This window comes from Petaurus breviceps, unplaced genomic scaffold (assembly GCF_028583685.1).
Source record: "Petaurus breviceps papuanus isolate PSGF00001 unplaced genomic scaffold, PetGlider_PUasm1.0 63, whole genome shotgun sequence".
In the NCBI taxonomy this organism is placed as follows: Eukaryota; Metazoa; Chordata; class Mammalia; order Diprotodontia; family Petauridae; genus Petaurus; species Petaurus breviceps.
In genome coordinates, this window is record NW_027186418.1 from 1,180,494 (window position 1) to 1,252,582 (window position 72,089).

At 38.9% G+C, this 72,089-nt stretch overlaps 1 protein-coding gene across 2 annotated transcripts; it reads left to right on the plus strand.

Annotated features, from left to right (window-relative positions):
• Window positions 1-11,243: 11,243 nt before the first annotated feature.
• On the plus strand, window positions 11,244-52,801 carry LOC138173638 (transcriptional repressor protein YY1). 2 transcript variants are annotated; one of them, XM_069103685.1, is made up of 7 exons: window positions 11,244-12,053; window positions 20,684-20,758; window positions 35,287-35,449; window positions 41,887-41,947; window positions 43,995-44,153; window positions 45,171-46,633; window positions 52,229-52,801. In XM_069103685.1, the coding sequence occupies exons 1-6, from the start codon at window positions 11,363-11,365 to the stop codon at window positions 45,351-45,353; spliced, it is 1,332 nt and encodes a 443-aa protein (XP_068959786.1). In that variant the 5' UTR covers window positions 11,244-11,362; the 3' UTR covers window positions 45,354-46,633; window positions 52,229-52,801. The 2 variants fall into 2 exon arrangements, with proteins under 2 accessions (XP_068959786.1, XP_068959787.1); XM_069103686.1 differs by lacking the exon at window positions 20,684-20,758 and having other exon boundaries at window positions 11,248-12,053.
• Window positions 52,802-72,089: the final 19,288 nt, after the last annotated feature.

Here is a 72,089-nt window from a genome sequence, read left to right on the forward strand (position 1 = left end):
TACTACCTAGATAATATTAGTGGTTTTCTAAGCACATATGGGGCTGTAGCAATCTTTTAGAGTTTGACTCCACACATTTTGAGTCTACCAAATTGTACTTTATCTATCTAATCCACATCTCTTCATTTTGCCTACAATGATAGGATGTATTCCCACAGATTTCAGCACAAGGTCATAAAACAAAATATCAATGCTTCTGAGAGAAATACAAAGTGCTAAACAAGTTCTCAGGAATTATTTTTGGATAGGTTTATACTTGAGATGAGGGGATTCTGTAGTGGCTTGTAAAAATGTTTTCCCTGCTCCATACATAGCATTTGGCATTGTCTCAGAAACCTTCATTTTAGTAGTTATAAACTAAATAAAATGTGCCTTGAAGGACTTTTACTTCCTTAAGCACCTAGCTTAGCACTCCTGTTTACTGAATGAACTGACAATTAGCTGATCCAAAGAACAATACTGCATTAGAAGGTCAATTCTAATGCTTTCAAGCATGATGACTAATTAGCAAATTCCATTTTCATTATATTGCGGGGCACTAATCAGATTCAATCACTGTAATAAATCACCTAGCCTCACAAGAAAACCAACCAACACATGGTAAGTGAGGTGGGTGGTTGGTGTCAGTTATGATTCCTAAGTCTCCTTGAACTCTAAATCTACAATCTACTAAACTATAACCAAACTTTAGATAAATGTTTTAATTTTGCCAACTTTATATAAGATCTCATCTCCTAAAACAGGTAAGTAGGAAAGTATATTATGCTTAGGTGTGAACTTCACATGACTTACCATTTGAGATTTATAAGCAAAAGTTATCAGTTAGTTTAGAAAAGCCACTGAATCTGAATTATCCAGGTAAAACTGAGTTCTCACCTTCAGAATTAGTCTCTTGGTATGTACACCAAACCCATATCAATTTTCTTTTTTTTGGAAACCCTGGTTGAATCTCAAACTTTATCTAGTGTTGTGATGGATTTATTGCTCTAAGTCACTCAAGAGTCATAACTTAAGAACGAATCAAAAAGTAGAATATCAAACATTTAAAATGTTTTCAAGAAATATTTATTAAGTAGATTGCTACAATTTGTTAAAACTTCAAAGTAGATAATCCATGGATTGGAGAATGGAAAACAAACTGTTGTATGAAATGTAATGGAATATTACTTTTCTGTAAAAAAAAAGTGAGTATGAATATAGACAAATACAAATGAACTGATATAAACTGAAGCAGAACAAGAAAAATAATATGCACAATAACTACAACAATGTAAGCTGGAAGAACAAAACAAATGACGCCAGTGAAATTATAATGAACAACCTGGGCCCCCAAACAATGAACTAATGACCAAAGAAAGAAAAAAATGCATTATTTACTATTGCCAAGTACTATAAGAAGTATGGGAGATAGAGATAAAACAAAACTATTTCTGATCTAAAGATCAAAATCTAACTTGGGGTGGGTGGGGAGAACAAATATGAGAGTTCAGCTGCAGTGGCAGCAGATAGCAGGCCCCATCCTCAGGGATGTACCAACAGGTCACATGACAGTACCTACACCCACAGGTCTCAAGGGCATACAGAACCGACAGCTGAGAACTGTGTGTATTGTCTCCAGTAGAATGAAAGCTCAGGAGCTGGGGTGTCATACTTTTCCCTATGTACCTATAGCACTTAGTACAGCATTTATCAGATATGCTTAATACATGCCTTTTCACCTTTTTGATGGTTAATTTTATTGAAATGCTTTTTATTTCTTATAAAGGAAGGTTCCTTGGGAGGGAATAAAAAGAGTGCCACATTGGGAAACATAGATAATATTAAAAACAAAAGATAACAGTAAAATATATTTTTTAAAATGTTGAGCATATTGCTAGACTGATTTAGTTTGCTAGAACAGCAGTCCTAATCTGGGGATAAAAGCTTATATCCATTCTTTCTAATGTGAATTAAAAAGCTAAGAGATTGAATCTACAAAGCTAAAACAATCACAGGATCATAGATTTAGAGATTATCTAGTCCAATCACTACAATTTACAAATGAGGAGACATTTCCAATAAAGTAAAGTGACTTGCCCAAGGTCATACAGCTAGTAACAGAGAAGATCTGAAGCTGGGTTGGTCCCCTTTCTCCAAATCCTACATTTTCTCTTGCACCAGAGGGTCAATTAAGACAATCATCTCTGTCTTTATTTTTTTTTTAATTATCTTAATATATAGCTAAGAGGAAAGGTACTTTTGCAGTTATATTTTATTATACTAAGTCAAATGCCTTTCTGTTAGTTGAACAACTACAAAAATAGGGTCTTTTGTTGCAGAAAATTTTTGGTGACATCAAACTTAAAAAACAAAGGACACAAAATATACTTCCATACAAAGTATCTGGAAAGCAATTCACTACTGTCAAATAAATGACAGAAAACATGCTAGAAGAGGTCAGGAGGCAGTTCAGGTCAATTATACACACATTTATTAAGTGCCTATTGTGAGCAAAGCATTAAACTACTTCCAAAGTTTGGACAAGACATAATCCCTGCTCTCGTGGAGCTTACAGTCTAGTAAGCCATAGAATACAATATTGTCTACTACATGCAAAATACTAAGGGGTAACACAATTTAGATAAGATACTGTCCCTGTCACCCAAGAATTCACTATTAGCAAATGAGACTCTGACACCGATACATTAGAGTTTAAAAACAAAGTGTTACACTGTTTGAGGGTAAGACTGTTACCAAAATCACCAGGAAGTAGGAAGTGGCATTAAATCCGTTTTAAAAGGGAAGGAAAAGCATTCCAGGTATATACAGGGTAGATTTGGGGAGTCAACTAGTCCAGTCTGGCTAGTGTCAAGTGTCCAAAGGGAAGAAATGAAAAGCCTGGAGGGAATTTATAACAGATAGCAGAGTGGCTCGAACGCCGGTTCAAAATTTATAACTTCACTAGATAAGAAATGGGTATCCAGTGAAGATTTTTGAGAAAAATGATGTCACAACTAAATCTATGCACAAGATTACTTGGCAACGGTATGAAGGATAGGAGAGGGAAAGAATAAATGAAGAGATGTAGGCAAAGAAATCACTTCAATGGGCTAGGTAGGTGGTGATAAGGGCTTATATTATTGTAGGAAAAGTGGAAATTAAAGGAGGGACAGAATGAGAGTTGTGGTAGAAATGGTATTAACAGGACTTGGTGACTACTTGAATGAAAGGTGAAGAACCAAGTTATGAACACTCGGGACAGAATGAATGGTGATGCCACTGACAGAAATAGTTAAATCTGGAGGAAGGGTAGCTTTAAGACAAGAAAAAAAAAAACAATTAAACTTAGCTTTGGATATGACTAATCTGACGTGCCATAGGGACATTCAGATGAAGAGGTGGGTGTCGTAGGCAGCTGAAGATGACTGTCTGGAGCTCTGTACTGGAGATAAGGTTTGAGAGTCATCTGCATAAAGGTGGTAGTTGAAGTCTTGGGAGTAAATGAACTTGTCAAAGGAGAGTAAGAAAAGAGACATCAGATGAATCATCTTAGCCCACAGAAGAAACACACACATTCATATCCTGGATGGCTCTAACTTTGCAACTTACCTTTTTCTTCTATGCAAGCTCCCTTTGTAATACAGAATACAAAAATATTTTCCACAAGACCTATACGTCAAGGGCTTCTTTGTGCTAGGCTCCAGAAAGTTGCTTTTATGGATAAAGATAAAACAATCCTGACATCCTGGGGCAATATTAATTCATGGAAGTCTGTTAACTATGACAAAGTGATGGCAGTAAAAAATTATTTCATCTCAGTATCAAACTCAGTTTTAATAGCCATCATTATTCAATTTTTTCACTTGTCTACAATTAAGTATTGTTTAGGTAAGTATTATCAGTAACATTCCCATTGTATAGATAAGGAAACTAAAGCTCAGAGTAGTGAAATCATTTATTCAAGGTCACACAACCAAAAGCAAGTATGGATGTAAGCCTGGATCTTTTGACTCCAAGTCCACTACACCACACTACATTCTCAGTCATCCATCATTTTGCATGAACAATTTGGGTGTGTCCATATCAGATATTAATATATCAGGGATCAGTTAAGAGAACCAAAAGTTTTAAAAGGAAACTGTTATTTTTTACCTCCAACTACACCTTTACAGAGAAAAAATATAATTTAGACAGCCATTGCTCTTTGACCAGCCTTCACATACAGGATCAGATCAAAAAGAGGTTAAGAGTTCACCAAGGGGCAGGGGGGTGGCACAGTGAATAGAGTACTGGCCCCAGAGTCAGGAGGTCCTGAGTTCAAATCTGGCCTTAGACACAACACAAAAACTAGCCTGTGACCTTGGGCAAGTCACTTAACCCCAATTGCCTTTCAAAAAGCAAAAAAAAAAAAAAAAATATTTTTTTTAAAAACGAGTTCACCGAGTTCAACACTCTCATTTTACAGATGAGAAAAATGAGGCCAAAAAAGAGTACCTTTGTCAGAGAGCTACAGTAAGGACAGTCAGAATTTGGACCCAAGTCAGTGACTACAGTTGGATAGTAGGCTCAGAATTAAGAGAAAAAGACTGGTTTGTATTTAGAAAAGTTACTCAATTTTCATTTAGCCACTTGTGAAATAAAAGTTATGAGTTTCATCTGTGAAATATCGAAGCAAAATTTACAAGTTATATTCTGGCTGACTTTATTCAGATTTGAGCTTGCCAAATTGAGTGGGTACAGAATACCAAATGCCATTTATTAAAATTTAAATAAAGGATTCAAGTTTGAAAACAAAAGTTCCACAAAATTAAAGCACTTTTCTTTCACATTTCTTAAAATCTCCCATAAGGTCTAAATGTAGGCCCTATTTGAATATATTAAGTCTATCATAGTTTAAAATTTTAACATCTGAATCCCGGGTCTTAGTCCCTTTGAAATCAAGAATTCTAAAATGTTACATTAAAGTTTTTACTTAAGAATAGGATCCCAATAAAAGGAATCAATGTACAAAAGCACATGCTGTTTTTCCATTAAGTAAAGCTGGGAATGTATATATTTTCATTAGCTTAAGGAGATTGTTAAGAGGTAGAAAAGATTCCCAAGATTCCAAAAAGGTGCATTCCAATAAAAAAAAAAAAACCAAAACCTCAAACCCCCAAAAACAAGCCATGACCCATCACTATAGATTTAGTCCAGTTCAATTGTGTTACTTTTTTTTTTGCTTTTTGGAGGGGAGAGGCAGGGCAATTGGAGTTAAGTGACTTGCCCAAGGTCACACAGCTAGTGTGTCAAATGTCTGAGGCCAGATTTGAACTCAGGTCCTCCTGATTCCAGGGCTGATGCTCTATTCACTGTGCCACCTAACCACCCCCAATTATGTTTACTTTTATTTCAAGTCTTCTGTTTATAATCAAGTTGGTTAATTGCATAATATAAGTTACATGGGTGATCCGCCTAGCAAAACAGATTGCTGCAGAACAGAAATTCAGGACAAATTAAATGTAATTACTTTCACTGTACCTGGAAAAGAAAGTTGATATCCCTGTGACCTATAATTGATAACACCATGAAGACACGTAGCATTAATGCTGCTAAATTAATGTTGAAAGGGGGTCATTAACTGTACTTTATTGGCTGTGACACAAAAGGTAAAGAATATTTGAGAGAACAAATTTAATTTTCAGCCACAGGTTTAAGAATATATTTGGAAAATGTAAAAAGATGGTTTAGGGACAAACATATATACAACACACAGGCTATTATTATTCTGGTGACTTTTTATCTTTCAAAAAAGATAACCGAATACTTGGTGCAATACCAAGCATTATATTCTTAATCATAATTAAATGAGACTTCCTGACAAGAGAAGCTTACAATCTAAATTAAAGAACATCAGTATCATGAAAGTAAGTGTAGGTAGGAAGACTTTTCATTGTCTCTAAAATATCAATCTTATTAAGGCAACAATTCAAAAAATCCAATGGAACAGTGGAAAATGTATTTACCTTGTCTTTAGATGGGGGGAAGAAGGTTGATCTATATCACTGCCATCTGGGCTCTTTAAAATTTCAGGAATTTTTTAGTACAAACTTAGGAACTGCTGCTGTTGCTGTTGCAACCTGTCGTCAAATCACCTCTCTATCCTGAGGAAGTATGGCGCAAAAAGACCAACTGAAGTACTGAACTGATAAATGCGTATTTTGAACTGATAAAAGGGGTATTTCTTATGCAAGTACATTTTATTTGAGCAGCAAGGTCCAGGGCCAGAGAAGCTATAAGGTCTTAGCCTGAAGTTTAAGAAGCCCCATAACATTATCCAAATATGAGTACTGTTCCAACAAAAAGATAAAAATAAATTCCTATCTGTAAACAAGTATGTAACATCATTATAGATCTAGAGCTGGACCAGAGAAGTCACTAGTCCAATGCCCTCATCAGATGCAAATAAAAACCACATCAAAACGTTACTTTTCAACAGGTTTATTTATAGGCCTATGAAATATCTTTATATGAAAATACCTTATTTTCCTGAGTATATGAATTAACATTTAGTGATATGAGTTGATAATTTAGAACTTACTACAGGAAAAGGAAATTTGTTTTCTCTACAACAGAACAGTAATCTCAAAAAATCCTAGAAAAACTCAGTCATTGTTGGTGTCAAATGATATCACGTTTCCCTTCATTTATGGTCATAAGAATTAGGGCAGTCAACTTGTACTGTCCATAGTTAATTTTTTGGCAAGGCAGCTAACTATACAGCAAGGCCAAGACAATGCTAGACTTGGAAGTTGGGAAGACCTGAGTTCAAGTCTAGGCTCAAACACTTACTGTGTGACTCCTGGACATGTCACTTATCAAGTCTCCTCAATTTCCTTATCTACAAAATGGGTTAATGATGCCTCACAGTGCTGTTAAGAGAAATTATTGAAACATTATGTAAAGCAATTTGCAAACCTTAATTTGCTATGCAAATGCTAATTATTCTTTTCAGTTATGAAAATTATCTGTATCCTGAGCAGCCAATTAATTACCATTAGGCTCAAAGAAATTGATAAATACTGCTTCCTTATTAATGAAAAACAACTTAATCACATCCTGGAAGATGGCTTGTTACACTTTCCAGAAAAACATTTTCATTTGGTTACATTTGTTTGATAAAAGCACACAAGTGTTTTATATCCTTAATATCACAGTGATAAGTATAATAAGTGTTACACCTCCTGGGACTGCTTTTCCAAGGCACCTGAATGTATTTCTGCTCTTTTCAAATCAAGTTCAAGTGCATTCATCATTCAAATATTGATAATCAGTACTGCATCATATGAATTAGCATCACTGACTTTTTTGTTATTCTTTTATTCAACCACAAGTAATTACATCAGGAAATTACTTTTTGCTTTGAGTTCAACTTCAGCTATAGACTTTTTTCATTGTAAAGGTTTACAACATTCATTCATGAAAATCCTGAAGGGTCTTTCCGGTCTTATGGAACTTACCCAACAAATGATTCCAAAGACCTTATATAAGAATACACTTTTGAATTTCCTATATTTTCCCCCGAAGAATGGCAGCTATCACCATTTTCCACTGTCAATATTGTGAACATGAGCAAAAATGTTAATAACTGAATCATAACACATAACAATGATTAAAGTAGCTTTTACACATGCCTCCCAACTATGCTTAGAGAGATATTCTGTTACATAGAATCCTTTACTCTGAATAATCCTTAACATTTTGCTAAGGAACTAAAAGCAAGATACAGGCAGACAGACGGACAGACGGACACGGACACGGACATAGACACACCCCCATCCCCATCTAGACAAGGGCAAAATGTAATGAGGCCCACAAATTCCAGTGAACATATATGTATATAGTACATGAATATTTTTAACATACTTCTCTGCCATCATGTCATCTGCCACGTTGGTTGCTCTACCTTTCCTCTTCAGTCACTAGCTGAATTTAGTTGCTGCCTAGAAAACACTACCAACGGGCCATGTTCCCCCACTATGCTTTTCTAATTAATGATTTTTAAAATAGAGTTCAAACCAAAGAGACACACCTCATAACAACTGAACTGATTCGCACATAAATGATCTAGTTCAGAATCATCAATCTGACTTATTTGGCTTAAGTGATCCAAAACTGACATGTTTACTTTGAAGACTATACACTACTATTTTATATAATAATAAAGATTTCTGAGATCTACTACTTCCATAATCTGTACAGTTTGCAAGAAATGGATCAAACACAGCCTTGATCTCTCTCAAGCCTAAAAAGTTCCAGTTAAGGACAGATAGGGGGCAAAATGGACAGAGCACTGGAATTGGTAGTCAGGAACATCTGAGCTACTGTGGCTGTGTGACACTAGGGCAGATCACTTAACCAATCTAAGCCTATTTTCTTATCTGCAAAATGGAAATAATAATAGCACCTAGGGTTGTGGTGATTAAATAAGTAATATATGCAAAGTTATTTGCAATCCTTGTAAGTGTCTTATGAATGTTAGCTATTAAGTGGCAAGTTGAGCTTTTTGTTGATTTCACTAAAAGCTAATGCACAGACTGCAATAATGTTCTGATTTCAGTCCTCACTACTATACTTGAATGAGAAATAGAACCTCTGTATAGTTATCTAATTTGGTTCTTATTCAAATGTCATTACAGCACAGTTACCCTTATGGATCTTTCTACATTGCAAATGAAATTTCAGCAGTCAAGATAATTCAGAGACCAAAATCAGAGAACTAAAGATTTAAAACTAGAAGGGGTTTTAGGAACGTCATCTAATCCATCCTTTTCTTTTAAAAATGAGAAACAGATGCACAGAAAGGCCAAGAGGTTTGCCCAAGATCAGAAAGGTAGCTAGTGGCAGTGCCAAGAGTCAAACCCAGTTCCTTTTTAAGTCCAAATCCAGTGCTCTCTGCTATAGCAAATTATGATCTATAAAGTTTATCCTAGAAGAGATGGATATGTTTTGCTGTTTACCGGGCTTTTCATTTTTTTTTATTTTTTGCTGTGAGGCCCTTTCTTTATAGCCAGTCAAATAACAGTCAATTTTCAATCATTTTAAACTGCTCTTGGGAGTTTTTTTTTTCTCTTCTGATATTCACTTTCAAAAGTCCTCTTCATTTCTAAAAGTCCTCTGAAAAAAACAAGACTATCATTAGGCAAATTCTTCCCTTCTAACGTTTTGTATCACTCTGAAATTCAATTGTGCTTATCTCAGGTATTATCTATGTCACTGCTCAGCACTGTGACTCTGCAAAAAGTAGACACTTACCTATATGACCTAAAGGTCATTTAATAACTTCTCCAGGTCTCAGTTTCCTCATCTAAAAGTAGAGGAAGTTGAGATAAGATGATCTCTTAATTTCCTTTCCCCCTTAATAATTTCTTTGTGATTACTATCTGTATCTCAATATTTCTGCTCTTTCCTTTCATTCTCTTTACTCCTTCTATTCATGCAGTGAGCAACTACTGCATTCCCTGTTGCTTGTACTGGGGTCAACAAAACCACATACCTGGTGCCCAACCCTCTGGTGACAGACCTCTCCAAACTTGGGCTAATTCTTGGAGCCTGTCCAAATGGCCCAAGCTATATTGGAAACATTATGGCACAGTGTTCAAGAACCCAGTATCCTCCTTTATGTAGGGCAGCATAAAAGGGGTAAGTGGAAGATATTTACAGTTGAGAACAGAAAAAAAAAAGCATAAAGAAAACTTTTTGACCAGGATAATTTCTCAATTTACAGGTTTTAGAGATACAGATATTAGATAATGTGTAATACAACCTCTTTGTTTTACAGATGAGGAAACAGGTGCAGATCGGTTAATACAACCAGACCTAGGTCACATAATACTAAGTAGGGGAGCCTGGATTAGAACCTAGGATCTAGTATTCTCTAATCCTCCATAGCTGTTAACAAATAGAATTCCCGATTTTAAAAATCGCTTAACTACACATTCATGCCCAAATATCACAAAAATTATCTGCAAATCATGGGGTGGAGAGGGGTGTGTGGAGAGTCTGGAGCTCACATACATGCTTTTTTACAGAACGTAGCCTAAAATGTTTACGACAATTTTTAAGTGGCCCTCTCCTCCATCCTCCGCCCTCCTCCCACCATGATTCAGCTGCTCTCTGCTCACTGCAGAACCCCCAAGGCACCTACAACGGATCTGAGGCTTTGTGGGCAGCCATAACCTGTGTGGGTCCGTCATCACAGCTTCAGATTAATCCGAAGGCAGATTCCCTCCCGACGGCAGCTGGGCCAGAATCAGACCAAAGCTCAGCGATGAGCTCGACTGAACCAACAAAGTTGCCATCATATGGCGAGGACAAACTTTTCCACAGCCTTCCCTTCTGCCCCCTCCCCCTATGCCCCTCCCCCCAAAGAGGCATCGAACCCGGGGTGGGCGCCCCAGCCGGCCCGGGCTCCCTGGCGGCCCATTCTGGCCCGATCACCCTCTCACCTCACGGTCCCGGGCCCTCCGGCTGCGGAGCTGCCGACTCACCCCCCTTCCATCTTCCCCGGGCCTTCCCGCTCCCGCTGCCGCCGGAGCCCCAGCCCCGAGAGCTCCACACCAAACCTTGCCCAGGCCCACTCCTCCACATCGAAGGTGGCGGAGCAGGGAATGCAGAACCGCGACGAGCGGAGCTTCCACGGCTGACGGCCGGGGAGAGGACGGGAGTGCGGGAAGGCGAGCCGAGCCGCTCAGCAGGCGGTGCAACAACGCCCCGGTAACCGAGCGCAGCCTGGAAACGCCAAGGCTGCACATACACAGGCAGTTCTAACCGTTGGGGGGGCTGGGAGGAGAAGAGGGAAAAGCACTACGAAAAGGAGGTGGGACGTCAACGTACTGACGTCATGCGCTGAGAGGAAGCGGGGCGATTCCCCTCCCCCTCCCTCAATCCGGGCGGAGCTGGGGAGTGTGGGAGGGGTCTAAATCACGGCAGCCTGTCACAGCAAACGGCGAGGTCGGTTGGGGGGGCGGGGAGGGAGGAGCCAGCGAGAGTGAGTGAGAGACGCGCGGAGGGAGGGAGAGGAAAGAGCGGAAGTCTCGCGAGGCGATACCGGAGAGAGTGTGGCGGCGGCGAGATTTGCAGTCGGGCTGAGGAGTTGGTATTTGTGTTGAAGGAGGAGGCGGAGGAGGAGAGGAGGAAGAGGGGGGGAAAGCCCGGAGACCCGGCCCGAAGGGTGGGGTGGGAGGGGAGGGGCCCCCCCCCTCCCCTCTCGCTCGTTCCCTTCCCTTCCCCACGACCGGCCGCCTTGCCCGCCTCGCCCGCCCGCAGCGGAGGAGGACGCGGACGAGGGGGTGGAAAGCGGCGGTAGCGGCCGGGGCAGGCGGCGGCAGGAGAGGCTTCAGCCATGGCCTCGGGCGACACCCTCTACATCGCCACGGACGGCTCAGAGATGCCGGCCGAGATCGTGGAGCTGCACGAGATCGAGGTGGAGACCATCCCCGTGGAGACCATCGAGACCACCGTGGTGGGCGAGGAGGAGGACGATGAGGAGGATGACGAGGACGGCGCGGGAGGCGGCGGCGGGGGGGGCGGCGGCCACAGCGGCCACCACCATCACCACCACCATCACCACCACCACCACCACCCGCCCATGATCGCCCTGCAGCCGCTCGTCACCGACGACCCCAGCCAGGTCCACCACCACCAGGAGGTGATCCTGGTGCAGACCCGCGAGGAGGTGGTGGGCGGCGACGACTCGGACGGCCTGCGGGCCGAGGACGGCTTCGAGGACCAGATCCTCATCCCCGTGCCCGCGCCGGCCGGCGGCGAGGAGGACTACATCGAGCAGACGCTGGTCACGGCCGCGGCGGCCGGCAAGAGCGGCGGCTCCTCGTCGTCTGGCGGCGGCCGGATGAAGAAGGGCGGTGGCGGAGGCAAGAAGAGCGGCAAGAAGAGTTACCTGAGCGGCGGCGGCGGAGGGGCAGGCGGCGGTGGTGGAGGCGGCGGGGCCGAGCCGAGCGGCAGGAAGTGGGAGCAGAAGCAGGTGCAGATCAAGACCCTGGAGGGGGAGTTCTCCGTCACCATGTGGGCCTCAGGTGAGCGGCGCCAGGCCGAGGAAGGCGAGGGGATACGGGACGAGGCCCAGGAGACACGTCCCCGGCTCCCCCGGCCCCGGGGATGTTTTTGTTTTGAAGGGAAGCCATGTTTTATGTGTGTGATGGGCGCCGCCATCTTCTTCGCCAGGGCAAGTATGGCGGCCCCAAAAGATGGCGGGGCCTGTGCGGCGGCGGGGGCGGCGGGGCTGCTGGGACCCGTCCGGGGGGAAAGAAAGATGGCGGCGCTGGCGGTGTGGATGGGACGTGGGGGGGGGGGGGGCGGCGGGCGGCGGGCGGCGCGCCGGCTCCACAACTAGGCCGCAATGGCGTAGTTTCTCCGAGAGGGGGAAGCGGCTGCGAAGGGGAGGGGGAAGGGAGGAGTGGAGGCGGGGGGTGGGGCCAGGCTCGGAGGGGGGGTGGGGCGGGGGTGTCTCGCAGCGTTTAACTCCACGCTGCCGCCCGCTCCTTTCTCCCCGTGCCCCCACCCTCACCCCACCTCCCCCCTCTCCAGCTCGTCCTCCCTCCGCTCCTCCAGCCACGCGCCCGCCCTGTCCGGCTGCTCCAACCTCTTTACTCCCCCCTGCCTCTGCAGCCTCGGGCGGGGGGGGAGGGGTGCCTCCCCGGGTCACCGTTACCCCGGGAGGGGGGGTGGAACCGCTGCATTGTTCTAGCCGCGGCTCGAGGCTCCGCTTTCTCCTCCTCCTCTCTCCTCCCGCCCTCTTCTCGCGGGGGCGGGGGAAGGAGCAGAGTTCTGCCTTCCCAGCCTTTTACCCCAGCGGACCCCTCACCAGCCCCTGGGGCGACCCCGGCGAGGGAGGAGGGGCCTGCCCGTTGCGGCTGTTTTCTGGGTCCACTTAGAAAGTGGAGCTTGGAGAAGGAAGTCCTGGAGGGCCGGAGGCTTCTTCGGCCGGTAAAGCCTCGGTGCTCGGAGAGGAACGGGGCCGGGATCGTGCTGAGGTTCTTATAGAGATTAGATTACAGCGCACACACCCCGGGTCTGCCCCCCGGCCCCACCCCCTCCTTTGGGGTGAGAAGCTATTTGTTCCTTCCCTTTTCGTCTCCTCTCCTCCCTAGGGGACCCTTTTCAAAAGGGGTGGGGGAAGCTTTTCCCCTTTTCACTTTAGTCTTTTAAGTTTCCCTCAACTGGTTGGTTCCAAGACTAGACCATTCTCAGGAAAGTGTGCTAATTGAAGCACTTCTTTTTGCAGTACTTTATTTTCAGCCTTTTCTCAATATTGGTATTGTCTTCATCTTTTATTCGTAGTAATAATAACAAACTGAGAAACTTGATTTTGACCTAAATTGAAACCATGATTGGAAATGAAAACTAACAAAATATTATCTCAATTTTTTTCATTGAAAATATTTTAAATTTTAAAAAATTAATTCATCTTTGGTTTTAAACATAAAAAGTTTTTTGGGAGAAAAGTTAAATATATATGGGGTAATTTTGCTCTCTAAAGAAGAAAATCTTTCAAAAGGTCTTTCACTTTGCTTTTCATAGAGATATTGTATAACTATTACCTAACAAAATTCGAGGATATTAAATAGGCGACTAAGATGATTGCTACTGCAAGTAGTAATTCATCTGAGGTTTCAAGGTTGACACTGAACTTGTCATCCCCTAACTGCCTTTTCCTATCTTCTCCTACCCCCCAAAAAATCCTGCATACCAGTAGTTTCTTTTAAGTTGCCTTAATTTTAACTTTTGAATCGAAACAGTTTAACAACAGTGTTGTTGTTAAAACCAGAAAAGAACCAACCGTGATTAAAAGTCTAGCAGATGAAACTGGTTTAGGTCTGTCCAATGAGAAACAATATAACTCAAGCCAGGTGTAGGTATGTGATTCAAGGAACAGTTGAATAAATGGACTATGCCCAAATCATCTCAACATACGTTGACATGCATCTAGAGATCTTGAAGAATGCCCTGGGGAGATTTTAGTAGCTTGACCACCCCCCCCCCTGCAGAATTTATAGAAACTGCTTAGCAAATTGATCAGGATACAGTTGTTACAGGTATTTTTAAATTTAATTTAGGGATTTCTGGGCTGTTAGAAATGTGGGTATAAAGTTTGCTGATTTTAATTTTTTTTTTAATTTTCCTAAAATTATTTGGGGGGGTAAATGAAAATGTACAATTGAAATGAGTGTAATATAATGTAATATAGTGTAATCCTGAAGTTATGCTTACTTATTGAAAAGATACATAATTGTACATAAGCAATTAAAAACCAATGTGAAAATTAAGGTTTAAGGAGAGATACAGCTGTTAGGAAGTGATTTGGAGTCATGAAGACTTAAGTTCAACTCTTAGGGTATGTGACTATAAACAAGTCACTTAAACTATATTCTCCTATAAAATGGAAATAATACCTTGTTGTGGGTCATTGTGAAGTACAAAACGTACTATATAAACATCAACTTAACAAATATTTGATACTCAAAATAACCCTTGGAGGTGAGTGCTGTTATCCCCATCTTGCAGTTAAGAAAACTGGGCCAAGTGACTTGCCCAAGGTCTCAATGCTAGTATATAATAAGGCTCAGTCTTCTGACCCACTGTGACCTAGCTTCCTCATTTGTAAAACCAGTATAATGTTCTGTGTTAAAATATTTAACCCCAGGGCATCCCTATGGCATGAGTATTGTGCCTGTTTTTACCATTGAGGAAGCTTGTGAGTTGGCTTGATACAAGGTGTCAAAACTTGTATTTTAACCCAACTCTGACTCCTAAATCTAGCATTCTATTTTTCAATTTCAGAAGGGTTAATAGAATAACTTCAACTTTCAATTTTATAGGTGGTAATGTGGAGTCTGAGGTAACTTAAGAGAGGCCCAATGGTGCCAGGTTAGCCTGACTAAAAATCGACTACCAAAAAGGTTGAAGATTTTTACTGTTTTAAGTAATTAAAAGCTAATTATCGGCATTTAAAAAACATTTTCCCACTGCTATTCACATAGTTGCACAATTTAGGATTTATTTTAATGTAAATTAACATAGGATGAACCTGTAACAGTTATAAGCATACTGACATTTAATTAATATTAGATGATAATATGTGGCATTTTGCTTCCACTGACATGTTTTGTGGTAGGCTATCCCCCTTCCCTTTGCCTTTGTGGTTGAGAACATATTACAGAAGAAAAGCTAAATGGTTTGTGGTCAGCAGGGCATGTCCTAAATTCCAATTCACAATATGATTTTCTTCTTAGAAGTGGGATAACTTGAAGTAGAAACATGAGTGAGGAAATGATTAAAACATTCCATTGTTTCACTAAATGTAGACAAAAATGTAAGCTTGGATTTAGGATTATTTTTTTTTAATACTTTAAACCGTTAGCATAATAGTTCTGCATTGGGATTATAATTTGTAACAGTCCAGTAAATTAGGTCATGTTATTGCCATCCTATAGATTAGGAGTTCTTAACCTGAGGTTCATGGATAGGTTTCAGGGGGCCTATTAAGTTGGATGGGAAATTTTTTTTCATCTTTATTTTGACTAATCTCTAATTGAAATTTAGCAATCCTTTCCATTTATTTGAAAACACTGAACTAAGAACAGGTTCATAGGCTTCACCAGACGGCCAATTGGGCCCATGGCACAAAAGAAAAAAGCATGTAAAAACCCCTGCTATAGATAAAGAATTATTCATGGTAAAGGATCCTTGTCCATAATCACATGAATAATAGTGGTGAAAAGTCAGAGAGCCTAGGTTTGAATCCCATTCTGTCACTTAGTGCATATGTGACCATGAACAAGTCACTTACCCTTATGCCCCACCGTTGTCTTCATTTATAAAATGAGAGGATTGAATTAAATGATCCTCAGGCATCTCTTCTAAATCAAGATTATAATCATAAATTAAATTAGTGAAGTAAAGAGGTCCCAGGTTTAATGCTGTCAAATATAGCAGAATGTCATTTGGGGTAGAATTCTGTCCAGTGTTCAGGAATCAATTATCATATTTCACCTTCCTGCTGCTGCCATCTACCTGACTTTTCTAAGAGGAGAGAAAGAATCAAGGAATCCTATGAGCTAGAAGACCCCAAAATACCTGATCTACCCCAAAAGCCATCATTTTACAGTGGCCAAAACTGAGTTTAACTTGCCCAGGGTCACACGACTAATTAAATATGAAACATTCTTTTTATTAGTATAGCTAATTTAGAACTGTAGCTTCAATGATTATCTTTTGAATGGAACACAGGCATGAGTAGAACAACAAAGTTCTTCATTCTTCTTTTTAAGAAAAATTGAGAAAGTTATATATTTTGGGCAAATGCCTTAGTCTCACGGTATGGTTGGGTATTTATTTGCTTGCTTGGTGCTTTTTTTTAAGCTATAGTAATTTTTTTTTTTTTTGGAGGGCAATTGGGGTTAAGCTATTTGCCCAAGGTCACACTAGTTTTTGTGTTAAGTGTCTGAGGCTGGATTTGAACTCGGGACCTCCTGACACCAGCGCTGGTGCTCTATTCACTGTGCCACCTAGCCAGCCCTAAGCTGTAGTTCTTAATCACAGTTCAATTTAGAATGTTGTGAACAAATTACTTTTGATGCTCTTAAAATGCTTTTTTCTTATGAATAATTAAAATAAATATTTCTATATCAAATTTAGAACTCAGTTTTATATTGGGATTCTCCAGAACTCATTTTTCTCTTCTAAATATTGAACCATTGTCCTAGTGAGAACTGGAAATTCCATAATTGTGATAGAATTGCTATACCTTTATTTGAGGGAAAGCTGTGTATTTATCATCTGTCCAACTGGATGTTGAACTGCTTTATGTTTGAGTTGTAAAGGATGTTAGAGATCATCTAGTCTAGGGATTCTTAACCTTTTTTGTATTGTGGATTCTTTTGTCCGTCCGGTGAAGGCTTAGCACTCCTCAGAATGATGTTTTTAAAATACATAGAATTGCAAAAGACCAAATTATTGAAATATTTTTAAAAGTAAATTTACTAACCCCAAGTTAAGCATCCCTGATATAATCCAATCCTTATACTAATGAAAGTGAATACTCCAGACTCAGTGACTTTTTCTTAAGTTACATAGAACCCCACATCCTTTAGTTCTATCATGAGTGTGTGTGTGTTTATGTTGAGTTGTGTAGATAAAAAGGATGAAAATGAAATACATATATCCCTCTGGGTTTCAGATGAAGTGCGTAATAATCTAAAGGATATTATATACGCTTTCAAATGAAATTGTATGGTCAGTTTTTCCTGCACTGTTGACTGTCATATATGTCTGTGTTTGTGTAAAGGAGAGTATAGAATATGTTTGAACAAATTGACTAAATTAGACTTCATTTTCAAAAGAAAGCTCCTGAGGTAAAATCTTTTTTTGAAGGAAAAAACTGTTGGCTTCATGTTTTTTGAAAGATTAAATCTGACCTCTCTTACATCAGCAGTGAAGAATTTGAGTTATGAATGAAAAGCTGTAAGGAAAAATAAATGTAACACGTGGAGGGAAGGCTACAAATTATAAATGTGTTAAAAATATTGTCATCTAATCACTTCAACATTCATTATTATTCTTTATTTTGTTGTACTCCTTATTATGCTTTCCTTTTTACTTCGAAGAGCTATAAGTATCACGAAGCTATGTGAGCACTGGTGTTCAAATATGCCAAGTGTTTTGGTTCCTATGACAAATTCAAAAATCACTTTTGGAGGAAAAGCAATCAACTACAATATATAGATTTCTTACCATCAAGAGAGGATTCCCTAGAAAGTAGAGGAGTAAGGTTATTTGATGTCTGAACCCAGTTGCTAGAGTTAATGCTTGCCTTCTCCAAGGCTTTAGCCTAGAACTGGCATTTTAGAGCTTGGTAGAAAGTAGTTCAGCAAGTCAGTAGCAAAGTAAATTAGAACTGAGGCCCCTTGAATTCTTATTCCTCTGAGCTGTTCTTCAGATGGATAGTATTGAACTATTTCACTTCCTAAGAAAAAGATTGAAATATAAAGTTTTCTAACTTCATGAGTTCAAAATGTAGGTAAATGTAAAACTAAATGAGTCTTTAATTGAATGTTTAAAATAAGTTATGAGTCACTTCATCAAATTAAATTGCACAGTTGGTTAAAATGTTAGCAAGAAAAGTTTACTATCCTCTAGTATTTAGCAAGTGCTGTAAATCAGGTTTCTGAATTTTTTTTTTTATTAATTTGGGGGGCATCGTGGTATACTTGGAAGAGCTTTAAATTTGGAGTTGAGACCTGAATTCAAATGTTGGCTCTGTTACGGGTATAGTCTTGGGCAAGTCACTCAGTTTCTCTGGGGCTCCCTTTTCTCCCTTTGTAAAATAGAAGGAAGATTATATGACCTCTAAATTTGATTTCTTAAGCACTAATTTTATGATGCGTTTTATTTAGATGTGTCTGAAATATTAGAGTAAGTGCACAGCTTAAATTGAACCAAACATTAAACTAAAAAAAAAAAAACCTTCACTCTGGCAACAAGCAGGAGGCATTTCTGGAGGGAAAAGGGATTTAGATAAGGCTTGAAGCAAACAGTTCAATGGAAATAGAGTGGAACTTGGGTCTGAGACCAGAATTCAAATTCCCCCATGTCACAATGCACCTGTTTATCCTCTTAGGCAAGTCACATAACCCCTCAGCTTCAGTTTCTTCTGTAAAATGAGTATTGGGGGAGTAGATGGACTCTGTGGGCCCTTTTGGCTCGAAATCTATTATGCTAATATATTTTAAAAGGAGCCGCTGTGGCATTAGAACCCACAGGTTTTTAAGTGTATACTTCTGAGTACATAGTTTTTGTTCTTGTTAAATTTTAATATTTGATGGGTGCTACCAGAGGGTGTGTTTGAAATGTATTGATATAATCATTACCTCTTCACTTCAGGAAAACCCAGAGTGCTGACCTAGGAGTCAGAAGAATTAGGTCCTGTGACCAGCTCTTTTAACCTTTGTGACCTTGAAAAAAGTCACTTTACCTTTTGAGATCTTAGTTCTTCTGTCTAAATTAATATTGGTCCTTTGAGGTGTTTAGCAATCACTAAGTGAAGATAGCGCATACACACACACACACACCTTCCTTGTCACAGCATGATTTGGCCAGAATGTTATCTGGAGAACTTTTATTAGGTTACATTTTCAATTCTTCGTGGAACCTTCTAATTGATTTACAGGGAAAGGATTCCCTATTCACCCAGAACAGTATTCTAGAACTCCTTCAGGTCTTTATTAATCTGGGAGAACATAATACATGTGAATTGCAGGTAGTAAGGAAACTAGAAACTATTTTGTTTCCTTGATAACCAGAGTTACATGCCTCCTGATCCTCTCTTGGTAATGTGTTGCTGTAGCAATTCTCTGAATTGATGTGAATGCTATGTTGTGTTCTTGATCATTAAAAAAGAGGGGGCAGCTAAATGATTATTTAATGCAAGAACCCATTTTTATGTCTGCCAATTCCATTAAACATTTACTAAAGATATATTGTGTGCAAGGCCTGGTTGTTGCTAGGAATACAGAACTATAATCCAAATCCTGCTCCCAAGTAGCTTGTAATCTCAGGTTAGGAGAGAGGATGTACACAGGTCACCATAATACAAGGGAAGAGGAGAAGTGCAAGAGAGAGGTTCAGGCAAAGGAAAAGAAGAAGAAAGAATTTTCCACTGGGGAGCAGGTGTTCTCCTCTCACAGACCCTGAGTTGGAAAAGACCTCAGAGGCCTCTCTAGTCTTATCCTTACTTTAACAAGGATCTCCTCCACAAGACTGCTGACCAGTATGCCCATCCCACCCTTTTTTATGTCATTCAACAAGCACTTAATTAAGTACCTCAAAGCACTTTACGTAAGGTAGTGGGGACAAACAAAGCTGTTCCCTGCCCACAAGGAATTTTCCTTTTAATTTGGAGAAACAACTGAACAGTTAAACCAATACAAAATGATTTTAGTGGAGGGGGACACTAACAACTGAGGGATTAAAGACATCCAGTGAAGGAGAACCTGTTGTATTCCAAGGCAATCCAGTTAGACTCTGGAATATTTCTAATTGTTGGAATGCTTTTCTTTACATCAAACCTAAATTGCTTAGAGTTTCTGTCCTCTAGGTCCAAGCAGAAATAAGTCCAATCCCCCTTCAGCATTATAGCTCTTCACATACTTGAAGACAGCTATCATATTTCCCCCTGAAACTTCTCATCTCTGCTAAACTGCCCAGTTCCTTTGACTAGTAACATTCTTGAATCCCTTTACCATCCAGGTTAACCTTTTTTTGAATGCTCTACAGCTTAATCATTTGTGGTTAAAATGTGACCTTCAGAACTGAGCAATCCTCTTGGCCTGATATGTTATGAAAGCCTTACTGGTCTCCCCACCCTTTTCAATCCTTACCTTAGATCCTGGCCAAAAAAATGTTTCTAATGTGTAGGCCTGATCATTATACTCCATTATTCAAATCTGTTCAGTGGCTCCTTAGTCATCTTTATGATAAAATGTAAACTTTTTTTCTAGTTTCACAGTGCTCTATAAAATGGCCCCAAGCTTAGTTTCTAGCCTTATTTCACACTATTATCCTTCATGTACTCTATGTTCCAGCCAAACTGGACTAATAGCCATTTCATGGTCTCATCTTGCCCTTTTCCACCTCTTCATTTGCACAGGCCATACCCCATGCCTGGAACAGACTCCCTCCACATCTCCGTCTGCTGAAATCCTTCTCTTCCTTCAAGACTCAGGTCTGGTTGTCAACTCCTTCCGTGAAGTCTTTCTTGTTTTCTTTACCCACCCTCCCCCTCCCCCGTTCCTGTCTATAGCTAGAAGTGATCTCTCCTACACACTTAACACATTTTAACTTGTATTAGCTAGTAAGGACAGAAATGCAGTATTTTGCTCACTCTCAGTTTGTTCATTAAGATTGAAAATCTTGTTTCAACTCTTAGCATAGCTTTTTAAAAGTTTCGCAACACTAATTTGAACCACAGAGTGTTTGTGACAGTAATTTGTGTTCAAATCACTAGTATAAGATAGGGTTTTAGACATTGTCCTAAATGTTTATAATCATCAACTGATGGTGGAGCATCTAGTGTTTGCATGGCACTGTTAGCCACTGTGGGAGATGCAAAGACAAAAGCTCATGACCCCTCTCCCAGAACTTAGCTATTTGGAGAGACGAGCTGTATTCCAAAAGGTAACTGAGAATATGAGTTGACAAATACATACAAGAAGCCACACAAGGAAATTCAAGATTAATAGATGGTATCCTATAAGTGTTGCCAGTTATTAATAGAAGTTAAAATAATCCAAAAATTGCTTGATTTTGAAATGGGATTTTGTATTTATTTGCACGTTTAAAATTTTTTATTGGTGTCTTTTGTTTTTACATCACCTTTGTTCCAAATGTATCCTTCTTCCCTACCAGCCTTTAAAAGAATAAAGGGGGTGATTAGTGAAGCAGTTCAGCAAAATTAACCAACAACCAAGTTGAAATGTGCAACATGTATAACCCCAATCCTCCCCCACCTTTACCAAGAAAGAAAGGGAGGTAAATTTCCTCATCTTTTTTTAGGGCCAGGCTTATTACCCAGAAGATACAGCTTTTTGTTTTTTCCATTTATACTGTTGTCATTGTATATATTGTTTTCCTGGGGCTCATTATATTAGAGGATCAAGCATCTAGAGCTGAAAGGTATCTTAAAAGCTATCTAGTTTCATTCTGATGAGTTCTTGCCATGCTTTTCTAAATTTTTCGTATTCATTGTTTCTTATGCCACAGTAATATTCCATTTTGATTACATTGCATTTTGTTTAACCATTCCCCAATTGATAAACATATCAGGCATTTTTTTAAGGTTAATTTCAAATTGCTTTCCAGAATGGTTTGGACAGATTTACAACTCTATCAGTATTAATTTCCCTGTATTTCTACAACCTGTCCAACATTTACTGTCTCTATTCGTTGTCATCTTCGACCATTTTCTGTGTGTAAGTTGAAACCTCAGGGTTACAGTTCTCTTATTGGGAGCAATCTTTATATGGTTAATAGTTGGTAATTCTTCTTTGAGAACTTTTTCATTATCTTTTTGTCTTCTGTTCATATTAGTTTCCTACGTATCTTGGATTTTAGACTCATATCAGAAATATTATTTGCACTTGAATATTCTGAAAATAACAAAATATTCAGATATTCTGGGAATTTTCTTCAAATGAGAAGTGTTATTTAAGATAGTAGAGAGAGGACTGGCCTACATTGTAGTTGGGAAGACCTGAGTTCAAGTTCTATCTCTGACACATTGCCAATCTGCCCAGGAGCAAGTCATTTAACTTCATTATCTTCCTCCAAACTCATGCTTCATCCTCACCCTCTTTCTGTCAAGGATGCCACCATCTTTCCAGTCAACCAACTTTACAACCTCTTACTCATCCTCAACTCTTCATTCTCCCTCAGTCCCCCACCCCCACATCAATTTTGTCAATTCTACTTACATGGCTTCTCTTGCATCTGTCCTCTTTATTCATACATCCTCCACCCAGATTCAAGCCCTTGTAAACTCGCCTGAAGCAATAATTTCTTTCTATTCAGTCTCTTCCCTTCTCCAATCCATCCTTGACACAAGTGCTAAATCTAGTAAAAACCAACTGCATACACCCTGTTCAAGAAGATTTAGTAGCTTCCTTTTTTTTTTCCCTAGGATAAAATACAGATTTGTCAGGCATTTAAAGCCCTTCACAATCTTGCTATATAACCTGTCTTTCTAGACCAATATCACATCATACCTCACAATCTGGTTCAGCCAAACTGGCCTACTTCTCCCTATATACATGTACACATTGCATCTCTTGGTTTGTGCCTTTGCACATACTGTCCACCTAGACTTGGCCATGTACCTGCCCCGCACCTATGCCTCATAGAATCACTAGTTTGCTTCAAGGCTCAGCCTCAAGTGTCAACTTCCTACAAAAGACCTTTTGGAACTCCCTCTAATTTCTTTGCATATTTTTTGTATTGGTTTATCTGCACTGCACATTTCTACCCAGTATGAGTTCTTCAGGGCAAGGACTGTGTTCATTTGTCTGTGTTTCTTTAGCTTCGCATGTAAAATAGGCACTTAAGAAATGCTTGTAGATTGAATAACACTTGAAGTGTCACAGACAGTTCCCTAGAGCTTTGTTATAGACAAGTCGTCTTTAGATGTTCCTGAGTCTCTGTACTAGGAGTTCCCTACACTGATGGACAGGTCCTCATGAAAATAACTTGTGTAACAGGACAAAACTAGGGATAAGAGTGAAGATTTCCAGTTACCCCTGGAAGTGCAATAGGACTTCAAAAGGAAGAGATTGCTGTGTCATACAATTGTCAGCAAAGACTTCCCCAAGGAGGTTAGATTTTGAAAGGAGAGAATTTTTGGATTGAGGGCATGAGCTATATGAAGAATACTAGGGTTAAGAGGAATATGTCAACAAAATTCAATTAAAAGTTTTATCAAAAGAAATGTCTAGTCCCTGTCCTCAAAGCACTTAGAATCCTCTGAGGATGACAGAAATGGAATGACAGTGCTATATGAGACAGAAGGGAGAGAAAGATCACTTCTAGCAGAAGTGGAATAGGGAAGGTTTTGTGGGGAGGTGCACCAGAACTGAGCCTTGAATGGAAGGATTTTAATAATTGATAATCTTGTTTTTTTATATCACATAACTTTCCCTAAATGCCCACCTTATAACAAAGTTAAAAAACACATAAACCAAGTTCAGCATATATGAGGTATTCCATACCCCATAACCCTCTACTATTTCCAAGGAGGGAAGCATTCTCATATTTCTTTCAGAGCTAAGCATTTAATTTCAGGGGATTTTTGCTATTTACTTTTCCATTTACATTTTTGAGGTGTTTTCATTATTTTCTTGTTTCTACGTTTACTTCACTTTGCATCAGTTTATACAGTCTTCCACTACTTCTGTGTTCTTTCATATTCATTGTTTCTGTTAGCTCAGTAATTGACCTTTCGTGTACAACAGTTTAATGATTTAATGGCATCTGCTTTCTTCCCATTTCTTTGCTGCAACGAAAAAATGCTCTTAATATTGTACTCATTACAGTTTTTATCTTTGACCTCCTTGGAGTAATATTCCTAGTAATGATATCTCTTGGTCAAAAGGAAATGGATTATTTCCAAGTACATTCTTTATGTATAAATGAAAGGATTTTAACAGGTGGAGATTGAGAGAGAGTTCATTTCAGTCAGGGGTGGCATGTGGCAACAAAGGCACAGAAACTTTAGATTTGGAAGAGAAAAGAGAACTAGTCCAACTCATTTTGCAGATGAGAAAAAGGCTTAGAAATGGAAACCATATGAGCCATCAATTGGGGAATGGCTGAACAAATTGTATATGAATGTAAGATTTTATTGCATTGTAAAGAACAGTGGATACAAAGAATCTGGACACACATGGGAAGATCTGTATAATCTGAAAGGGAAATTAACAAAAGCAAATCAATTTGTGGGATGACTATGACAGTATAAAACAGTATTGAAACACTGTAGAACACAGTGATCGATTGCCATGTCAGAAGATCCTTAGATTGAGAACTAGAAGGCCAACAGTAATCCAACCCCTACCTCTCTTTCCCTATTTACAAATGAAAAACTCTGGCCTAATGAGATTGTGACTTGCCCAGGGTCACACAGTAAATTGTTGAGGTGCTACTGTTGATGAGATGTCTCCTTCCTCTTCTGGTGGTCTGTTATTCAATCCTGTCTGACTTTCATGACTCCATTTGAGGTTTTCTTGGCAAAGTTACTAGGGTGGTTTACCGTTTCCTTCTCCCAGCTCATTTTATGGATGACCTGGCCAATAGGGTGAAGTGACTTTACCAGGGTCACGGAGCTAGTAAGTGACTGAAGCCAGATTTGCAGTCCCACTGCACCACCTAGCAGCACAAAATGAGGCAGATAATTGTCAATAAGTGGGTGCTGATGTGCAAAAAAAAATTTCATCAAAATATTTCCCCGCTCTACCCCCAAAGAGATTAAGTTGATTGATTTGAGACCTCACAATAAATAGCAGAGCCCTTACTTCATATACTTGTGTGCTTTTCCACTATACTCATGATGAGTACTTGGAAAGAGAAGATAAGAATAGAGAGAAATAAGCACCTCCAGTTTGGCTGGAAAGACCAGAAAGCTAGTGGGAAGCTGAGCTGGATTATGTAGGGCTTTGGATTCCAGGTTTGAGAAGTTTATACTTTATTTGGGTGGAGGTGGGGAGGTAGAAAGCCATTATTAAAGATGTCTGAGCAGGTTAGTTATATTCGACTTCTGCTTTAGGATAATTTCTTTGGCAGCATGTGGAGGCTGTATGAGAGAGGGTATGATTCTGAAGTAATGGTGTTAAGATAGTAGGGTGTTAGCTGGGGAAGTAGAAAGGAAGGGGATAGACTCTGGTAAGTAACATCTTCAGTGTGGGAAAGTTTAATGTGTTCTAGGTTCAGTATGGAAATGCTAAAAATTGGAATGGATTGTCCATTTATGCCTATCTATTTATCCTGCCTTCTTTTCAATAATTTCATTGTCCATTGGTAGTTTGGCCACAGATTAGAACATGCTACTGATGGGGCCAGCTACAGAGAACAAATTGTTCATGGCCACAGGCCATAAAGGGAGTTACCCAAATGCATCCATCTATCTCGAAAATGTAACAGAATGGATGAATTAATGAAATCTAGCAACCTTGTTAAGGGGACTCAAAAAGTACATGTCCTGTGTTGGAGGACAGAGTTTCCTCTATGCTGTCTTCATTGTCTTGGATGAAAAGTTACCTGAATGATTTTCCACTAGCCATACAGTAAATGTGAGGGCATATATAGCCATTTAAATACATCAGTCTTGTTCTAGCAGGGTAGGAGTCCCCAAGATGTCTATTTTTATCCACAGTGTTTTATGGTGTTTGAGTTCAAGTATTAACTCCAAACACAGTAGTTGGATCTTGGACATTTCACCTTTAGCAAATTATAGTTTTCTCATGTGTAATGAAGGTAATAATTCTTGTACCTACCAACCTTATAGTTAATTAGGCAAGTGTTTTGTAGATCATAAATAACCATATGAAATGTGAGCTGCTCTTATTTCTATTCTGATTACCTTTCCCATTTGCCATCAGAAAATTTGAATTCTCAGCCTTTGTTGGGAGAAATCAAATGTGCCTGACTCATACTACCTTCTTAATATATGGTTGTTGATGGACTGAAAAAAAGGCTCAAAAATAAAACTTAGTTATTTACTCTATCCCAAGTTTGTCGAACATGATGTATAGACTAAGAAAACTGTGGTAGGAAAGGTTAAAGTGACTTACCCCAAGGTGATCACAAGTAGTAATACTCATTAGGTATAGCCAAGATGGTGGGAAGGAAGAAGCAGTATAATACGAAAGTTTAGATCCATTATACCCTTCAACTAATACCTAACCAACAGCAAATATCAAAAAAAGAATGCCAGACTGAATAGTGATTAGGAATTCTGCAGTGAGTCATCTTTCTAATTCAAAATCACAAATTCTACTCACTGGCAAGTGACCAAGGTGAGAACTATGGAACAGAGGTGGGCTGGGACTCATTGCTCAGAGATGCTGTTCAGGCCAGCAATACTAGAGTTTCGGATCAGTGATCAACTAAACTCTACCCCTCTGCTTCCCGCCTCCCCCCCCCCCAAAAAAAAAAAAAAAAGGTGATAGAGCTATTATCAGGCTATAAATCCCAAAGAAACAGAACTCTAAAAGAGGAGAATAATTCCAAAGCACCTATAAGCAAAACCTCAAAGAAAAATATACTTGGCCACAAGACTAATTTGAATTCCTAGAAAACATGATGTATGAGATTATAAATGAGTTTGTTTTGTTTTTAATATAAATGAAATAAGAGCTTTGGAGGAAGCTTGGCAAAAAATCAACAGCTTAGCACAAAAAGTTTAAAACTTTGCTCCAAATAAGACACCCTGAAAATTAAAAGTGAATCAAACAAAAGTTCATTATGACAAAAGTCATTAAGAAAATGGTAAAGTCAAAAGACTGAGAAAAAATAGAAGAAAATAAAAAGTTACTCCTAGCAAAAACAACTGATCTAGAAAAGAGATCTTCAAGGAAAGGTGATTTAAGAATCATTTTACCTGGGGGCGGCCAGGTAGCACAGTGAGTAAGAGCACCAGCCCCAGAGTCGGGATAACCTGGGATGGAATCCGGGCTCAGACACTTAGCACCCACCCAGAAACACCTGGCCATGTAACCTTGAGCAAGTTACTTAACCCCAATTGCTTAAAAGAAAAAAAAAAAGAATCGTTTTACCTGACAGCTATGACCAAAAGGAAAAAAAAAGATCTCAGATATATTTATAGAAACTATTAAAATAGAATCCCCCTGCAGTCTCCTGAAAGAAGTTTCAATATCCAGAGCTTCCCAAGTCAAATTAAAAAAATACTATAAGCATGTAAAAAAAAACACTTGAGTACTGAGGAACCACAGTTAAGATCCCACAAGGTTTAGCAGCTACCACAGTGAAAGAACAGAGAGCATGGAATAAGCCATTCTAAAAGGTAAAGGCATGATAGTTAACATTTGAATAGCACTATATGCCAGGCACTGTACTAAGTGCTTTACAATTATTCTCTAATTAGATCCTTACAACACCATTATCCCCATTTTACAAATGAGGAAACTGAGGCAAGCAAGTTGAATGACCTGCCCAGGGTCACCTGGCTAGTAAGTATCTGAGTCTGGATTTGTTCTTAGGTCTTCCTGACTCCAGAACCATCAATTTCTCCACTATATGTCTAGGACCATCACTGTCTCCACTATGCGACTTAGTTTACCACCAAAAATAGTTACCCAGAAAAATTTAATATACTCCTGCAGAGGGGGAAAATGGATCTTAAATGAGATATCTTTCAAGACATTCCCAGTGAAAAGATCATGAAGTTGAATAGAAACTATAGAGAAGAAATTAGAGAGGAAATAAGATGAATGCAAGCAGTGTTTGCATTCCAATGATAATATAAGCATCCTCTGGGGGGGAAATGTCAGCAGAAGTCACCGGGAAATGAGTAAGATGGATGGATTGGCAGTAATTTGTGTGGTGTTTTATCTTGGGAGGGGATACAACAGAAGAAGAAATGTATTTCACTTAGCTGGAAAGAGTGCAAGTATAAACAATCAAATGTTACAAACTTTGCTTTTTAACTCAGAGTAAAGTAAGAACCAGGAGAATAATTTATACTATTTTTTTAATTGTGAAAAATAATTTTGAAAGATTTTTTAAATCCATCGAAATGATCATGATTCCAAAGGACCCATGAATTACAATAGTGCTTACGTACTGACAGAGAGGTGATAGACATGCAGAGTGAAATTTGCGATTTTGGGCACAGATTATGTGGGAGATTATTTTGCTTGACTATGCACATTGTACAGTAATTTTGTTTTTTAATGTGTTCAGTTTGTTAACAAAAATAGGGGTAGCTAGGTGGCTCAATGAATTGAGCACCAGCCCTGGAGTCAGGAGGACCTGAGTTCAAATCCGGCCTCAGACACTTGACACTTAACCAGCTATGTGAACTTGTGCAAGTAACTTAACTCCAATTGCCTTGCCTTCCTCCCTCCTCCCCCCCCCCCAAAAAAAAAAAAAAGAAAGATGCATTTTAAATCTAATAATTTGATGTAAATTTGTGGGATTTTTCCTTCATTGAAATTTTGCTGATGCAATATTGTCATGTATCCATATAGTATAGTATTGTGAGCAAGTCATTAGATGCATATATTCCTTCAAATGCATGCTGAATTTCATGACAATGTGTGATACACTCAACTGCCCACACTTGCTTGTTAAGAACCTATTGGGGAATTTGACCACTGATTATAACTTGAATTTTGTTTGTATATATGGAAAATAATGTAATCACTACAACTGTAACTCTTACACAATAGATGAAATATGTTCAAACTGTTTTCCAAAATTTTCATTCAGTACCTCTCAGGTGCACCTGAGGCTACCACCACCCCCCTGGATCTTCCAGCACCACCCAGGATACCGTACTGCCCACTTTGAGAACCTATAACTTTATACTATAAAATTATGTCACAGTATTCCATCTTTATTTGGGAATTCTGCTTCTCAGTATAGCAATATATTTATCAGATTATCATTCAATAGGGATAAGACTTTCATGCTCACTAGGATAAACACATAACATTTTTAGATTGTGAATATTTTCTAGTCTGAAGATAACAAGGTGTTATGCAGGTTCATTTACTTTGGACAACATCTGACAACAGTTTTGGTATATCCTTGAATGAAAAACTGCTGCTTTTTTTTTTTTTTTTCCCCAGTTAACAACTGCTCCATCTTCCGGGTCACTATGAAGGTCTTTGCTTGTTTTCTGAGGATTAATTAATTAGGCTCTTCTACAACAGTAAAGAGTTCTGTCAGTGGTTGGTGCTTGACCATAGGCCTTTGTGCTTGAAAGCAATGATCAATCCTATTTGATTGTGGGCTTAAATGATAGTTTGAAACACTTCCCCACGCCAACAGCTGCTGTAATATCTCTAACAGTCATTGAAGTGTGCTATTTAAGAGCTACCTGACTTTTTTACATTTCCTTAGGATGATAAAAAAAAATTAATAACTCAATAAAAGAGTTTTATTGCTGTCAAAAAATGAAACCATATCAAAATTATTGCTGGTCCCAAGTCATTTGCATACCATAGTTACTGCAGGCATTAGGAGGATAGAGGTAAAGCTGCAACCTGTTATCTCATTGATGTCAGGAACTCCCAAGGCAGAAAAAACATACCAAAGCAGCTAAGCTGCAATGTAGTGTCTTAGCTGCTTTAAAAAAACAACTCAGAAATTGGTATCAGAGGTGGATAGTCTTTCTTATATTTTTATGTCTGGTTCTCTTTTCTCTGTGCTATAGCTGCTTCTCACTGCAGGTATTATCCTTATTTTACAGAAGTGTTCATTGAGGCTGGAAAAGGTAGTGATTTGCCCATTGTCACTTTGAGTGTTTGAAGTGAGATTTGGGGTCTTCCTGAGTACACAGGAAGAAATAGATTTTAATTAGAAGAGATGTATGAACAAAAAGATGGAGACAGGTGAACAGTTCAGAAACAAGATTATGGAAGTGGTTTGGTTTAACTGGATTGAATAATACCAGAAAATAGGAAAGGTAGATTTGAATCAAGTTGTGAAGGGCTTCAAAAGCAGGATCAGGATTGAAGGAGTTTGTTCATTGAAGACATGTTGGGATTGGGAACAAGGTTGAGCAAAGAATCTCTTGCTAAGACTGGAGGACCCAATATTACCTCCTGGCTCAACTATTGAAATAGCTTTCTCATTCTCACTGCCTCTAATTTGTCCCAATTTCCACTTGGTTCCTCCACATAGTTGCCCTTGGCAGCTAAGTGATTCCTGAAGTTCTGGTGTGACCATATCTGTCACTCATGCCAAAGAATCTCCAGTGGCTCTCTTTTGCCTCTGGGATCAAATACAAAGCCTTTTTTTTTCCAGACTTACTACATATTACTCCCTTTGAGTCATTCTACAGTCCATCAAAATGGCCTACTTGCTGTTCCTCACACACAAACCACTTCTGTCTTTGTGCAGGTTGTCCCACATGCTTATAATGCACTCCTTCCTTGGCTTCAACTTTTAGACACTAGCTCATTTCAGAAACCACCTCCTATATGAGGTGAGGCCTTGATTTTCTTCCCTTGCCTCATCCCGCCCTCCCCCCCCCCCCCCCCAAAAAAAAAAGTTACTTTATGTTTTTTGCTGGATATGTATAAGTTTCACCTTTTAGAATGTAAAATACCTTAAGGCCAGAGACTATTTAGAGTTTGCCTTTGTATACCAGCTTCTATCACTGTATCCAAGATGGTTTAGATGTGTAGTAAAATGTCTCTACTTGATTTTGTTGATAAAAAGATTGTCCTGTATCAGTGAGAGCCCAGTAAAGTTAACATAAATTTGTAAGGAAACCAGTTAGCTCCTTAGAGGGGGTGGGTATTATTCAGAATTCCAGACCAGATCTTCTATCTTGGCCCTACTTAACAGTTTGAAGAACTTTATTAGGCAAATCACTTAAGTCCTCTGAGCTTTAATTTCACTATCTGTAAAATGGTCTTTCAGTACTTCCCTGACAAGATTGTGTTGTGGATCCCATTTGTATGTGTATTTTTAGTGTTGGCATAAGTACACACTTTTTTGCTAGAGGAATTTTTTTGTCTGTGACCATGGCATTATATATTATTGTATATAATATATATTGTATATAGAAAGGCATTTATAGTACTCAAATGAGACTGTGGTCTTATTACTTTAGTTCGTTCCTTCTAAAGATTCTAATCAGATCCCATCTATGTTGGGTGAAAGAATATATCACCAAATATCCAATTCAATCCCATTTCTATTTGACTGCAGTTTTTCTGTGAATTTGTGTAGTAGCTTTAGAGTTTATTATAAATACTTAGAAATACTTCATTATTTCAATCTTTTTTACCTTGATTATGGACATTAACATTTCGTTATCATTCATATTTATTAAACCTCAGGTGCACATCCTATATTTTCTAAAACTTGAATTCTGTGAATTCTTTAGAAGTAGGATATGTAAAATATTATGCTAATTAACAGCACATTAGTTAATCTCATGTTCACTTTACAGAGTTAAGAATTAGAAAGGAAGAAAAACATGAATTATATAAAGGAAAAGGATTTGGAATTTTATGACTTGACCATGTGAAATATGAACCTAAGGGTTCCTTCATCTTAAAGCTAGTCTAAAATTTAAACAATGTTAAACATGTTTCTATCCTGTTGTTAATATACCTGTTGGAAAATTAATTTCTTTCCCTTGGCAGCCAGTCAGTCCCTTTGTTTAACATCCATCAGGAAATATCAAATAAAAAGCATTAATGCTATCACTTAAATCTATTTTCTTATGCAGTGTCCACATCACATGTCTAATTAACTCTTCCTTTAACCTTTTCTGGGTCGAATTATCTAGGTTCTTTTTGTCATTGTCTCCAAGGTGACAAATGTATATATTGTTCCATGGTTTGTAAAAGCACTTACCTCATTTGGACCTTACCAATTTGTACCACAATTCTGTGGTACAGCTAGATTCATACATTATCTCCCATATCTTATAGATAGATGAGAAAACTGAGGTGGTTTAGTCCATTTCTCATTTTGTTTCTTTTTATACTGATCTTAGTGACCCACTTTTGACTGCTCCTCTCTCCCTTATTTCCATGATGTGATAATAGTGATTACCTGAGAAGTGCTGCGAATAATTTGAGGTTTATCTTACTATTTTCTTTATCCCAGTAGTTCATAGGCTCTTCTATATGAGTGAATGGGATGTTACTGTGAGCCAGTTTGGGGGGAAAGGGGGAGGGGTTAAAGGGAGAGGAAGAGAGATAAGTTGTTGTGAAGAAATTTGGTTACATTTCCCTCAGATTCCACAGTAATGATATGTCCATTTGTGATACAAGTTAGAGAAATGAGAAGAGGTAGATGTTAGCTATTGCCAGGCTTTTTCCTATGCCAGTCAGACTCCTCCCCAAAATTAGAGTTTAGAATGAATATAGATTTTTTTCCCCCTAGATGCAAGCTTACTTACTAGGAATTAAAACCAATAATATTTAATGTTTTTGGTGTATAACAGGTATTTTGCTTCAGTGTTTAGAATGGGAGTAAAGATGAGTTGGATGAGGAAGAAGAGGACAGCAAAGTAGCATTCTGAACTAATATTAGGGCATTTTCCTATAAATACCTTATGCATGGGAAACAGTATAGCATAGTGTAAAGGGAACTGGGAAATGCATGCTCATATTCACGAATCTTTTACTTAATTTTGGTCACTATACTTAACCTTTCTTGGCCTCAGTTTTCTTAGCTATAAAATGGGGATAATAATGCTTTCTTTAACTTCATTCCTCCTACGAGGTAAAAGTTTTCTAAACCTTGAAAGTGCAATATAAATGGGAACTTTTATTAGTTACATTTTTAACTCTTTGAGCAATTTTTTTTTATACAGGGATCTATACTCAACCTAATATTCTTAATTTGTTGTCCTTGGCTGCAAAGGAGTAAACTTGGGGCTGTATATGTGCTTTTAGGTCTGTGGGCCAGCTCAAACAATGCAGTGAGTTCAGTGGTATCATTTCTGTGGGAGACAGTTGCTTTGCTGAGGAAAGGAGACTATTCTTAAACTAAGGACTTTGAAAGAAAAGGTGTCAGTAGGTTTGTAGGGAAGAATATTCTAAGAAAGGGTACCACAAAAGTAGATAGCTCACAGAGTCAAGAAGCTGTTCATAAATGGTCCACTGTTGGGTTGCCTATAGAGTATATGAAGAGAGGCTAAAAGAGTAGATTAAAACTAGATTGTGGGTTGTTTTGATTGGCAGGCTGAGTTGTGAGGGGTTTCCCCCTAGTAGGGAATAGAAATCACAAAGTGTCTGCTAATTTTATAAGTTACAAAATTATTTTGGTACCTACATGAAGGATGTATTGATAAGTGTGAGATTTGAAGGGGAAGGAAGGCTTTTCAACACTACTGCAATCATTAGAAAAAGATGAAAGTGAAGAGTTGGGGAAGGGAGCATTTGAGAAAGAGTTCATAATTAATTGGACATAAATGGAGGGAGAGAGAGAGAGAAAAGTTAGAAAACGGTTTTTGATCCTGGGTGGTTATAAGAATGACAATGCCACAGCAGCAAAGGAGAAGTTAGGAGGGGGCAGGTTTCAGATCAGAAAACCAAGAAAAAGGCTAGTATGAATAAAGTAGAGCCCCTGTGGTTATAAGCTACTTAAATGGACATAACCTTTAACTAATTCCAAATACAAGAGCTGTTTTGAAGATGCAGAAGATATTTTGGATTGGATACACAGGATGGGGCCACTTTCAAGGTAGGGGGAGCCTTTGGAGGTTTTTGTTGGCTTATCTTCTAAAACAAAGGTATTGGGGATCATGGTGGATACAGAGAATGGTTCAGACCCAAGAAGATAGTCTCTGATATGTACTGGCTATGTGACCCTGGGCACGTCACTGAACTTTTCAATGTTCTAGGCAATTTTAAACTAAGAAGCTGTTGGCCTAAATTGATAGTGTAAGTTATCTCACTAGTAGTTCCCTATGATGAATGAAATAATGGTCTAGTCCCTATCCCTTTGTTTTGTTTTTTTACACAGGGAAGTAGGTGTATTATAGTTTTTGGTCTAAAGATTATTAAGGAAAGTATTTTTGTAGACCTTAAAGAATCTTGTAGTTATTTTCCAGGAAGGAGAGGAAAGATGTGAGAGATTTCAAGGAGATTTTCCAAGACTTGGTGACTGAGCATAGGAAATGATGGGGAGGAAAGGTGATTTGGGTTTTGAATGTGTTAGATTTGAACTTATTTATGGCACGGTATTCCACATGCCAATGTCCTACAAGCAGTTGATCGTTATGGGTATAGTTATGCTAGTTAGAAGGAAGAAGAGAATCTTCTAACCCCCAAGCTTGAAATGTATCTCTCAGACTAAAATATGATTTAAATTTTTGTATACATATCATCATTTCTATTCCCTGTCCTCCACCCTCAGACATCTCTGGGTATCTGTAAGCTTCTTGAGGGCAAGGCCAGTTTTATTTTTAACAGTCTTTACATCTCACACAGTTGATATTACAGTGCCTTATATAGTAAGTTCATATATTATTAACTTTAAAAGATCAAGAAGATTTCTTAGGAAATTTAAAGGAAGGTACTTTTAAAAGGGGGGAAGAGGTGCTCATAATCGAGAGGCAGAATCTTGTATGCTGGGGACGGCTAGGTGGCGCAGTGAATAGAGCAGCAGCCTTGGAGTCAGGAGGACCTAAGTTCAAATCTGGCCCCAGTCACTTAACAGTCACTAGCCGTGTGTCCTTGGGCAAGTCATTTAACCCCAATTGCCTTGCCCTTCTCCCCCGCCAAAGGCAAACAACAAACAAACAAAAAAAAAAACAATTTATGTGCTTAGGAGTCACTGAAGTAATGTTAAAGAGAAGGAAGGCTGTTTGGAGGGGGGAAGAAAAAGTTATTGAAAACCTGGTTGGGGGGATGGTTAGTGCAGTTCCAGTAGAGGAAAGAGATGGCTACAAAATCTAAATTACTGGTTGCTTTAACTTTGAGAAGTTAAAGCAGTTCTAACTGAATCTGCACATCTTTATAAATCCTAGGGTAATCTCATAATGTGTTTCAGATGATAAAAAAGATATTGACCATGAGACAGTGGTGGAAGAACAGATCATTGGAGAGAATTCACCTCCTGATTATTCTGAGTACATGACAGGCAAGAAACTTCCTCCTGGAGGAATACCTGGCATTGACCTCTCAGATCCTAAGCAACTGGCTGAATTTGCTAGGTAAGTCACAAGAATTGCCACCTCCCCAACCCCACCCCCCTTTAAAAAAAAAAAAATTTAGAAAATGCTCTGCAGTTCTGACCAGCCATGATACTGTGCCTTAGTTGCCATTGTAGTTTGTATTATTTTGCTAGGTAAACTTTGAAAACAAAATTGATCAGTTCTATTTTAAGCAAGTGTGCTAATGTGTGTGGCAGCATTTTGGATCCTTTGAGACCATAGAATAGAGACAATTTTCTCCATCATAGAAACCAAAAATCATCTTTACCACATTAACTCTGCTGTTTTAATCCTAAATTTTGAAAGTATATTAGACTAGAGTTTAGGAGACTTGGGATCATAGTGCTGTTTCTGTTGACTGATTCCAGAGAGTTATTCAACCATTCTGTGCCTTGGTAAGACATTAGTTAAATTAGAGAATGTTTTGGTCAGATCAGTTAGCAGGCATAGCCTCATCCCTAACAACACAAATAGGTGACTAGGAATCTCTAAGTCAGTAACTGGTGAAAGGTTAGGAGAGACCTAGACCAAGGTCCATATACAAAGGCTCTTGCCTCAAATATTAGCTACCTTTGTGACCCTGGGCTTATCACATGGCTTCCCAGCGACAGTTTCCTTACTTATAAAATGAGTATAATATATGCACCTGCTTCTTGGGGTTGTTGTGAGGATCAAATAACATTATGCCTTTAAAGCACTTTGCAAACCTTAAATATTACATAAAGGGCATTTAGGAAGTAATAACAGTGTATGGAAAGAACACTGTATTTGGAGTCAGGACCTAGTGCAGGGGATGGGTATCTGGGACCTTGAGGCTACCTGTGGCCCTCTAGTCCTCAAATGTGGCCCTTTGACTCCAAATTTCACAGAACAAAATCCCTTAATAAAAGGATTTGTTCTGTAAAACTTGGACTCAGATCAAAAGGCCACACCCAAGGACCCAGAAGGCCACGTGTTCTCAAGGTTGCTGGTTCCCCACCCTTGACTAGTCTCAATACATGCTGAGCTTCAGTTTCTTCAGCTTCAAATAAAGATAACTTCCCATATCTACCTCAAAGGGTTGTCATGAGACAACCCACGTTATGTGCTTTGTAAACTCTTAAAGGGTGCAAACATGGTGGTACCACTTTTACCTATGGGGAGGGAGAGGCTTCATGGAGCAAGAAGGCATAGTAGAGGTTATTTGGGTTTCATCTTTGCTGTCGGAGCCTGTTAGCCTTTACTGTGGCTTAGTGATGTACTTGAGCACTTTTGGCCCAGTGAATTGGTAACCAAGCTTTGACTAATTGATACTTGGGGGAACTAGAAAGTACTGTTGTTAAATATGGTGGTGGTGATATGACTTCTTGATTCCTTCTACAAACATCATCAGGTAAGTTGAACTGACTTACCTTAACCAATGGTAATCAATTATAGTACCTTGCAGCTTGCAGCAATATACTGTTGAAGAGTATTTGTATAATATGTATTAAAGTGGTTTCTTTGTTGGGCGTTCTGCAAGTATTTCTCTTCCACATTATGACAGTAGGTAGGTATAAAACAAGTTGAAAGCTTTTTTTTTTAACTTGGGGGGCAGGATGGTTTAAAACAAAGAGGCTCCTTTGTTTCTAAATTTTCTTATATTTCTAGTATTCTTTAATATTCCTGGTTTAAAGTGATCTTCCCCTCTGGGGACTCAACACAGCCCTTCTATTATATATCTGTGTCCTGTTTTTCTGCCTGTTTCTCTTAGCACCTAGGATTTACTTATGATAAGAGTTAAGTAAATTTTTGTTGGAATGATGAATGAATCATATAAGTATATAAATTATGTTTATATATTGGAATTATCTAAATATATTCTAAAAACTGTTGGTAATACCATTGGTTATAGAAAGCAATTACTAATTGATCCAGGTAGGTTGATGAATAAACACTCCTTGCTGAGAGCTTTAGTTTCTAATTCAGGGCTATCACCTTTATAGGTAGCATGGGGTTGGAAGATGGCCAGCATTTAAAATTGTGCTATTGATGACTGTAGTAAAAATAATTATGACCTTTTGAGGGACCTAGCATAATATAATAATAATCCCTCACATTTCTATAACATTTGATAGCTTACAAATTGGTTTTCCTTAAAATCATCTGTGGGAAGGCAGAACAAATGTTATCCATTTTACAGATGGGGAAACTAAGGCACAAAATGGTGAATCTATTGTTAGGTAGCAGAACTAGTACTCAAAGAAATGTCTTCTGATTCTAAGTCTAGTTTTCTTAATCACTATAACATATAGAGACTTGTGAAGATATCTGATCAGCAGTAGAGAATAGCATTGATGTCTGAATTGCTCCCTTTGGGCAAAATTGCCAGACAGCAAATTATTTGGGCCTATTCCACCTCCCTTTTCCACCCCATCCTCCATCTCCGCCACCTGCTGTGTAGTGCCTTTGTGCTTTGGCACACCATGTTGCTTTCCATAAACTACCCATGCTCCAAAATTGTCTTTTGTTTTCCAGTGGAGTTGAGGGGAAATGGGGGGAGGGGGACTCATTTTCTTCAAGCCAAAAAGAAAGTCAAATGATCTAATTAAAAGTGATTCATATTGAGAGGTTTGACCAATAAGACCTTAATTGGTATATCTTAAGCAAGAACAACTTCCTGTTAAAAAAAAAAAATTTTTTTTAAATTGGCAAAGGGAAGAGGGGTTAAGAATCTTTAATGAATTCTGGCCCTTGGTTTACCCCTAATTTAGTTTTAAGTAATTTGTATTAATTTTTGGCACAACAGACTGCAAAAATTTGTTCTCTGAGAAACCCAGGCAGTTTATAAGTTGATAGTGAGTCAGTAATATTTTTTATTATGATGTCAAATACAGACCCTACCTACTTCACGAAGTTGTACATAAGATCAGATCTAAGTATTTAAGAGTATGTCATTAAGAGCAGCCCATTAATTAATGGTATGTTTCACTACATTTTTGGTTTTGGAATGATTTGATTATTAGGCCCTTTATCAAATATTTCATCAAAAGCAATGCCATTCTTTCCATAAATCAGTGGTAAGTTCTACAAGAGCTTTTGGCCTGCTAAAATGGTCCAAAGACCCCCAAAATGTTCAATCTCAGGGCTGAAGAGGGATCTTAGAAGTCATCTAGCCTAATAAAATATAAGCTTGTTGAGGGCAGAGACTATAATTTTTTTTTTATCTTTTGTGTCACTGATTTCTTGCTTCTAATAGGCATTTAATCATTGCTTTGTTGGATTGAATATAGCCCAGTAGCAGGATTCACTTGACATCCCCACCAGATTACTCCAGTACCTTTGCTTGCTTGAAGATCTTGAATGATTCGAAACTTCTTACATCAAAAGGCAGCCCATTGTACTTCTAGATATCTCACATTCTTAGGGGAATGTCTTTTAGTGCTTAAAATAAAATCTAATTTCCTTGTATAATCCATCCTTTGTTCCTACTTGTCCCATAAAGTAGGCAGAATGAGATTGAGATCAGTGACAGTATGTGATGACATAATCAAGACATTGAATATTCCCACTAACTCCTCATTCCTTTCCCAGGCTTGAACTTCTTTCTAAAATAACCTTCTCATGATACTGTGATTCTAGAAACTTAAAGTATATATTAAACTTAGTTCCATTTCCCTGGCATTAAGATGACCCTTTTGCAGCTTTAACTGTGTTTGAAGAAGCAGACTTTCCCAAACTAGCATTCCATACAATTTCATGGAGGAAAAATGTTCCATTTTAAGCTCATTAAAAGAATTCTGGTTGGATTTCCCTTCCCCATTTTTATATATAGCAAATTACCAATCTAGTAAATAAAATGTCTTTTCTGCTTGCTTGTTTCTTTTGTCTTGACCTCAGCTCTTTACCCTTGAATGCAAGTAGATAATCTGAATAGGATTACATGATTTGAACTTTTATCTGATAATATTTTAAAAATTACAAAATCGCCCCGTTCAGAAAATGGATTTGTTTTTTCTACTAGACTTTAAAAGATCATAAACTCTTTCATTTTTATTCAGTCCTCAGAATGTTTGGTTTACTGTAATGCTTTAAGAACTAGATTTCTGTGTAAATCCAATGGTGCATTTTAAAATATATTTCATACTGAAATTCATTGTTCCATAACCTAACAAAAAAGCAAATGTTTCTTGATTAAAGTCCATACTTAATGGACACTGAATGTCCATACTATGTATGTCTCTTTTACTCTTCTAACTTCAAATAATTTTTTGTTATCTTGATTTAATTTTGATGTCCTCAAAAGTGGAAAGAAGCAAAAAAAAAGTTTGTATAGATTGGATATTTTTGCTAATCAGAGGGAGAAGATGAGGGAAATTAAAACTAAAACTTTTAAAATTTGGCTTTTATCAAATTTCACATTTGACAAGTTTGTATTTGAGTAAAAAGTCATAGTATTTTTGATACTATTGCACAGAATTCTAAGAAGTAGCAAATCTGAATCCAACCTCCAGGTGGAGCAGTGTTACAAAAAAAATCTACTTACATCTGTTAGATATGGATACAGGCCCAAACCCAGAGATTTATGAGTCTTTGTTACAGAACAAAGCCTAGTACAGGGGTGGGGAACCTTCGGCCTTTAGGCCACTTGTGGCCTAGGCCCTTGGGTGCAGTCTTTTGGCCTAAGTCCAAGTTTTACAGAATAAACCCTTTTATCAAGGGAATTTGTTCTGTGAAGTTTGTATTCAGTCAAAGAGCCACACTGTCAGATCTAGGGAGCCAATTCATATGTGGCCTCAAGGCCACAGGTTCTCCACCCCTGACCTAATACGATATTTAGAAAACATTTGTTAATTAGAGCCATAATCCAGTTATCAAGGCTTAACATCCATTTCCTTAAAAAACACCTACCTATATCTTTTTGGTTTGTAAGGTAAAGCTATCTAGGTGTATAGTCCCTACCAGGGTTGTTTAGACTGCTTGGTTCAAGAACTTGTCTCTTTCCTTTCTACTCTACATAGATCCTAAGGGAGAAAGTAAAGGGAAAGTTTTTTTGATGATCTTGCCAAAAGACCAAGTTTTAGGTCAGTGAAAATGCCAGGTAAGTCAGAGGATAATTTAGGAACCAGACAGTAATCGGAGAGCTATGGGTTCTTTCTTCTTGCCCCAAAGAAGGAGGCTGTGGTGATCCTTTGATCTCTTTGTTTCTGTCTACCTCATTTGGCAATAAGAATCCCCATGGTTAACAGTTGCTGGGGTTTGGAAGTTAAGTTTTTTGTATTTACAAAGTGCCAGCCTTGATCTGCTCTGTCACCACTGCCATGGCTTTTATTAGCATAACGCTGTGTGTATGGAGAAGAAAGCACTGGATTTAGTCAGATCTGGGTTTGAGTCCTGGTACTACCATATAACTAAGCAAATTGCTTCCCTTCTTAGGAACCTGTTCCTTTGTTATAAAAATGAAAATAGTAACACTTGGACTGACAGGGAAAAGTATTTTGTCAGTAAACTATAGATAGCACTGTGGAAATAACTTGTTCCTGTGACATGTTTTTCTTCTGAAGTCCACATTACTTTACAATTCTTTCCTGATTCTTTACCTGCTGACCTAAAGTTTACAGTGGAAAGTCAAAATTAAAGAAAATTTCTTCACTCCATAGCCTGTGTTGCAAGCCGTGTTCCCCTTTTGTCAGAATTTTTGATAACTAAAGCATCAGTTCCTAGATTCTTTCTATTCTGGTTCTAGGATTCCATTGTTTAACTTAAAATGAATAAAAATCTGAAATATTTTATCTGTATTGGATACATACCCAAGAATATCCTTTTTATAAACCAGAGATAAGAGAGGTAAAAATCAAGCCTATTATCATTTAATAAAGTCTTTATATGAAGGACTTTATAGTGCTTGACTTAACTGGTACTAGCAAGCCTACTACAACTAGCTATCTGCTGGTGGGTGTCAAAAGGTGTGTAATCAGGATGGTGAAGGAACTACAAACCATTTCTTGGGGGTCATCAGAAGGAGCTGACAGTGTTTGGACTCGAGTCTGGGGGAGAAGGGTGGGAAATGATCATTATCTTTGCAGATGATCATTATTTGTCCTACAGAGTAATGTAGGAAGAGAAATTATGTGTATTCTGTTGATTCAGAGACAGAATGAGGGACAAAGAATTGAAGCTGCAGAGAGGCAGATTTTAACTTGATATATTTTTAAAACAAACTTTTTCAAACTGTTGGAGCTAACAAAAAGTAGAATAAGCTGCCTTGGTGTAGGTAGTGAGTTGTGTTACACTGGAGGATTCGGGGATATTGTTGGAGATTTCTGTCCAGGTTGGACTAGGTTTCTTCTGAGGCCCTCCTACTCTGAGATAATGGTAGCTCTATGATTTTTATATTAGGATAACATTTCAGGGAATATGATTTATTTCAGTTGAGTCTACCCACTCCTGCAAATGCCTGTCTCTCTCTCTTTTGTAAGAATGAAGCCAAGAAAAATTAAAGAAGATGATGCTCCAAGAACAATAGCTTGCCCTCATAAAGTAAGTAATGCTAGGGGATTTATGGGAATTTGGTGATAATTGTCATTACATTGTAGAATGCTGAATTTTACAAATTTTCATTTTTTTCCCCATCTTCCTATTGACAAGACTTTGCTCCTAGAGTTCTTTTGTTGAAATACGGAGATTTGACTTATCTTTGAATTAGATATTCACTTTTTGACATAGGTAGCTATTTGATGTAACTTTTTTTTCCTAAAAGGCCATTTTAGTTAAAGGGGACTGCATTGTGGCCTCAGTCCCTTTATTACTGTTATATTAATATACTGTTAATCCTTTTTAAGCATTTTATCAATATTTGGAAATTACTCAAATGATACTAACTTAATATTTATCTTTACCTCAATGTTCTGATGAATTATTGGGACACTGGGGTTGTTATTCCCAAGATCCATGATTTTCAGTGACTGATCACAATCTTCCTTCACTTGGGGCATGAACTTCTCTGCTAAGTTAGTCTCACAGGTCAGACAAAATAAGTCTTGACAGTAGGCTTGTCTACCTTTGTAACTTTGCATTAGGTCCTCCCCAAAATTAATTCTTTGAAGATTTAGGGTCAGATCCATGCCTCAGGAAGTCACTGGAGAAAAAGATATATATGTCAGCAGATATGTAACTTTTCAAGGTACATGAGTTTCTGATGTAATAGACTTGTTTTCAAACTTAGCTCAAATATGAATAATCTGATTAACAAAGTTTTTTTCATGGGTACCATGGGGAAGTGGTACAAATAAAAAGGTTTTAAAATGCTAGAAAGAAATCTGAATTTTGAGTTAGACACAGAAATTGGTGAAGGGAATGAGATAAAAAGGCAAGGAAGTCATAAAATAGGGAGTGAAGATGTGTAAATTTAGCTTCAGCAAAATCATGTATTATATAACTCAGTACTCACAGCTTATGTTTCTCAGTCTGACTTCACTGAATTGATGTTGAGATTTGTAAGTGGGAAAGGACTTTGATTGGGATCAGAAATGAATATGGAATTTAAAATAGTGTTGCTGAATTTCTGTCATCTCATTTCTTTCAGAGATTTTTAAAAAGCTCTTAATTTCCCAACTAACTACTTAATAGCCAAGGTGAAATGACTTTGGTTCCTCAAAACCTCCAACCTCAACTCTGCTCACCATATACCTTTTTGTCTGGGAACTGCTTTAATGGTTATTTATTCTGTCCTTCTGTCATGATGTTTTATCATTTTTCCAGTCACTCCATTATTTGGCAACAACTGCAGAAGAAATTGTAATTGACACGCTTCTTAAGCACCACATATCCATTAGCCTCAACATGCATTGCATTGTCTGCCTCTCTCTGTTCCTCGTGTCTCACAGAATCAATTTCTTCTGTAGTTGCCATTCCTTGGAGACCCTCTTGCTTCTTTCTCTGTCAAGAAGGGGAAAGAGGCAAAGAGAGAAGAAAGAGGGAAGTAGGAGATGGAGAATGACAGACCATACTTTCACCAAAGACTATGGGGCCCACCAAAGGTATTGGTGGAGTGCCATCATTTTAATTCATTTCTTTATCAGTGCTTCTTCCTGTTAATATACTTTTGTAGACAGCAGATTTGGGAGAGACAAAGTAGACTAGATAGAGAATCAGGAGACCTGGGTTCTAGTCCCAGTTCTGCCACAGATGAGCCATGTTGCCTTGAGCAAGTCACTTTCCTTCTATGGGCCCTAGTTTCCTCATTTGTAAAGTAAAAAGGTTAAACTGCATGATAGCCTTTTTGGTCTCTTAACATTCTGTAATTTTATCTTGAAATGTTTTATTACATTTGCCATTAGAGAAGAGACTAGATCATAAGCTTTTGAAACCATTGATCTTTGTAAAGTAAGTTATACTGTAATTTTTAAGTAATGTAAGAATTATGGGTTGGAAAAAGTGAGCAGACTTTGAGAGAAGTTTTATGTTAACGCTGCTCATTTTGGTTTTGTTTTGTTTTTTTAAGTTGACAGTAGTGACTATCCTGATAGGATTTGAATAGTTAAAGAATTTAAGGCAAAAATAATGAAGTTTTTCTCTCTGCTTTAAGGGATGCTCAAAGATGTTCAGGGATAACTCTGCCATGAGAAAACATCTGCACACCCATGGTCCTAGAGTCCACGTATGTGCAGAATGTGGAAAGGCTTTTGTTGAAAGTTCAAAACTAAAACGGCATCAACTGGTTCATACTGGAGAGAAGCCCTTTCAGGTATAGCCAATTCTTTTCTTCTGTCTGCTTTGCATAGTACTAATATTAAGTGGGCTGGATGGTAGCATCATCAGTATATTGTATATATTCTGAAATAAACCAATAAACATTTTGTATAATTGTATTGGATAGCTGTGTTGGAATCATGTAGTATCAAATATTAGATGTGATTTAATAGTGTTAACACCCAGATGAACCATTGTTTGGTTGGGGTTTTGTTTTTAGCATTTATCAGTTGTAAGGGTGACCTTAGTTTTTTGTTTGTTTTTCTTTTGACTTCATCTATAGTTAGCTCACAACATTTGACCAGGTATTTGGGGAAAGGATTACTAGGGGAGAAAAATAGCAATCTTCTATGAGAGGGAATCTAGTTTTGTCTTTGTGCTATGGTTTAGGAATATTTAATAGTTTTTCAAGATGTTATTTAAGAATTCTTTTCTGCTGTGTTTCTTATTAGGATCATAATAAATCGTTTATGGTTAATTAAACCAATTAATTGTGTGTGGACATGTATTATATATACATTTGTATATTAATCTGTAGCAGTAAGCTTAATTTTTGTTTCCTTGAGGTTATCCTTAATATGGAATTTAATATAATAAATAGATAAATGTACTTTGGAGTAAAAGGCAGGATTTCAATCCCTTGAGATCTCATATTAGAAATTTTTATAAAACTGCTAAGGAGCTTGGTATAATTTAGTTTCAGGATGCTAGGTAATTTGGTAAAACTCCTGCCAACTTGCCAGATAGTCAAACTGTGCTTTGAATTAACATTCAGATTGGGCTACCTGTACATAATACAAAATGGGTCAGTTCAGTGTGATCCCTGTGTAGGGATCATATAATCGCACTAGAGAGTAGCTGTGTATAAGACAGTGGGCTATAGAGAGATCTGATTTCCTTAAAGGGAGAGTAAGCTACCCCCCAGAGAGAAATGGAAGTTTTGCCAGCCCATCTCCCAGGTAACTGTCAAAGTTGCTGAATAGTTTTGATAATGTGGTCTTTCCTCTGACAGTGCACGTTCGAAGGCTGTGGGAAGCGCTTTTCACTGGACTTCAATTTGCGCACACATGTGCGAATTCATACTGGAGACAGGCCCTATGTGTGCCCCTTCGACGGCTGTAATAAGAAGTTTGCTCAGTCAACTAACCTGAAATCTCACATCTTAACACATGCTAAGGCCAAAAACAACCAGTGAAAAGAAGAGGGAAGAATGTTCTCGAACTCGAGAAGCATCTTACAGGAGTATGATTGGAAATAAATATGCCTCTCCTTTGTATATTGTTTCTAGGAAAGAATTTTTAAAAAAGAATTGAATCCTACACACCTAAAGGACATGTTTTGATAAAGTAGTAAAAATAAAAACAAAAAAACCACAAAACAAAAAAACACACAAAAAAAACTTTTAAGATGACGTTGCTAAGATGCTCTATCTTGCTCTGTAGCCCAGTTTCAAGAACACGGTGTTTTTGTAAAGCCCCAATAGGAGGCTGATTCATGAACTTGCATCAAAAAAGACAATTCTTTATACAACAGTGCTAAAAAAAATTGGACTTCTTTTCACATTCTTATAAATATGAAGCTCACCTGTTGCTTACAATTTTTTTAATTTTGTATTTTCCAAGTGTGCATATTGTACACTTCTTGGGGATATGCTTAGTAATGCTATGTGTGATTTTTTCCAGAGGTTGATAACTTTGCTTGCAGTAGATTTTCTTTAAAAGAATGGGCAGTTACATGCATACTTCAAAAGTATTTTCCTGTAAAAAAAAAAAGTTATATAGGTTTTGTTTGCTATCTTAATTTTGGTTGTATTCTTTGATGTTAACACATTTTGTATAATTGTATCGTATAGCTGTATTGAAATCATGTAGTATCAGATATTAGATGTGATTTAATAGTGTTAATCAATTTAAACCCATTTTAGTCACTTTTTTTGGAAAAATACTGCCAGATGCCGATGTTCCGTGTAATTTCTCTTTGCCTGTTCAGTTACAGAAAGTGGTGCTCAGTTGTAGAATATATTGTACAGGCATTGACTTTTTATTAACACCCAGTATGTACATCCCATGTAATAGAAAGGGCAACAATAAAATAGTGGTCCTAAAGGAAGAAAATGGCAGAAAATGATCTGTAAGCACAGTCTTTTTTGTTTTTGTCCAGAATAATAATTCTTGAGCCTCCCAGAAATTAGAAGCTAAATAAAGCTACTCAAGTTTCCTTTACTTTTGCATTTAATTACAGTGATTTGTGATGAAAGCGGTGCCTGAACTTTACAGACCATTGTATATTTAAGATCTGCCTAAAGTCAGAATAGGTAATGGACATCTTGGGTTAGACATACTTGAGAGCTCCTCAATTCAGGATGGTTGAATTGTCGTTGGTGATGTATTTGTTCTTTCAGCACCCACCCCTGCCATGGCAAAGCCACTCAATGAAGCTGTGTTGACAGTGATCATCCTTATGTGCTTTGTCGAGGTAAGATATTCCCAGTGGCATTTGGGGGCTGCAGGGGGGTTGGGGGGGGGGGTGAGGCAGTGCACAGAAGAGATTGGGTTACTCATTACTCCATTGAGGTTGTATATTCAAACCTTTTTTTACAGCCTTGAAGTTGCCTTTAAGGTCATCAGTGAGCCTTTGAGCCTTCCCCTTAATGTATTTGTTTCTCCTGTAGAGGAATGGACTGTTTCTAAGCCTTTGTTCCTCTCTCCAGTAGAGTCTTTCAATGTTAGTTTCCCCATTGGTACCAGAGAGTCACTGAAGAACTGGTAACCTGCATGCTTCTGAATAGACAGTGAGTGCAATTTTGCAAGGTGACTATCATTAGACTGTTACAAAATTGTACTCAGGGAATATTTTACCTCTCATGTTGTAGGTATGATTATAATCTCGGAATTTTTATTCAAGGAATAAAATTAAGTATCAGACACATTGAAAATATTTTTTACAAACTGCCACAATACAGTAAATTCCTTATCCAAACAGCCAGATGCTTTTTTTCTATGTCAGTGCTTTTATGAGAGACTGAAACAAGTAAAGTAGCTGTTATCAGTGATTTCTTTATTGAAAAATAATTTTTAGGCTATATCAGGGTTAATTGATTCAGTCCATCTATCCCATCTCCTAAACTTTCTACATGTATTGTCCCATAAAATAATCATCACTTAGACTTTCGCAGGGCCTCAGGGTCATCATAAGTGCCTTCTGAATTGTTAAGAAAGGTTAGGTTGATTTTAGTATTTTGGTGATATATGAGAAATAACTGTGTAGACTAAATGGATTTAATTATGTAATTAACATTTTGCTTCATTTACAATCGCTAATTGATCCAAGCCTATCATAATACTTATTTGGTGGTCATTTAAATAATAGTAGTGGTTGTCAGGTGGTTAGGCCCTATAAAGGGTTCATGCTAGCTAGATGATTAGTGAGAACAGGAAAGAACTTTAGAAACCTCTTCCAGTCCACTTATTTTATAGATGAGGAAATTGAGGCACAAAGAGAAATGACTTCCCTAAGATCACATGGCAGATTTTCTCTCTTAGTCCAATGTTCTCTCCACTTTAGGAGAAGGGATTAAAAATCTCAGGCAGCCACCTTTGACTCCTAGGTTGCATGTTCTACACCAGGTAAAAGTTAATCAGTTAATCATACCAGTGGAAAAAACCTGGGCTGCAAGTCCAGAGATGTGTTAGTCCTGGTTTTGTCTTATTCACTAGGTGACCTTAAGGATATCACTTCTGCTTTTTGAACTAGAATTTCCCCATCTATGAGATAAGGAGGGAGGGGGGTTGGAACTTGGTGTTCTAGGTTCCTTCCGACTTTGGAGTTCTGTGTTCCACAATCCCATTCCTCAGCCTTTCGAGATACATAAGACTTTACTGTATTTGGCAGTATGTGTAAGAAGTAAGCCCTTGGATGGATTTCTAACTTAAAACTGTGTGCTGGCACACATGATACTATGCTTTGATTAGACTTGAGGCACAGAGTCCAACTTATTAATGTAATATAAAATGGTTCAGTGTCCTAAGGCTTATTTGTGTCTGTGTGAGATCATCAGAATTCCAACTGAGCCACTAGTTTGCTTTATTTTTAAATCAGTTAAATTTCCATTCATCAATCCATGTAATACACTGGAATCTCACCATAATTGAGACCAGGTTGCACAGAGATCCATCTGCTAATTATACTCATTAGAGCTCCTTGGAAAGGGGGTCCAAGACAGGCCCATGTTTATATAAAGCAAATCTCTAAGGTAGACCTTTTTTTCCTCTGTGCCTTGTTAACCCCTGGGCATGTCTTGAACCATCTTTTCCAACCAACCCTTCCTATTCTCATAGCCTCCTTTCACACTGTAGTCTGTTCAAATTTATCTTGTCCATTTGGAAAGTATGAATTTTTTTTTAGGAAGTTTCATGTGGGGATTGGTAGAGATAATATAAAGGGATTACAGCAACAGTTAAAAAGTGATTGACAACCTTGAAAAATGTAGTAGTTCTTTAACTTTGTTGATCTTGAATTTTGCTGCTTATGTTTAGATTTATAACTTGCTGAAAATACTAAAATTGTTAAAGGGCTTCTGACAATAGATTTGAAGATTTGACTTGATTTATGATAACCCTCATTCATTATCTTATCTGTAAACAGATATAAATGCACATTTCTAAGCTATGTGACTTCAGAGGCAGGTTACAATTCATCAAATGTTTATATTTTTTAATTTCTGGTTAGTTCCTGATTTTTTGGACATTGGGGGAGTCTGTCAGTCCAGAGAATTAGTCTCTTCAAAGGTGACAAAGTTCAGATGATCAGACCCCAAAACTTGAGGAATTCAAGAAAATGATTATCTGTAATTTGTCCCTGTTGCAGAAACTGGAATAATTAGAAGGGCTTGTCTTAATTATTGCAAAAAACAAACCTGGAAGCAGTTTTAAGATTTGGTCTACAGCATGACTAGGTAGAGGTCCTTTCTTATTCCTGAATATATAGTAAGAATTAGATTAGCAAATTGATTTGTATGCAAATGATTCTGCTAATATACTTTTTGGAGTGTTTCTTTAGAAACTCATTAAATCCTAATATGCCTGATTATGTGCCAGTATACTGTACTAAGCCTGCTAGAGATAGAACAATTAGTAAGGCTGTGTCCCTGTCCAAAAATCTTAGTTTATTGTGAAGAATGAATGGGTACACAAGAGAATATAAATTAAAGTATGAAAAGTGCCTAAGAGGAAGATAAAGAGCTACTAAATAAAATGTGGGAAAGGTCTATTAAACTGTTAGAAGGGTTTGAATATTTTCTGGGTTTTTCTTTTTTTCCTCCTCTTACTAACTAGCTTGGTATTTGTAGGTCAGGTATAAGGTAATCTTCAACCCAACATGCCCAAGTCTATGACATTCCAGGCATATTAGGATTTGCTGAATATTTGTTACCAAGTTTGAGACAGTCACTTTGAACACATTTCTGAATCTAGAACCTTTTACTGATCTAACTACTTCCACTACAGGCTTATTCCTATCCCTACCATGTTCTCTTGGCTCCTAGGGAAGGTGGCAGTAGCCCAGTTTATATGATCTTTTGTGCAGTACCTGAAAATTTCATCTCTGTTGACCCCCATGGAGAAAGGGATTGAAACTCAGAGGCCATAAGTAAAATATTTAACAAGTGTCAAAGACCTGAGCTACTTTTCTAAGATGCCACTTTGGCCTGAGAGCCTTTTTCTTATAAAATAGGCTATTTCTTCCTGGTTCAGGCAGCAGCAGACCAAGGAAAGACTGCATGCCTATGTTCCTGTCTTGGCTTTACAAAACTGATGATGATGCACAACCTAGACTGGCCAAAAACTTTCAGTCTCCCTCTTCCAATACCTTCAGTGTCATAGGGAACTTAAATATTGAATAACTGTTAAAGCACCTATCATGTATGTCCAAAGTATTGTGCTAGGTACTGGAGGGGAGATAGACTGTAAGAGAAAATGAAGGGACATCTCATCTAAGCCCGTCTTGTTTTAATTATTGAAGGCTTTTTATACCACTCGTTTTGGATTAATGGGACAAACACCCATCACGTAGATGAAAATGTAAGGTACAGAGAGGTGAGATGTTTTTTCCCTAGGTTACATGAGGAAAAAGCTGGGGTTTGAACCCAGATCCTTCTGACTCCCAAGTTTCTGTTCTCCACATTGTAGCATATCCAAAAGAGACAATTCATACACAAATATGCATTTCTATACAAAGTATGTGTAGTGTAGGATGAAAGGCATTATAAGTACAAAATACTTTTCTAAGGAGGATCATACAGAGTTGGGGGCATGTAAGAATTCCTAGAGGAAGCAATATTTGTTACCTGGCTTTGAAAGTATAAGAAACATTCCAACAGAAGGGGCTATTAGAAAGGTGTAGGAGGCATTAGCCAAGGTGTAGGAGCTGGGAGGAAGTGCTACAATAGGCAGAAGAGATGAAGTAGTTCATTTGGGCAGAAGAGGAGCACACACAGAAAGGAGTGCCATGCAATGAGAATGGAGAGGTAAAGAGTACCAGAGAGTTGGAGGGCTCTCAGTGCTGTACTGAGATCTCTAGACATTCATTAGGTAACAGGGAAGCATGAAGGGGCAACATGACTAGGTTTATGCTTAAGGAAGGTGGCAATGAGAAAGATGGTGGAGAGGGGAAAGGATGGGCGTACAAAAGCCCTGTTAGACTACTTCAGTGTTCATAATTCGAAGTAATCCTTCCACCTATGTTGGGGTTATGAGCACAAGGGGAAGTCAGAATGGAAGTACTAGGTCCTTGTGTAGTTTTGTAGAGAATGGAAATGGGTATACTAGATTCAGAAACTGCCTGACCCAGTTTTGTTTTTAAACAGGCCTGAGCTTAGCCTTTAAGAGTCTTTAATGCCAATTACATTAAAGTATACCAGAATTCCTTAGTAGTCAGGGGATTCAGTCAGCAAACCTCAGGCATGTAGAGCCTTATTGGAAGGCATCCTGGATCTGGAGGTGAAAGGCCTGGATTCAAAACCAGACTTTAGCTGCTCTGATCTTATGTTTTAAATCTAGATGTAGCAAATTGTTAAATTCTTAACTTTCTCTTGAATCTGGTCAGTTTCACATATAATTCTCTAAATAGACTACCCTTGAATATGTTATAATACTTGTTTGAAAGGAAGAAAATATGTATCTGATAATGAATGCCTCAGAACATCTATGATTTCAGCCATGCAGTGGCAAGTATCATTGTATTAAAAAGAGCATGGACTCCGGCTAGGCTAAGAAGACTTGTTTTGAATCCTAGTTCCACCACTTAATAGCTGTGTGACCTCAGACAAACTATTTGTAAAATGGGGATGTTTGCACAACCTACCTCACAGGGATGTTGTGAGGAAAGTGTTTTGTAAACCTTAAAAGTGTGATGTAAATGAGTTGTTAGCCCTGTGGGTACTCCTCCCACACCTGCGGATCAAGTAACAGCTGGTCTCTAGGAGCTGCTGCGGCCAAAACGTTAATCTCCTATTGGCTAAACCTGGTGAAAAGAATATGCACTTAGCTAGGCTGTTCCTCAGACTACAAACACAGGTTCTGAGAACAACAAAAAAACCTGTGCCATGATAAAGTATTAGAAGAGGACTTTAGTGAAAGACTAAAAATTAATTGCATAAAATTATCATTAAATAATATATACATGCTATAGGGAGTTTGAGGTTTGGTTTTTGGGGTTTTTTTTATGAGGTTAGACTTGTTTTGGGGATTTGAGGGGGATTTTTAAAAATATTTCCTACTTACAGTTTATTTTTATTCGCTATTAGGATCACATGTAATTTATCCTGTTAAGAGAACTAATAATAGAAAAATAATAAAACTTGAGAGAATTCAATTTGGTTTCATATATGTCCAAATTTGGACAATTTCAGAAAACATAGCTTTTGTCTGGACCCAATGTAGCAGTTCTTTGTCATTGTTTTATAACTTAATGATATGCAAATAACAAGTGTAGTTGCATGTCTAATTACCTTGAAGCTTTAAGTCATTGAAATTCCAAACCAGAAAAAAAATGACTGATTTTTTTTTTCCACAGCCTAAAAGGTTTCTCCTATGTTGACTACATTTCATTCTGTATAGAAGAAATTACAGGTCAAATCTGTAAAAGACAGCATTTGAATGTTGAGTAGGATCTTCATTAATTTCTATTGGGTGACATTTGTGAGTGCCACATGATGTGTCAGGATCAAGGAATGCACTTTTTTCGTTACTGAGGGAAGGGGTAACTACTGAATCATTCAACAGAATTTTTCTTCGAAATCTGGAGGCTTTTATCACCTGGAAGTAGTAATGGTTTGATTAGTTAAGCCAGGTCATGGAGAAATTTCATTTTTATCCACTTTCTTGTGACTACTACAGGCCACAATTCAAGGACTTGAGCGGTGCATCTCCTGTGCATTTTTCCTTTAAGCCATTTCTGGAATTTTCCTTGGTTTGTCATTAGCTCATAGATTGTAGCTGCAGAAATACTATATTTGAAACATCTGCATCAAGCATTCAGATGACTTTGCATCAAGAGAAGCATTTAGCTATGACTCAGTTTTAAGCATCAAGCATGTATAACCTGGCCCTATAAAGTACAATAAAGAAAGAATGTTAAGATTTTTAAGGCCTGTAATTCTCATTTGTTCTTTAATCATCTAATCAACCTATTCTTTTGCTTATTCAAATTCATTTGTTGCTAAAATGTGGATCCAAGTGCTAGATGGGACCTTGGGCAACTCAGAGCTAGTCATATAACCTTTCCTAAAAGGTGGTAATTCAGCTTCTGGTTGAAGGCCACCAGGGATGGGCATCTTACTCCCCATTCACTCTCCGTTCACAATTTTTAGAAAGCTCTAAACTGTTTACCCTAATTTGGAAAAATCTGGCTCCACAATTTAAAGAATAGTGGATTTAGGGACAGATAGTACCTTAGAATTAATCTCATCTACTTGAGTCAGAAAGATCTGATTCAATTCCAGCCTTTAAAGTACCAAGTAAATTAGTAGGAGAGCTACATTTTGAACCCAAATCCATTGCCTGTTCCACTGTTTAGAAGAAACCTGTCAACCCTGCAGTTGTCTAGACTGGTTCCCTAACCTTAGTTTAAGGTGTCCTTGATTTGCATAGGCAAAGAAACTCTAGCCCAATTTCCTTTATTAGTGGTCAACAAATTGTTCCTTTGTGGCCAACCAAAACCTTTCCTGCAGAGTTGAGTTAAAAAAAAAAATAATTTATTCTGGAGAAGTTAAGAGTTTTATTTCTAGGCTCCCTTGTACGTAGCTGAAAATTTCCGTACCTCTAGAGTATGTCCTTGTAATCTTGTGATACAGGATCACATGATTAAAAATGAGGACTTTTGTAGGTCTGCAAGCTCAGTATGAGTCAGTAGTAATGACAGCTGAGAGCTAAAGCAGTAAAACTTGATTGAGAGAGGTATATTCAGAATTAAAAGAAGGAGTAGTACTTCTATAGAATCTGCTCTGATTCAGCTACCATTTCCTGGAATTTAACACTTGGTTTGGGGTGTTTTAGGAACAGCATTGCTAGGTTGGAGAATACCTTAGAGGCAAGGCAACCTGGATGGTAGAGACTGACATTCTCGCCATCTGAACCTGAGGATGTTTAGTCTGGATAAAAGTTGAGTTAAAGAGGATATGACATCTATCTTCAAGTATTTAAAACACTGTCCACATGGAAGAACCCACAAACACGTTCTGCTTGGCCCTTGAGGGCAGAAACTAAAAAGCTTTGAGTTGCCAAATTAGCAATGAATTGCAGAGGCAAATTCAGGCTTGATGTAGGATAACTTTCCTAACAAATGGGGCAATCCAGAAGTGGAACAAAGGTTGCTTCCAGGGGTAGTTATTTACCCACAGTGGAAGACTTTAGGAAAATGCTGAATAACCAATAATAACATTTATTCAGCACCTACCATGTGTCACACACTGGGGATTTATTGAGTTGTTTTAGTCAGATATCTGACTTTATGACCCCGTTTGGGGTTTTCTTGGCAAAGATACTGGAGTGGTTTGTCATTTCCTTCTCCAGTTCATTTTATAGATGAGAAAAGTAAAATAAACAAGGTTAGGTGACTTACCCAGGGTCACATAGCTAAGAAGCATCTAAGGCCAGATTTGAACTTGGGAAGATGAATTTTCCTGACTTCAGACATTCCACAGCAATACCTATTTACCCCATGTGCTGGAGATACAAATATTTTTTTAAGCACCGCTTTCCTCAAGGAGCTTACAAAACACAAAAAGAAAGTTGAAAAGAGGAGAGGAAGTCATGGCGAGAATTCAGAGGTGTCCCAGCAAAGTGTAACCAACATGAAGAGTTTTGAGCTGAACTCCCTCCTTAAATAGAGGTTTTGGAGTGTGTGGCTCCACCCCTCAATGAGGGGCAGGGGGTAGTGATGAGGTCTGCAAGGTTGACATCTTGCAGGATGGTGAAGTTTTTCCAATAATAAGCTTCCTGAGACATGGTGGAAAAGACATTAGTGCACATTAGTGCCACCAGATGAGAAATGACCATTGTTGTAGAGGCATTTATTGATATGAATTGAATTCAGTGGTTGAACTCTCTGAGGTTCTTTTCCTCACCTGTGAAATTCTGACACCTCATAGACACTCCATCAAAATCAATTTCTCCAGGAGAAATTGAGAAAAATTTTTTTAATTAAGTGTAAAGTACCAAAAAGTTTTGGTATCCTGTTAAATTAATAATTGCTGCTCATTCATCTATACATTTCCTTATTTTAATGGATGCATCAGGTAAGAAAGGAGTGCTGAGGTGGCAAATAGAGTAGATTATAAGTAGCCCTTATGTTCATCACAAGGTCTGTGATCAATGGAAGTCTTGGTGGTGTTGCCTAGCAAGGACAAAGTTATTTTTAAACATAATTACGGTGCATATTTGCGTTATTTTTATTGAAGGAATATATAGTCCTACCACCTTTGTGTAGCCTATCTCTAGGGATACAGAGTGATACAGAGCAGAAGCACAATCACTAGCTTGGAATTTGTTGCTGTTGTTTAGTCGTTTAATTTGTGTCTGACTTTTCATGACCCCGTTTGGGATTTTCTTGGCAAAGATCCTAGAGTGGTTTGCCATTTCCTTCTCCAGCTCATATGACAGATGAGGAAACTGAGGCAAACAGGGTGAAGTGACTTGCCCAGAAACATACAGCCATAATAAGTGTCTGAGGATGGGTTGAAACTCAAGAAGATAAGTGACTCCAGGCTCAGTGCTCTATATCCACTGTGCTACCTAGCTGCCCATCCTGGGATTGAGGAGCCCCAAATTCTAAACCCAGCTCTACCGCTATCATACCGTGTTTCCCCGATAATAAGCCCTCCCCCCAAAATAAGCCCTATTGAGATTGCTGCTGTAGTGAAGGTGATCCCCTGCGCTACACGCTACATTACGGTACCCTCTGTATGCACCTCCCCCCCCCCCCCCCCCCCCACCCCCGTGAAACGCACGCCGCGCTCCGAGCTGCATCCAATCAGAGCTGCAGCAGTGAACGCGTCATCCTGTTCTTCCCCAGTGATTTGCTTATTTAATAAAGGTACATTTTTTTTGTTCACATTTACCTGTTTATTAAAATTGCTGTCAATGTTCATTAAAATAAGCCCTCCCCTGAAAATAAGCCCTCTGGTGTTTTTCTGTCAAAAAAAATTAATAAGACAGTGTCTTATTATTGGGGAAACACGGTAGTATGTGGGCCTGGGCAAATCATTGTCCTCTCATTTTCCATTAAGTAATCATGTGTAGGTTAATTTCTTATGTTTATATGATTCTTTACAGTTTATCTCATTTGATCCTAAAGAAAGATAAGGCAGGAATTATTAACCCCAGATTACACAGAAAGTGTCATAAGTGAGAACTTGAACCCAAAGGTCCCTTTCAGCTTAACAACCTGGTAGAACTTGGGAGTCAGGAATCCTGTAGGGCTCAAGTTTCCTCTTTACAATGGTGAAGTCAGTCAATCTGATCACTGAGGTCCAAGGTAGTTCTAAATCCTATGATAATATACTCTGAAATTCTAAGGTCACCTCCACCTAAAATTTTGTTACTTTCATTTATTCAATAAATGAATACTAAATCCATCTAGCTAGGCATGCATTCCATAGTCTATGGTTCTAATGGCCTTTGCAGCTGGAACAGCCTGAGATTGAAATGTAAAGTATTGCCAGGCTTTATAGTGTGGGCCTGTAGGCCCTGTTACAGGGGAGGCTGTCCAGGGGATTGCTTGAGTTCAGCAGCAGCAGTAGGGCAAAAGCTGATCAGTCGTTCATACTAAGCCCTCCACCAACAAGGTGGGTTCCTGAGAGAATGGTGGGATCACTAAGCTGTTTTAGGAGTGGACTGGTCCAGGTCAGAAATCGAAGGTTTAAGCTTCCATGTCAATTAACAATAGGATTAGATTAAAAGGCCTAGGAGACAGTTTTTAAAAAATTTGAGTAAATAAAATACTTAGTCACCATTGTAATACATTGAAGAATGAGTTGACTTCTTCAATTACATTTTTTAAGTCTTTTAATTACATCTTTTAAGTCTGCAGACAACTTTAGGAGCTGTCAGTTCTCTAAAAACAAACAGCTTCCTTAGGGATATGGCACAGAAAACTCCGACTCTTGTAATGAACATTAAAATCATGCAATTTTTGAGTATTTCCCTCCTTTATTAGCACTGGAGGGCAGTCTTATATGCTATACACCTTAAGGATGTTTTTATTTGGGTTTGAGGACTAGTGAGTAGAGAGAACCCATGTGTGCTGAGAGGGTTGGCTCCTAATGTCCAGAAACTTCAAGCTACCTGAATTTGAAAGAAAGCCCATCTTCCAAAAGAATAATGATGTTATATTTTTGTGGCAAAGTTGGCCATAGCCATAACTAGAAATTTCTTCTTTTTTTAATTATTTAGGTTTGCAGCATTCACTTTATTAGAATTTTTAGTTCTAAATTTTTTTTCTCTCCCCCTCCACAATATGGCAAGCAATTTAATATAAGCTATACATGTAAAATCATATTAAACATATTTCCATATGTAGCTAGAAATTTTTAGCTCTAAGGCCAAATTGAACACCAGTATCTTATGATCTTGCCCAGGATTCCTGTTTAAGGGTAGGCATGCTGATAGGACAGTATGGGAAAATGGGCCCAGAGAGAGTCACTTTGGCAGCAACAGGACATTCAGGGATGATGGTCCAAGACCAAGTGAAAGTGAAGATGGAGAAGGTCATACCAGGCAGCATGAGGCTTCATTATGGAGCAGGATAAGAAGAAAGCATGCTCCCCTCCTCCATGGTTTGCACCCTGTGTCAAAGGCCTAATCAAATCCCCTAGTGCTAATTAGGAGTTTGATAACAACCTCAAAGGTTATACAAAAAGCTATGGACACCATGATTCCAGAATAATGATTAGGAAGTATGTTGGCCATTTCCTGACCAGGGAGGCATGGACTCTGTATGCAGGAAGGTACATTTTTTGACTTGGTCCAAGTGGAAATTTGTTTTGCTTAACTATGCCTATTCCTACACCCTCCCCCAGCCCTTGCAACCCCAGGGAGGGGAAGGAGAGGAAGGCAGGAAAGAAAATAATGCTTGTAGATTTAAGACATAAATAATTTAAAAGCAAGTAAGTCAAACTTAAAAAAAAGAAAGGTATGGTGCTTTCCGGCTCACTAAGCTTAGTGCCTAGTTCCTAATAAGCACTTAATAAATGTTGATTGACTTATTATAGGGGTCAGAACTTGCTGCTCTTTCTGTAATTCCTGAAGGTTAGATGAAACTATAAATAAAATTAAGTTCATAAACTTAAGTAAAAAAGGAATATATTGTGCTTTGAGCCTAGGTACCACAAGATACCTAGGAGTATTATTAGCTTTCCAACTAAAGTGAATGTGCATTTAATCCAATTATTCCAATGTACTAAGGGTTTTCCCAACAGCCTCTGCTTCCAATCTGCCTGGATAGACTCTTTCTTGCCTGGTTTCTTTGTTAAGCAGGGAGACAAAATAAGGTCATAAATTTAGGGAGGGAAAATTACTTTAGATGTCACCTAAAGATATCTGGCACCCTTACTTTCCCAGAGGAGTAAACTAAAGTTCAGAGGACAAGTCATTTTCCCAAGGTCACAAACCTGGCAAGAGACAGAAGCAAGACTCAAATAGCAGGTCTAAGATTCCTTTCAGTCCTCCTCTTTGTTTAAATGATGGCCTTTTGTCATTTTTGAAGATACCTTTCACGGTCCCCAAATCCAGTGAATCTTCCCTTGAAATGGAGAAAATCCTAAGCAAAACCAATGGATATGGAGACTGCATCCCATTCCTTTTCTATTAGGGCACTTAAATTTTTCTTCCTCACAAGGGAAAGGCCACACCCTCACTAAGACTAACACTGACCCTTCCCAACAAGAACAACCCCTTGGATGTACTCTTTTTTTTTTTGGAGGGGGAAGGTAGGGCAATTGGGGTTGAGTGACTTGCCCAAGGTCACATGGCTAGTAAGTATTAAGTGTCTGAGGCTGGATTTGAACTCAGGTCCTCCTGACTCCAGGGTTAGTGCTCAATTCACTGTGCCACCTAGCTGCTCTGCTTGTATGTACTTCTGACCTCATTCCCTCCTATTTCCCCAAAAGATTTCTCTCCCGGTCATTCCTTATCTCCTTTAATCTTTAATCTCCCCACATGTACTGCTTCTGCCCTGCTGCCAACAAGCACTCTCAAGTCTCCCAGTCCAAAAGCAATAAAACCGAAACCCTCCCTGGACCCTAGCATCCTACAGGCTATGATCCTTTAACTCTTTTCCCTTTCACAATCAAATTCCTTTAAAAAAAAAAAAAGTTCTGCATTTGTTGGCTCCACTTCTCATGCTTTTCTAAACCTTCTGCAATCTTCATCATTTAACTGAAATTGCTCTCTACAAAGTTACCAGGAGCCTCTTAATTAACAAATGTAATCCATCCTCTTCACCTCTATATCATTTGGTACTTTTGACCATCTTTTCCTGGTTATTCTCTTCTCTCTCTGCTTTTGTGACTATTCTTTCTTGTTTCTCCCAACTTTTCTGACTACTATTTCTGTCTCTTGCTCATCATCCATGATACATCCCCCAACTACAGGTGTACCCTAAGTCCCTATCTCATACCCGCTTTTCTCTTGTTCTTCTTCTTTCTTGTTCTTGTTCTTGTTCTTCTTCTTCTTCTCTCTGTCTCTCTCTGTCTCTCTCTCTCTCTCTCTGTCTCTCTCTCTGTCTCTCTCTCTGTCTCTCTCTCTCTGTCTCTCTCTCTGTCTCTCTCTCTCTGTCTCTCTCTGTCTCTCTCTCTGTCTCTCTGTCTCTCTCTCTGTCTCTGTCTGTCTCTCTCTCTCTCCACCTTCTGTAGGTTCAATTTTGCTCTCTATGGGAAACTCACAAAACTGCATAACCTTTTCCTCCAGAATGCCAATTGTGTATTTCAAATTGAATGTCTCATAGACAGCTCAAGTTCCGCAAGTCCAAAACAACTCATCAACTTTCCCCACAAATTCACTCCCCATCCAAACTTCTCTCTCTCTTTTTTAAAAGAATTTATGTGTATATTTTTAGTTTTCAGCTTTCAGCATTCATTTCCACAAGATTTTGAATTCCAAATTTTTTCCCCATCTCTCCCAAACCACCCACCCCAAGCTGGCCTGCATTCTGATTACTCCTTCCCCCAGTCTGTCCTCTCATATATCTCCCCCCTCCCCTTCCCTCCTTCCCCCTTACTTTCTTGTAGGAAAAGATGGATTTCTATACCCCCTTGCCTGTATATCTTATTTCCTGGTTGCATGTAACAACAATTTTTTAACATTTGTTTTTAAAACTTTGAGTTCCAGATTCTCTCCCTTCATCCCCTCCTTACCTATCCCCAGTGGGAAAACAAGCAATTCAATATAGGTTATGCATGCGTAGTTATGCAAAACATTTCCATAGTAGCCATCAAACCTCTCTTTCTATCAAGGGCAGCAACATCCTTCCAGTAACACAAGTTTACAATCTCAATGTTGTCTTTGATTTCTCTGACTTCCTCTTGTCATTTCTGCTTCCACAGGGTCTCATATATCACCTCTTCTACCCATCATTGTTCTTGTTCTTCTTCTACCCACACAGACACCATCCTGATTTAGCCCCTTACAACTTCTCACCTGAACTGCCACAGTAGCCTCCCAATTGGGATCCTTGCCTAAAGTCTCTCCTGCCTCCAGTCCATCCTCCACACTGACAGTGGCCATGTCGTCCTTCTGTTTAGTAAATTCCGGTGGCTCCCCTTACAAACTATTATCAGATATAAAATTTCTTCAAAAAAAGCTTCCTTAGTGGAGGACATTCTTGATTATATTCTTCTTTGCATATTTCAATTTTCATGTTGGTGTTTGTCAAGTTCAGAAAAACAAAAAAAGTTAAAGTTATGCATATATTACATATTGACATAAATTACAATCCATTGTAACAAATATGTACAAACATACCCATATGTATATATCCTCTGTCTGGCATTTGAAACTCTTCATGTCTGACTCCACACTACCTTTCCAGCTTCACTCTATCACCAACATCACTGTGGTCCAACCAAGATGAATTTCTTACTCTTCTCATACATATCACTCCTCTGATCTCTGTCCTTGTAAGGTTTCCCCCTATACCTGGAATGCACTTCACCCTCAGCTCCAACTCAGTTTCTAAGACTTGACTCGAGCACCTCCTTCTATAGAAGATTTTTCCTGGTCCTTCCTGGTTATTATTTTACATCTGTATCTTTTTTATATGTGTGTGTGTATATATATATATATATATGTGTGCAAGATTTGTAGAATGTAAGCTCCTTGAGGGCAGGAACCGTTTCACTTTTGTTTTTGATTGTCCAATGCCTTGTACAGTACCTGGCACTTAATAAATGCTTGTTAATTAAAAGCATTATTATGAATGTTGTTATATTGTGGATCTTTGTGTCTTTCTTTAATTTCCTTGAAATATGTGTTTAGTAGTACATAGTACACTGTTGCAAAGGGCGTTGTTCTATTTATGACACCATACTTCTAGGAGAAATGTGATAGAATAGGGGAAAAAACACACAGGATGGAGTTAGGTGTCTTGGGTTGTAATTGCAGCTCAGTAACTATCTTGCTGTGGTCTGGGGCAATTCAGTTTCACTTTCTTTTTTTGTTCAGTCTTGTCAGACTCTTCATGACCCCATTTGGGGGTTTGTTGTCAAAGATATTAGAATAGGTTGCTATTTCCTTCTCTGGCTCATTTTACAGATGAGGAAGCTGAGGCACACAGGGAAGTGGCTTGCCCAGGGTCACACAGCTAGTCTAAGGGCTAATTTGAACTCAGATCTGCCTTACTCCCAACAGTTCTCTATCCACTGTACCATCTAGCTGCCACTTTCTAAGCCTCAATGAATTTTTTTATCAGAAGAGTTCTGGAAAGCTCATTAAAAAAAAAAGTTTTATTGCTCTTTTGTTTTTAGACTATTATCATTTCCCCCTTATTTCCCCACCGCATCACTTCATATTCTGTATTGTAATAAAGAAAAGTATTTAGACCAACAGACATAATAGCAATTTGATCCCATATTGTATGTCACATGTCACATCCATAATCTACCACATCGTTACTGAAAGGAAGTCATGAATATATCTTCATGGACTGGTTTGTTTTGTTTTGTCTTTGTATCTCTGGGGGCCTAGCACAATGCTTGTGGAGAGATCATCAGTTTTTCAGGGCTAAGATGGGTCATTCTATTTAATCAGGGTTCCACTGCCTTTTATGGTTTTTATTATTTGCATTGTTACGGCTTTTTGTCCACTGTTCTGATTCTGCCTGCTTGATCCTGCATCAGTTCATTCTATGTTTCTCTAAATTCCTCACATGCATTACTTCTTAAAGTGCAATACTATTCCTTTATGTTCACTTAACACACAATTTGTGCAGCCCTTCCTCAGCTGATAAGAACCCATTTTATTTCCCGGTTTTTGCCACCACAAAAGGTGCCGTTATGACTCTATGAAGGGAGGAAGAGAAGGGAATAAGCATTTTTATAATACTGTACCTACCATGTGCCAGGCACTAGGGTAAGGGCTTTACAAATGCTATCTCATTTGATCCTCATAACAACCCCGAGAGGTAGGTGCTCTTATAATTTCTGTTTTTCAATTCAGGAAACTGAGACAAAGAGAAGTTAAATGGCTTGTCCAGGGTCTCATAGCTAGTAAAGATCTTTGAGCTAAGGTCTTCCTGGCTCCAGGCCTAGCTCTCTCTACCCATGATACCATCTAGGTTCCCCTATGAATATTTCCATATGTATGGGATCTCTCTTTTTTCTTTCACTTCCTTGGGATATATCACCCTTTCAAAGTCCATTGCTAGGACAGAAGTGCCTTTACATAAGAATTAAGTGACTCCTGCTAGTGTGTGCTGAAAGAAATGAGTCTGTTTATGTGGCTTGTTTATAGGAAGGCCTAAAAGGGAAGAATGTGTATCTTAATTGGAGACAACCGCAGGAAACTAGAGGCAGAGACAAAAACAAGGAAAGGACACTAGGGCAGACTAATGATCCCTACTAAGGCCAGACCAATAAATACCTTCAATCAATCTAGGCCAGCTCTACAGCCTTCTCAAAATGTGACTAAGTCCCACAAACTAGGAAAGCCCTTTAACCTTCCTGTCACAAAGACAAGGACCAGTGCCTCCAAAGCAGAACTAGAAAGGAAGGGATAGGGAAGGGACACAATCAGGGAGCTCTAGGAATGATAGTCTTCAATCCATGGTGGGAAGAGGGAGTCCACAATAAGTCAGGACTTCTTACTCCCTGCTTCAAGGCAACTTAGGTATCATGGTAGCTCCATGGATGACGAAGGCTTGGAGTAAAGACAGAATCAAGATTGCTCTAGGTAGACACCTGGTCATTGGTATACTTTTAATAAACTCTGTAGTTAAATTAGAAAACATGTGCCCATGTCTCCCCCATCCTGAAAAAAACCTTCACTTGATCCTTCCATCCCCATCAACTATTGTCCTATATATTACCTTTATAGGTAAACTCAAAATGGCTTCTGACATCTCACTGAAACTACTCTCTCCAGTACTACCGGTGATCTCTTAGTTGCCATACCCAATGTCCTTTTCTCTATCCTCATTCTCCTGGACCTATCCGCAGCCTTTGACACTGTTGATCACTCTTTCTTCTTTGATACTCTCTTCACAGTAGGTTTTCAGGATATCACTCTTTCCTGGTTCTCAGCCTCCCTATATGACCACTTATTCTTTCTCTGATTTTTCTAGAATCTCCTCTAGCTCTTACCTTCTAACCATAGAAGTCTGTCAGGGTTCTGTCCTAGGTCCTCTTTTTGCTCTTTACTACTTCCCTTGGGGATTTCATCAGCATCTATGTGCTGATCCCCAAATCTACTTATCCTGCCCCAGTCTTTCTGACCCCTAATTTCATGTCTCCAACTGCTTTTTAGACATCTTGAATTGGATGTCCAGTAGACATCTTAAACTCAATATATCTGAAACAGAACTTATTATCTTTTCCCCTAAACCTTCTCTATTCCTGTAGAGGGTTACACCATCCAGTTCCTCAGACTTGAATCCTAGGAATCATCCTGGATTCCTCACTATCCCTCATACACAAGACCCTCCACCACATCCAAGCTGGTGCTAATTTCACCTTTGCAACATCATCTTTCAAATATGTCCCCTTTTCTCCTCTGATACTTCCACCCTCCTCACCTCAGATTTGTTTTACTGTGATAGCTTGCTGGTGGGTCTGCCTGCTTCAAGGCTCTCCCCATTCCAATCCATCCTCCATTCAGCCACTAAAGTCATTTTCCTAAAGTACAAGTCTGATCATGTCACCCCACCCCCCTCAAAAAACTCCAGTGGCTCCCTATTCCTTCCAGGATTAAATATAAAATGTTCTGTTTTGGTATTCAAGGCCCTTCATAACCTGGTTCCCCCGCTTAAACCCTGCCCCCAATTTTTTACACTTTACTCCCCCACACTGACCTCCTGGCTATTCCTTGAACAAGACACTCCAGATCTTGGCTCCAGGCATTTTCTCTGGCCTGGAATCTGTCCTAACTAAACTCTCATCTTTTACTAGAAATCTTCTCCAATCCCTCTAAATTCAAGTACCTTCTCTCTATTAGTTATTTCTTACTTAGCCTTTATAGAACTTGATTTGTGTACATTTGTTTGCATAATGTCTACCCCATTAGATTGTAAGCTCCTTAGAATTGTCTTTTGTGGGGCAGCTAGGTGGTTCCGTGAGTAAAGCACCAGCCCCAGAGTCAGGAGGACCTGAGTTCCGTTCCTGCCTTAGACACTTCACACACACACACACACACACACACACACACACACACACACACAAAACTAGCCGTGTAACCTTGGGCAAGTTACTTAACCCCAATTGCCCTCCAAAAGACAAAAAAATAAAAAATTTAAAATAAAAAAAAAAGTTAAAAAAAATTTTTTTTTGTATCCCCAGAGCTTATCACTGTCTGGCACATAGTATTTTAGCTTAAGAAATGTTTATTGATTGATTATTTTTCCAAAGCTTCTATCTATTAAATTCTCTGGCCAATCTTAAAAAAATCTTCCTTAGAGGCAGCTAGGTGATACAATAGTTGTACTATATTGGGCTTAGAATCAAGAAGACCTGAATTCAAATTCAGCCTCACACACTTACTAGCTGTATGTCCTTTGGTAAGCTAACCTCTGTCTGTTTCAGTCTCTTCAACTGTAAAATGGAGTTATTAATACTAACTACCTCCCAGGGATGGGAAGATTAAGTAAAATAATATTTATAAAGAGTTTAGCACACTATGTGACACACAATAGGAGCTTAACACATGCTTCGTTCCTGTCAGGAAATTGACAATCTGATTGAAGAATGTTCAAAAGAATGATACAAAAACTGTTACAAAGTAGAAAGTGATAAAAGGCAAAGAAAGGACTTGCAAGGCTCACGAAGAGGAAGTGATTTGTTTAGTTTCATTCAGGCAATAGTCATGAACTTTCTACCGTGTTTCCCCGATAATAAGACCTAGCCCGAAAATAAGCCCTCCCCTTACTGTGTAAGATTCCTCTAAAATAAGCCCTCCCCCGAAAATAAGCCCTGTTGAGATTGCTACTGTAGTGAAGGTGATCCCCTGCGCTACACGCTACATTACGGTACCCTCTGTATGCACCGTTCCCCCCCTGGGTGAAATGCAAGCCGCGCTCCGAGCTGCATCCAATCAGAGCTGCAGCAGTGAGCACATCATCCTGTTCTTCCCCAGTGATTTGCTTATTGAATAAAGGTACATTTTTTTTGTTCACATTACCTGTTTATTAAAATTGCTGTCAATGTTCATTAAAATAAGCCCTCCCCTGAAAATAAGCCTTCTGGTGTTTTTCTGTCCAAAAAATTTAATAAGACAGTGTCTTATTATCGGGGAAACACGGTACTTACACCACATTGTTCCACCATGCAAAAAAAAAAAAAAGGTGAGGCAGGGTTTTAAAGATTGAAGAGCTTTTCCCTTTATAACCTGTTACAGATACAATGTCCACAGAAGAAATGTGGCCTAGTCATACATCCAGCCCCGAGTTCAATTCCTCAGGCTCACTTTTTTCCTGGTTGTGGTGCTGGTCTACAAAATGACAAGCAGCTGGTTTTACTCACTTTATGCATTCAGATATGCTTCTTATTAACTTCCAGGATAAGAGGTAGCACAGCAGGAGCAGAGGTTTTGGTAGGAATCAATAAGAGACAATTTGACAGATAAGATTAGATTTACTTGACTTGGGGGCGGCCAGGTGACTCATCGAGTAAGAGTACCGGCTCCAGTGTTGGGACGACCTGGAGATAAAATCCTGGGCTCAGACACTCAGCACCACACCCAGAAATAACTGGCCATGTAACCTTGAGCAAGTTACTTAACCCCGATTGCTTAAAAAAAAAAAAAAAAGATTTACTTGACTTGGTCCCAGAGGGCAAAACTAGAACCGAGGGGAGGGAGTTAGAATGAGACATATCATTGAGACAACACACAGCTAGCGTCTGAGGTCAGATTTGAACTCAGGTCTTCCTGACTCCAAAACCAGAGCTCTATTCACTGTGTTACCTAGCTGTCCATCTTCATTTTATAAACAAGGAACCTGAGGCTGAGGGAGATTGACTTACCCTGGGTCTCACAGTGAAGAAAGAACCTGAGGCTAGAATTGAACTTGGATCTTTCTAACTAACAATTACTTATCAGTGGTCCCAGGACCAGGAAGGGCAGAGCCATGGTTAAAACTTAAATTTCTGTACTTCTGGGGAAGATAGTGAGCTTCCTAGAGTCCTTTGGACATTTAAACAGAGGTTGGATGACCACTTCTTTTTTTTCAGTTAACAGGCATTTATTTTTTCTCCTTCAATATAAAAAGATGGTGAAAACCTTGCAATAAATACATATAGTCAAGCAATACTAATTCCCACATTTTCCATGATTTTTTTGCATCATTCTTATTTCTTTTCCCAGTTTTTCCTCCACTTCTCATACTTGATTTTCAAAATCCTTCTTGAGCTCCTCCATGGCCTCTGACCAATTCATATTTTTCTTGGAAGCTTTTGATGCAGAAGCTCTGACTTCATCATCCTCCTCCAGATCCATGCTTTGATCTTTTTTGTCCCCAAAAAAGGATTGTATGGTCTGATTGTGCTTCCTTTGCTTGTTCATCTTGCCAATTACTTGACTTTTGCCTCAGTAGAACTCTGCTTACAAAATGGAGAGAGATTTGTCCCAAATCGCTGGGGTTTCTGCAGCTGCTGGAGCTATTAATTGGGCGCCCTCTTCATAGCCCCCACAAGCTCTACCACACTGGCCACACACCCCAGGACTACCACCCAAGACCATGATCCAGATCCAAGCAGGTCAAAGCAAGAGCGATTATCCTCTGAATGGTCTCTTGGTCCCCCTACAATGTGCAGGCCAGGAGTTCTGGAAGCAGCCACGTGGCAGCAGCTGCAGCCATCATGCCTCCCATCCACTTCTTGCTCAGGGGGCAGGGGCCTGAGTACTCTCTTCCTTCACCCTTCCAACAGAGTTCCCCACTGACCTTTTATTTTCTCTTTGGCATTTATGGGTTGAGAAGTGTGGAAACCACCACAGCTGCTGGTGATTCACTCTCCTGAAGTCTGCTCTGAGCAGTCTGGGCCACCCTGGGGCCAGAACCGCAGCTCACGGGGGACTGTGCTCAGCTCCCAGTGTGCTGCGATAGGCCCTTCCTGTCAGCCTGCCACATTGGCTTCAGCGGGAGATTTGTTTCTCTTTATCTCTTTGTGGGTTCTATAGCTTTACAATTTGTTTAGTCATTTTTTTTTACAGGTATTGGAAGTGGTTGGAGCCAGAGCCCACACGAAGTTTCTGCTTTTACTCCACCATCTTGGCTCCACCCCCTCCCACATTTTCCATGTCTAAAAATATCTTACACTAAATCCATCACATTAGGAGGTGGGCAGCCTAGATTATCATTAGTCCTCTGGTATCATAGTTTATCATTGTACTGATTTGATGAGAGAGCTGAAGTCTTTTTTTTTCCATTCTTCAAATGCTTTATTAACTTCTGATTTACATCATTTATTTCCACCAGATTTTCAGTTACAAATTTTCTCCCCATTTTTCCCCTACCCACCACCCCAGAATAGCAGTCCCACAGGATATCCCTTCCTCCAATCTGCTCTCTCCCATATATTCTCCCATACCCCCTTAGACTTTTCCAGTAGGGCATGGTGGATCTCTATGCCCCAGTGCCTGTATATCTTCTTTCCCAATTACATGTAAGATTGTATTAATAATAGTATATATGTATATATACTTATAAACATTTGATTTTAAAACTTTGAATTCCAGATTCATTCCCTTCCTCCCTTGTCACCCACCCTTACTGGGAAGATAAGCAGTTCAGTATAGGTTGTACATGTGTAGCTAATGCAAAACATTAACATAGTAGCTATATTGTAAAAAACTAACTATATTTCCCTCCCTCCTATCCCACCACCCACTTGTTCTATTCTCTACTTTGATCCTGTCCTTTTTCAAAAGTGAGTGCTTCCAACTTCGCTCCCCCTGAGCCTGCCCTCTCTTCCATCATCCCCCCTCTCATCCCCTTCCCCCTACTCTCCTGGAGGGTGAGATACCCTATTTAGTGTGTATTTCATTCCCTCCCTGAACCAAATTCAGTGAGAATAAGGTTGACCCATTCCTTTTTGCCTTCCTATTCTTCCCCTCCATTGTAACCATTTTCCCTTACCTCTTCTTTATGAGATAGTTTACCCCATTCTGTCTCTCTCCATCTCCTCTCATTATATTCCTCTCTCACCTCTTAATTTCCCTTTTAAGTATCATCCCTTCCTATTAAATTGGTCCAGTGCCATCTATCTATGTATACCTGTAAGCATATATACACACATTCACACATGTATTCATATGCCCATATACCCTCCGAAATAGACATATATATATATATATATATTTCTATTCCCTTCAACTATTTTCATACTGAGAAAAGTGTTATCAATTACAATTATCATTTTTTCCATGTGGGAATGTTAATAGTTCAACTTTGATCAGTGGCTTATGATTTCTTTTCCCTGTTTACCTTCTCAAGCTTCTCTTGCTTCTTGTATCTGGATGTCAAATACTCTATTCAACTCTGTTTTTTTCATCAAGAATGCTTGAAAGTCCTCTATTCCACTGAATGACCACATTTTCCCCTGAAAGATGATACTCAGTTTTGCTGGGTAGGTGATTCTTGGTTTTAATCCCAGCTCCTCTACCCTCCGGAATATCCTATTCCAGGCCCTTCAATCTCTCAGCGTAGAAGCTGCCAGATGCTGTGTTATACTGATTGTGTTTCAACAATATTCAAATTGTTTCTTCCTGGCTGCTTGTAATATTCTCTTCTTGACCTGGGAATTCCACAACCTGGCTATAATATTCCTAGGAGTTTTCGTTTTGGGATCTTTCTCAGGAGGTGATTGGTGGATTCTTTCAACCTCTATTTTGCCTTCTGATTCTAAAACATTAGGGCAGTTTTCCTTGAGAATTTCTTGGAGGATGATTTCTAGGTTCTTACTTTGATCATGGCTTTCAGGTAGTCCAATAATTTTTAAATTCTCTCTCCTGGATCTATTTTCCAGGTCAGTGGTTTTTCCCATGAGATATTTCACATTGCTTTCTATTCTTTCCTTTGTTTGGATCTGTTTAACATCATCTTGATTTCTCTTAAAGTCACTAGCTTCCATTTGCTCCAATCTTAATTCAAGGGAATGGTTCTCCTCATTGAGATTTTGAGATTCTTTTTCCATCTGGCAAATTCAGCTTTTCAAGGCATTCCTCTCCTCATTGCCTTCTTGAGCTTCTTTTGCCAATTGAGTCAGTCTGTTTTTTAAGATGTGATTTTCCTCAGTCGGGCTGTTGACTCTCATTTCATAATTTTCTTGCATCGTTCTCATTTCTCTTCCCAATTTTTCCTCCACTTCTCTTATCTGCTTCTTAAGGTCCTCTATGGCCTGTAACCAGCTCATATTTTCCTTTGAAGCTTTTGGTGCAGGAGTTCTGACTTCATTGTCTTCCTCCTCTTCCATGCTTTGCTCCTTTTTGTCCCCAAAATAGGAGTCTAATGTTGGAGTCTTCTGTTTGTTTTGCTTCCTTTGTCTGGTCATGATGCCCCTCAGTCACTTGACCCCTGGGTTTTTTACCACAGTAGGACTCTGCCACCAGACTGGGGAGTTTTTGTCCCAAACGCTGGGGTTTTTTCAACTGCTGGAGGTATTAGATGGGTGCCCTCTTTGAAGCCTCCACATACTCTGGCAAGCTGCTCACACACCCCAGGACCTCCACCCTAGACCGCAATCCAGATCCAAGCAGGTTAAAGCAAGAGTGATTACCCCTCAGACTGGTCGCTTGGTCCCCCTACACTCTGCAGGCCAGGAGCTGAAGCTGCCGCGTGGTGCTGGCTGACTGTGCTGGCATCTCAGCGGCTTGACGCACTCTTCCTTACCAGGTCCCAAAGTCCAGACTGCACTGACCTCTCACTTTGTCCTTCGCATCTATGTGTTGATAAATCTGGAACCGGCAACAGCTGCTGCTGATCTGGAGTCCCTCAGGTCCTCGGCTGGTCAGGCCCACCAAGGGGCTACAGCCTTGGCATGGGGCTGGGCTCAGCTCCCAGAGTGCTGGGCTGGCTAATTCCTGCAGGCCTGCTGGGCTGTCCTCAGCAAGAGGTTAGCTTCTCTGTGTCATTTTGTGGGTTCTGCAGCAATAAAGTTTGTTTAGAGTCCCCTTTTTATATGGATCGGGGAAGGTGGAAGCAGGAGCAGCAGGGAGGTCCTGCTTCTACTCTGCCATTTTGACTCCGCCCCGAGAGCTGAAGTCTTTCAAAGTTGTTTATTACCTTTATAATGTTGTTACTGTATAATTGTTCTCCTGGTTCTACTCACTGCATTCTGCATCAATAAGAGTTTTCCCAGGTTTTTCCAAATCCATGGTTTTAATTTCTTCTAGCAAATGGCATTCCATTCTATTCGTACATCATAACTTGTTCAATCATTCATTACTTGGTTGATAGACACCGCCTTAGCTTCTGGTTCTTTGCAACTAGAAAAAGAACTGCTATAAATATTTTAGTACGTATGGGTCCTCTTCCTCTGAGACATAGGCCTAGAATTATTTCTGGGTCAAAGTATGCACAAAATAGCAACAACAAATGGGTGTTAGGTACAACCTCAGCATTGCTCTAATGTGCATTTCTCTATTATTAGTGACTTGGAACATTTTTTTAAATTTTATTTATTTACTTACTTTAATTTACAACATTCAATTCCACAAGCTTTTGAGTTCCCAATTCTCTCCCCCTTCTTCTCCTCCCTCCTTTCCCCTCCATGGCACCATGCAATCACATGTTCTGGAAATCAGTTCTACAAATACCTTCACATTAAACATTAGTCAAGTTGTAGAAAAGGATTATAACCAATGGAGTGAACAATGAGAAAGAAGAAACAAAAAAAAAAAGAGAGAAAGAGAGCAAGTGGTTTTCTTCAATCTGCATTCAGATTCTGCAGTTCTTTCTCTGGATGAGGATATCCCTTTCCATCATGAGTCTTCTGTAGTTGTCTACTAACCTTGTATTGCTGAGAGGAGCCCTGTGTATCAGTCAGTCATCACAGATATTATGTGTCTGTAACTGTCTACCGTGTTCTCCTGTTTCTGCTCCCTTCACTCAGCATCAGTTTTTATGTCTCTTGGAGCACTTTTTCATATGCTTTTTTATAGCTTGGATGGTCTACCTTTGAGAAGTGTCTAATCTAGTCAAATCTTTCACCATTTATCAATTAGGGAATATCTTATTCCTATAAATTTGAATCAATTCCTTATGCCAGAGCATTATTTCTCAGGGATATTGTATAGAGTTTTGTTGTTATTCAGCCATTTCCAACTCTGTGACCCCATTTGGGGTTTTCTTGGCAGGGAAGCTGGAATGGTTTGCTATTTCCTCCTCCAGCTCATTTTACATATAGTAAAAAGTAAGGCAAACAGGGTGAAGTGATTTGCCCAGGGTCACCCAGCTTGTAAGTGTCCAAGGCTAGATTTCAGGAAGATTCATCTTTCTGATCTAAGGCCTAGTGCTCTATGCACTTCCCCACCTAACTGCCCTAGACAACCTGAGCAAATCTTTGCAGACAAAATCCACCCCAAGCCCTTCAGTTATTGTCCTTTGCTTTAAAACCTAAAAGTTCATTAGAGGTCATCTAGCTCAAACTCCTCCTTGGCAAAGGAAAAGGAGATCCAGATGTCAATTCACTTTCCTAAGGTCATGCAGGTAGTAAGTGTGGCAGTCAGGACTCCGTCCC

Excerpts from the sequence above, each read along its gene's own strand:
- LOC138173638 (XM_069103685.1), top strand. The coding sequence starts at position 11,363 with ATGGCCTCGGGCGACACCCTCTACATCGCCACGGACGGCTCAGAGATG. Across the intron at positions 35,450-41,886 it reads CAACTGGCTGAATTTGCTAG|AATGAAGCCAAGAAAAATTA; the intron begins GTAAGTCACAAG and ends CTCTTTTGTAAG. Across the intron at positions 41,948-43,994 it reads CAATAGCTTGCCCTCATAAA|GGATGCTCAAAGATGTTCAG; the intron begins GTAAGTAATGCT and ends CTCTGCTTTAAG.